At 46.7% G+C, this 72,089-nt stretch overlaps 2 protein-coding genes across 6 annotated transcripts in view; both read right to left on the reverse strand.

The window, feature by feature from the left end:
- LOC135811926 (uncharacterized) overlaps positions 1–2,068 on the reverse strand; it is a 195,015-nt gene extending 192,947 nt beyond the window's left edge. For 3 of the 5 annotated variants that reach the window (XM_065325190.1, XM_065325189.1, XM_065325191.1), the window contains exon 1: positions 1,882–2,068. In XM_065325190.1, coding sequence (XP_065181262.1) covers positions 1,882–1,927 — 46 coding nt within the window. In that variant the 5' untranslated portion in view covers positions 1,928–2,068. The remainder of the gene's footprint in view (positions 1–1,881) is intronic. The other 2 variants (XM_065325192.1, XM_065325193.1) reach the window with 2 other exon arrangements.
- Positions 2,069–18,612: 16,544 nt separating this feature from the next.
- Positions 18,613–59,174, reverse strand: LOC135812615 (uncharacterized). The gene is made up of 10 exons (XM_065325920.1): positions 58,998–59,174; positions 55,232–55,282; positions 47,455–47,772; positions 34,315–34,704; positions 28,615–28,800; positions 28,029–28,160; positions 27,224–27,394; positions 24,633–24,665; positions 23,682–23,732; positions 18,613–19,498 (listed from the first exon to the last, which is right to left on the reverse strand). Exons 1-10 carry the CDS (start codon positions 59,041–59,043, stop codon positions 19,236–19,238), a joined length of 1,641 nt encoding a protein of 546 aa, XP_065181992.1. The 5' UTR covers positions 59,044–59,174; the 3' UTR covers positions 18,613–19,235.
- Positions 59,175–72,089: the final 12,915 nt, after the last annotated feature.

The following is a 72,089-nucleotide window of genomic DNA, read 5'->3' on the forward strand; positions in this document are numbered from 1 at the left end:
TGGAATATGGAGCTCCGTTCTGCTGGTTTTCATGGGCATGCGCTTACAATTGTGAAAGCTTTGTATTTTCGGTATGTGATTGTCGCCTTGGAGTCGACCAATGACAAATCGCGGGCTGGAAAGCGCGGTCCTGCCTGATCACAGGTGATGGAACTAGATCCACTGCCCGTCTTCAAGTGACAACTGGCAGGAACGGAATCCACTGCGTTCATTGGCTCACGAACCTTGCGTGTGTTTCATAAATACAAGGACAACGGAAAGAGCAACTCAGTTAATAGATCAAAATATTATTGTGGTGTGCGTGTGCATGTTCTTTGGCTTGGGTGCACACGGGAAAAACGTTCCAGTCACTCATACTCGGGCAGTACCGCTGTTCATCCAGCAGTCGTCGTCCAGATTTTGATTCTGATCTTGATTGTCGATCAACTCGATCAAATCCGTCGATCTGCTATGTCACGCAATGGTTGGCGCACGGCCAGTTTCAAGAGTATGAGGACGCAACAGTCGAGATTTGCTCGATATTTGTTGCACTTCTGCAGGGCTTTCCTGCTAGTGAAATTCGATTCGTTAAAATAATTCAACTTAAATTCAGGGAAGGAAATGGTTAGTGTTTGGAGTGACAAGGGTTGTCAGTTCAAAATATTTGCCAGACTCGGTAGAGGTGACCACGCTGCAGTGTTAAGTGTGCTGGCGTCTGGAGCGGTGCCTGGTGTTTGAGCTGGAAGAGGCGCTTTCAGCCGTCAGGTAGGAAATTGGCAATAGTGCAATGTGGTGAAGTGAAAATATTCAAATTTGTTTATTTCCAGAAAACGTGGAAAACTTTTACGAGACATGTCCTGATAGGTAGTGGAGATAGTCCACTGTCCTGCAATGCATTGTTCAGAAAATATGCGCCGCAAATTGTTCCCGCTGTGGCCGTTGAAATCTGGCTATTTTAGCGAAGCAATTTAGTGATATTTGGAGATGATGGCCATTGCGTTCCTAGATGTAGCCATGGCTCTATGTGGTGTTGATGTAAAGACTACTCAGGCGAGTTAATGTTCGCATGTTGGTGGTTTGTTCTCACCTCACTCGTGTACGCCTTACTAGCGCTCGTTCTTGGACCCAATATTCAGTCGTATTTTGTGCCCATTTCGAGGTGGTCCCCAGTTCCTAGGAGTCTGTAACTTATGCAACGAGCACTTTCGCATGGTTTCTTCAGTCAGTTTTGAGTCTTACCAGTGTCCTTGCCCTCCTACCCTTCAGTCCTGTGCATATTATCCTTGCTTTTTATCACTTTTTTTGCCGTGATGTGCTTGCCATGCCTACATGATGCGTAATAGTCATTGGGGATATAAACCCGGTTTTTGCCCTCACAACTGGGTACGTCGGCGCTAGTGTTTTTTTCCCTCCTGGCCCGGTCCAGGACAATTTATCTGACGGTTCCAAATTGTTCTGCATCATGGCCTATTTCTGCTATCCACTGGCACGCCTATTGTATCTTAGACCCTCTGTTCTCACTCCTTGCTTCCATACCTCCCTCGTTTTCCGGTTCACATCTGGCTGCGGCCAGGCACCCTTCTCTTTGTGTGTTGTCGCTATTGCTGTCTATGTCTCTGTGTGTGACAGTATATGTGGAGCGAGAACTAATTTTTCATATATCATAAAAAAATATGTCCATTCACCTATTGTACATGTAGGCTCGCGTGTTCACATGTTGTTAGATATCCTTCGGCATACATCCTCTCCTAAATATATCCCATAGTATTGTGGTAACGTCAGAGTAGCCACGTTTTCAAGAATCAGCGTACATTTCCACACTCCATGCCCATCAGTTGTGCAACGATAGCCAACAAGTCATCTACTTCGAAGTAGTCACACCCATATGAATAGATAACTCACCTCTAAAACCCGTAAGCACTCCAATGGCTTTGCGTCTCCTTTCCATTGTGCACACAATATACGCAAACAAGCTGATACTGGATACTCGCCGCTGCTAGCAAGTACTACCTGGATCTTTGCAAATTTAATTCTACTTCAGGACATCTCGTTCCAATGCGATCAGCACCAGTCGCGCAATGGGTCAACCACTTTGGACGCCGGTGTTTTGCACATTGGGCATGAGCACTCACGTTCTGTAGAGTGTTGCAGGGATGGGAAGCCGGTTGCCAGACCTATCCTCGCATACACGTACTTCGAAGTACCTGGATGGAATCTCACAGCAGATACTAAAGTTGACAGTAAGACTGGAATTCAAAAGTCTAAAAATAGACTAGAGAAGCCAGCTGGTGCAACCAAATGACAGGTATTTGACATCACTGTTGTCAGTTGTTCAGAGACAAGTCAAGGTTAACTACCGCTCACGCGCGTGTTGTCAAATACGCACACCACCACTATCTCGCAAAAATGGAGAGAAAATCATGGAATAAGGAGCTCCGTTCTGCTGGTTTTCATGGGCATGTGCCTACAAACAAATATTATTGTGGTGTGCGTGTGCATGTTCTTTGGCTTTGGTGCACACGGGAAACACGTTCCAGTCACTCATACTCGGCCAGTACCGCTGTTCATCCAGCCTTCGTCGTCCAGATTTTGATTCTGATCTTGATTGTCGATCAATTCGATCAAATCCGTAGATTGGCTATGTCTCGCAGTGGTTGGCGCACGGCCAGTTTCAAGAGTCTAAGGACTCGAAAATCGAGATTTGCTCAATATTTGTTGCACTTTTGCAGGGCTTTCCTGCTTGTGTAATTCGATTCAATAAATTCAGCGAAGGAAATGGTTGGTGTTTGGAGTGACAAGGGTTGTCAGTTCAAATTTCTTCCCAGGCTCGGTAGAGGTGACCACGCTCCAGTGTTTGGTGTTGTTGTTTGTTGTTGTTTATTTATTTTACATCGCAAGGCAAACGGGCAGTTCTGCCCAATATCATGGAAGCGATGACAACCAGTAAGAAGAGTCAGAAATGAAGAGAAAAATAAATGAAAATAAAAATACGAAAATGGAAGTAGCAATCAGGGGAGGCAGGGTCAAGACGAGCAGAAAAAAATGGATCTCAAATTTACAAGTCGGGTCATCGTAGCATGATTCTATCGAGCCTCATCAGCAGGTTACGAAAGCCATTACAAATTTACATTTAACCGAAGTAAAATACGCGGAGCATGCGTTTGATTTCACGGGCAGATACTATGGACTTCATACAGTCGGGCAGGCCATTCCAGAGTCGGCAGCTAGCTAGAAGCTGTCGGCATGCGCCAGAAGCACTGTGGGCCAGGGAGAGGGGAAGGTTGCGTCCCAATTCACCTCGAGTGGTCATGCCTGTCGGCGGGCCGGTGTGATGGCGTCTGGTGTTGGATCGTGAGGAGGCGCTTTCCGTCGTCAGGTAGGAATTTGGCAATGTTGCAATGTGGTGAAGTGAAATTTTTCAAATTTGATTATTTCCAGAAAACTTGGAACAATTTTACGAGACATGTCCTGGGTGGTAGTGGAGATAGTCCACTGTCCTGCAGTGCATGGTTCAGAAAAATATACGCCGCAAATTGTTCTCGCTGTGGCCATTGAAATCTGGCTATTTTAGCGAAGCAATTTTGTGATATTAAATTTGTATATGATGGCCATTTCTCTCCTAGATGTAGCCATGGCTCTATGTGTTGTTGATGTGAAGACTACTCAGGTGAGGTAACGTTGGCATGGTGTTGGTTTGTTCCCAGCTCACTCGTGTACGCTGTGCCAGCGCTCGTTCTTGGACCCAATATACAGTCGTATTTTGGGCCCATTTCGAGGTAGTACCCAGTTCCTAAGTGTCTCTAAGTTATGCAACGAGCGCTTTGTAGGCATGTACGAACTCCAACAGCATCAACAGTTACCGCGAAGAGGTCGCAAGGTGTCCAACCGACGCCAAGCCCCCTCCAAGCGCTTCGCGTTTCGCTTGCACCCCTGGTTCAAACCCCAGTTCCACCCAGAAAAAGCGGACCCGGTCCGCTTTACCTGGAGCTGTGGGTACGGCCCAAAAGCGTATCCGTGCTGGCAACGCCGAGGAGCAAGTACCTGCTCCGGATCCTGTCACGGTGGATTCCCCGGAGGTTGCTGGCTCCCCGCCAGCTTGGTGCACGCAGGCCTTCGGACAGCTGTCAGAGGAGGTCCAGGACGTCAAGAGAGACACGAGGGCTGCGCGGGCTGAGCTGGCAGCCTCCAAGTCGAACCAGGTCACGTTGAAGCAAGCTGGCCTGCAAAAGCAATTCGACGTAAACCAAACTGTGCTCGATGGCGTGGAGGGAGCGCTCATTCAAGTGCCATCAGGTCATGACGCGGCTACATACCTAGCAAAATGTAAGGCGACCCTGACCCTCCGCCAGAAGCATCTCCGGATTGCGGACGCTTACGATTGGAAAACAGTCTAAGTATAATTATGAAAACGGTGTGCTGGGTGACGGGATGGCAGATGACAAGAGGATTGCTGAGGCGGCTGCCACAGCACGGCGGATAGCAGCACGTCCTGATAGCACGCGGAAGCATCAGGAGCGGAATTTTTTCACCCCCAGCCAGCATTATGTCGCGACCCCCTGCACAGTTCGGCCTACGAAACACTGTCTTTGGGGCGTTCAGAGACAGAGGCAGAGTTCTGGGGTCTGTGGAAGTCACCTGCTATGCCTGTGGACAGGTGGGCCACATGGCCAGAGTATGCCTCAGCCAGCAGCGTGGTCCATGGCAACACCAACCGCGATTTGGTGGAGCAGCCAATGGGCAATTCGGCGGCCCCAGCATGTTTAGTGCTTCACCAGCGGCAGCAGCCCTCATGCCAGCCCAGCACGCACAATAAGATAAGTGTGCACGGGAGGCTTAAGCCATGTGTTAGTTTTTGGCGTGATATTGGTGCGTCATAGTTTGTATTGAAGATTATTGAGTTTGGTTATTTTTTTGTGTTTCACTGCCCTTCCTCCTCCAAAGATCATCTATAATCCCCCTTCTGGTTTCTCCCATGCTGAGTTTGTGTCCTCCCATATACGGGATTTAGGTTTGTCGGGTGCCGTTGAGGAATCCACACTGGCCAGCTTAGTTGTGGTCAGTCCTTTGGGTGTGATTCCAAAGAAAAATGGGAAGCTGCGCCTAATATTAGATATGCGGTATGTTAATCAGTTCCTAGCCGGTATGCGTTTCTCCTTTGAAGATCTTCGTGTCATTCCCCAGTTATTTCAGTCCGAGTGCCTTATGTTCACATTTTACTTGAAAGATGGGTATCACCATAATTATCTCATAGGAAATACCTTGGTTTTTCTTGGCCTCTTGATGGCACTGTGCGATATTTCCGGTTTGTTGCTTTACAGTTTTGTCTAAAACCAGCCCCGTTTGTGTTCACTAAGGTCCTGCGACCACTTGTTGCCCATTGGCGCAGCAAGGGTCTCAGAATCTTCATGTTTTTGGATGATGGTACGGGCGCTGCATCTTCGCTAGTGGAAGCTCGTCAGATGGTTGACATTGTCCGGGCAGACCTAACATGTGCGGCTTGGTTGGTAAATGAATCTAAGAGTGACTTTTATCCTAAGCAAAGAATCGAAACGCTCGGTCACATAGTTGACAGTACAGAGAACTGGATCCGTGCCTCCCCAACCAGGGTTGACGGATTACTAGCTATTCTTGAGCGGCTTCATGGTTCATCTGAGCGGATTCCGGTTCGTTACCTGGCGAGACTGGCAGGATCCATTGTATCGATGTGGATGGCACTCGGTAGCATCTCGGGTCTCCAAACTCGTTCACTACACGCACTGATCGCTAATGTTTGTGCCGAGTCTTGGAACGTCTACACAACTATTACTCCATTGGTCAAGGCAGAGATTGCATTTTGGCGGCAACATTATCACAGTTTTCAGGGACAGCCCATCTGGCCCTGCAGGCCGCGCATCATGTCTCTGACGTGGTCAGATGCCAGCGACACAGGCTGGGGTGGGTTCTGTCTACATGATGGTGTTGCGGTTGCCCGAGGCGAATGGCCATTTCACTCTAGTACCAGGACCAGTAGCTCTACTTTGCGGGAACTCCTGGCAGTCCGGTACACTTTGGTCTCACTTCGCACACATTGCACAACGCCAGATCTGCATCAACACTGACAACCAGAATGTAGTCAAGACACTGTGCAACGGTAGCGGCAAGGTTGAGTTGCAGGAACAAGCCGTTGCTATATTTCGGTTTTGCACCACGATTAAGGCACGTCTGTTTGCGCAGTGGGTCCCGAGAGACCTCAATGTTACAGCGGATTACTTGTCGAGAATCATTGACGATAATGACTGGCAGTTGGAGCCATCTTTATTTCGCCATTTTAACGCCAAATGGGGCCCCTTGACGGTGGATCGCTTTGCAAGCCACCTATCAGCGCAACTACCCCGCTTCAACTCAAAGTGGTGGTCACCAGGGTGCGAAGCTGTGGACTGTTTCACCCAAGCCTGGGAAGGTGAGGTCAACTGGTGTCTACCGCCGCCGGCATTGCTGGGTGACCTTTATGCGTTCCTCGCCAATGTACCATGCCACGCAGTAGTGGCATTCTCATTCGGGCCGCGGGCCCCTTGTGGCCTGTGTGGATGCCGGAAAATGGCCCTTGTCATCTCGCTATGGACTCGGAAATCGTGTCCTTGCCGTTTGGTGCTTTCCAGCATGTGTCCAAACCAACATGCCTGTTTGGCCCACACCCGGCGCCTTTCCAATTTGTCTTCATGCAGGTCTGCTCGATGACGTCATTCCGGGCGCATAACCCATGAACGTTGGCCATCTCGAACTGACCCTTTCTGTCTGACACGTCCATAGCATCAATTTTGACATAGAATGGTATTCTGTGCCAGCTTAGTCTTCTAGTAGCATGCTGCACATTCATGCTTCTACCTTATTTGGTCTGTCTCTCGTTTGCCGTTTCTTGTTCTTTGGTCTAGTTTGTTCCCTATATTTTTTGTTTTTTTTGGTTTGTTGTTGGTGTTCCCCGGCCTTGGAGGAGGCATAGTTATTGGATTTTTCTTGTCTTGGAAAGCATTATATGGGCTGGGCTTGATCCTATGCGCAAATGAGTGGAGAGTGCTGTCACTACAGTCTATGGAGGGCATGCATTTGTGTGTGAGGCTCCCTGGGAGCAAAGGTGTGCAACACTTGGTGATCTGCATGCCTATGGGAGGCAGAGCGTGAGGTCCCTGGGAACGTTTGTGTCATTCTCACCTGGTGGGCAGGTTGTGCATGTGTTTTCCCAAGGGGACAATGTGCGACGGGACACTGGGTTATCTGCATGCCAATGAGAGACAGGTTTGGAGCTCCCTGGGAGCGGGTTGGTCATCCCCACTTGGTGGTTAGGTTGTGCATGTGTTTTCCCAAGTGGACAATGTGCTACGGGATGCTGTTGTCTGCGGGGTCGGATTTGTTTGTGGCTCGGAAGCCTACGGAATGAGCTGCTATCATGCACGGGACCCGTTTACGGTGGCCATTAATGAGGACCCATGGTTTTTTTTTGCTGACTGGGTTGCGTGTTTCTGCCTATTTTTGCTTCTCCGTGTGTCATTCTTGTCAGGCCCGCCCGCGTTCTGGGTCGAGGTGGACAATGTGACACAACCATCCCTGAAACCTCTGGCGGACCTGCTAAGGACAGTGATTTGGAAGGATGTTGCTAGCTCGACTGCGTCTGCGTACCAGCGCGTGTTACACCAATGGGAAAAGTGGGCCGTGCCGTGTCAAGTTACGCCATTCCCAGCGGCACGCACCACTGTGTGCCTATACATCGTCATTTCAGTCACAGTGTACCATGGAGCCAATAAACCAATCTGTGGCGGCATTCCACTGGGTGCATTGTAAGGCGGATTGCCAGGAGCTAACACAACATAGCGTGGTGAGACAATTGCTCACTGCTGCAAGACGTCTTTGTGCCCAACCAATCAATCGCCGCTCACCCTTGAGGTCGGTGGTGTTCAACAAGGTCATCGCCACACTGGCTAGCCCTACCGCCCCGTTGCAGGACTGGCAAACCGCAGCGTTGTTTGTCCTCGGCTTCACTGCTCTGCTTCGCTGGGACGATTTACAACGCCACACGCCTCAGGATATCTCCATTTGCGGCACGCATATGTCCCTCCGACCAGTTGCGCCAAGGCGGTGTGGTCATGGTGAGCCGACTGGAGCAGCAGGCTACTACATCATGTCCTGTGTCGGTCAAAGAGGGTTTCTTGGAGAGAGCACGGCATGTACCCACTCAACCTCTCTTTGGCAAGGTCTCCGCAGCAACCCACCAGTCATGTTTGCGGGGAAAGATGACATACGCCCCGACGCGCGAATTGATCCACACAGCTCTCGCCCGCGTAGGTGAAGACCCTAAAGGGTATGGCACTCACAGTCTCCGCTCGGGGGAGCGACGGCAGCGGCCAATGCTGGCGTGCCAGAGCGCCTTCTTCAGGGGCAAGGGGGTTGGAAGTCATCCACATGTAAGAACATGTATGTGGAGGATTCCCTCAAGGACATGCTGTAGGTGTCTCGCGCTATACTGCACCGGTGACTATCGGGTCGGCTATCCTTTTCGTCGTGAGTGAACAAAGACCACACTACTACTGTGATCTGTATCTTTCTGTTGTGTGTGGGTGTTTCTGCGGTGTACGCAGAGGCCAGCGGGCTGGCAAAAAGGGTTATATTTCGTTGGCTGAGCGTAGCGAATGAAACGAAAAATGTATTTTTTGCCAGCATTTTCACCATAGTTACGGCACCAGGATTGCGTCAGCTGTTTTTTGTCAGTGTTCTCAAACTTTTCCCTTCACCGTGGTCTTTGTCTTTTCGTTGTAGTTTCCCACCCGCCCTCCCCTTTATTCTCACTTCGGGATAGGTCCTGCAGGCTACGTTTTGTTCATTTATCTTATGGGCTTATTCCAGTTTCAAATTGGTACTTCACGGAGAATTTCAAAGTTATAGGAAATTGGAGGCCACAGGCCACGTAGTGCTCTTTTCTCTCCGAAACTCAACACTTGCAAGCCAGATATGAAAGAAAAAAAGAAAAAAATCATCGGTCACACCACCGGGACTCGAACCAGGGACCTTGCTATTCGCGAGCAATGCTCTAACCAACTGAGCTACAGTATGACTCTTATCCACAGTGATGGTAAATCTATCCTTCTTCGATCAATCCATATCTGGCTTTTATACCATACTGGCAACTCACATCAATCAAGAGGGCCCTCGGCCATTCGCTAGATATAATGGGGAGCGCATCAAACTATGTCCACTGCGAGCAAATACAAATTGCGATTTCAAATTGGTACTTCACGGAGAATTTCAAAGTTTTAGGAAATTGGAGGCCACAGACCACGTAGTGCTCTTTTCTCTCCGAAACTCAACACTTGCAAGCCAAATATGAAAGAAAAAAAGAAAAAATCATCAGTCACACCACCGGGACTCGAACGAGGGACCTTGCTGTTCGCGAGCAATGCTCTAACCAACTGAGCTACAGTATGACTCTTATCCACAGGGATGGTAAATCTATCCTTCTTCGATCAATCCATATCTGGCTTGCATCATACTGGCAACTCACACATTTTTTTTTTTTAACTTGAAAAAGCACATAACCACCAGGAAAGCTGACAAAGAAAAAAGAGTAAGAAAAGACAGATAAAAAGAGAGCTGAGAGAGAGAGAGAGTTGGGGTACGGTTAGGGGAGGACTAGACATTGAATGGTGGTCGCCACAGTCACAGATAGTAGCAGTGCTGGTGAGGCTACAGGCACTCCACTGACCATTAGGTCTCAGTATCGCCATGCCGGTAACGCACCAAGAGACAAAAACGGAAGAAAATCTGAAGCGCAATACATGAATGGTAATTACAATATAGGTAATAGGGAGAGTGGTGACCAAGAGAGGACAGTATAGACCGTTAGTATGGGGTGCTTCAATGCACATCCCCAAACCGAGAGGTGCGATCTGGAAAGAACAGTGAGACGATCAACATGATGGGCTTCAAAGCACGTCCCAAGACCATGGCTGGTCTGAAATGTGTTTGTTGACACCTTTTTTTAAAGCTGTGAGTGGAGAGTGATTGGCCAGACGGGGAAAGACGTCCTCGGGGAGGCTGTTCCACAATTCAAGGAAACAGTACGGGAAGGAACGTCGAAGGTAATCGGGACTGGTGCCGGGGGTGGTGTTTAAGAGCTGTTCCCGGTGCTGGTGCTGAGCATAATGCTGCTGGCGGGTTCGAACAGTATCGGCCCGTGGTTTTGGGGGAGGGCGCATGCGTGTCAGACGGGGTGGGCCCTTGCAGTTAACTACCTTGTAGAGATAGGACAGCCCTGCGACCGTCCGTCTGGCCCGCAGACTCTGGAGGACGGTGGTGGGTCCAATCATCTGCAAGGCCTTGCGCTGTGCTGTGTCCAACTTCCCAAGGTGGGTCTGGGCAGCACCAAGCCAGGCTAGTGGGGCATACTCAAGTATGGGCCTTACAAAGCCCTTATAGACGGTTAGGCGTCCAGCAGCATGAAATGGAGGCGTTGATGTGCGCGCACAGAAAGCTGGTGGAGGTGGGCGCTGAAGTTGAGCTTCTCGTCGAACACCACCCCAAGGAGCTTCAACTGGCTGCTGACAGGAACAGGGGTGCCAAGAAATTGGACAGGGGGGGAAGTCTAGAGGGGCCAGCTTCCTGGTCACGGACATCAGCTGTGACTTAGAGGGCTCAAAGGTAACCCTCCAAGTACTTCCTCAGGCTTCCAGCTGGTTTACGGCTGTCTGAAGTGCAGCTGCGGGGGCCTCTGTGGTCTGTCCAGGCATGACAGACGTGTATAACGTAGTATCATCAGCATACACGGCGATGGAGACGCTGGCAGGTAGCTGATCTTCGGCGTCGTTTATGTATACTAGAAACAATGTGGGCCCTAGGATGCTGCCCTGAGGGACGCCTGACCGGATGGTAGAGGGGGTAGAGGTCTGTCCCCCAACAACAGCTTGCAGCTTCCGGTTCTGGAGATACGATGTTAACCAGGCCAGCAGTTGCCCACCAATGCCATAGCCTCGGAGCTTGCAGAGGAGCCCAGGGTGTGAAACCCGGTCAAACGCGCCTGCTATGTCTATGGCGAGGGCCTGAATGGTTCCGCCCTTACTGGTGGTTAAAGCCTATTCATGCTGGAGTGACGTTAGTAGGTCAGCTGTGCCGATTGATTTCCGAAAGCCAAACTGGTTGGCAGACAGGAGGGTATTGCTGTTGAGATGGTTGATGAGCTGCTGGTTGACTATTCTTTCCATCACCTTGGATACTACACAGAGCAAGGAGACTGGTCGATAATTACGGACATCGCCCTTGGCCTTGCGCTTGTGGATGGGAACCACATTGGCTACCTTCCAGGCTGTAGGCTGGTAACCATGGGAGAGACAAGACGAGAACAGCTGCGACAACGGCTTTGAGAGCTCAGACGCACACTCCTTTAGAACGCGGCAGGAAATGGAGTCTGGCCCGGACGCTTTATTCTAACCGGTCTTTACCTCAGGGTTGCGCATCCGCCGGGGTCCTGAGGTTTTTTCTGCCAGATTCGGGCTGGTTAATTATCCGGCGGCCCCATTCACCACAGTGTTTCACTTTTTGCATCATGTTGGTCTGGTACATACGTGTATATGTATATGCGTGAGGTGGCATTCCCTTCTTCATGCTCATCTATACACTACGCTCAGCTCTTCCATCTTCCACCGTGAGTGAACAAAGACCACACTACTACTATGATCTGTATCTTTCTCTTGTGTGTGTGTGTCTGCGGTGTACGCAGAGGGCAGCTAGCTGCCCAAAAAAAGCTCATACTTCCTCCGGAAACAAAAACTTCGTGACCTTTCAAGGATTTACTGTGCACAACAGAAGTGTTTTTTTGCAAGAGATACACTTCAACACATTCAATCTACATATCTACAGTATCATCAGGATCGATTAGTGGGAGTAGAGTCTCAGTGTGGGTCAGGATCGATTAGTGGGAGTAGAGTCTCAGTCTGGGTCAGGATCGATTAGTGGGAGTAGAGTCTCAGTCTGGGTCAGGATCGATTAGTGGGAGTAGAGTCTCAGTCTGGGTCGCCATCGCTCCACTCATCACGGCTGAAACCGGTCCAAGTGGCAGGTCGATCGACGCGATGTCGTATGCCGCGAAGAAGCATCTCCGCGTCCCTGATCGTCTTAGTTGTTACCTGAATGCCTTCTCCAACATCTCGGCGGAGACCATGGTACCGCTGCAGCAATGTTACTCATTACTGCCTCCGCTCTTGCTCGAGGACAAACACAAGCAGAGCTAAACATTTCAAATTTCCTCCGAGAGATATCATAGTCGTACAAGCACTTCCCGACTGCCCCGATCAGATCTCGCCTGTTCTCATTTGCGACCAAGGACACATCGTCGAGGCTGCTGGAAAAGGCGACATCATCCACGTTGAGATCTTGGCTCTGCAGTGGCTGAGCGTTGACTTCTATTTTGAACTTGTTCATCTTGCTCTGCTGCATGAAGTGATGATTGTCACATCTCTGCGTTTTATAGTTTTGACATCGTGCCGCCCTGTTCGCATGCCGACAGGCGTTACGGGGATGGCGAAGATTTCAAAACGCTAGCTGCTATTGCTATTCATTTCCCACTCTTCTTGCTCCTAGTCGCCATCGGCCTGCTCTGTCAAGTTCTGAACTACAACATAGCAACGAAGAGCAGTGAGCGCAGTACTTTTCTTCTCATTGCGTTTGGTGGACGAAAATGAAAAAAGACATGTTCGCCTTGCTTTGTTTGCAACGTCAACGCTCTTGGTCTGCGGCGACTGTCGGCTCTCTAGAATATGAATTATGCTTTCCTACGATTCCAAAATGTCATGCCAGTGTTCCAGGCGTACAGAACCAGGGAGAAAAGAGCAAAATAACAGCAGCGAAAGTAGTGAAAAAAGTCACGAAGTTTTTGTTTCCGGAGGAAGTAAGTTACTAACATCAGAACCTAGCATGAGGGAGTCCTTGTGCCTAAACTGATGCCAAAAGCTACCAAAAATATTGACAACAACCTCTAAACACTTTCTTACTGTGAATTGCTACTTTGCACCGTGAATGTAACCTGTTGCATGCACGCATCCTGCATCACTTCAGTGGACTAATAACCGAATGCACATAACCCAACTACGTCCTCCGCAAACAAACACTTCGTGACTTTTTCACATGAAGTTTCAAGGGATTACTGTCCTCAACAAAAGTGTTCTATGGTAGAGAAACACTTCAAGACGCTCAATGGACAATAACTACAAAATCAATTGATTGGAATAGAGTCTCAGTCTGCGTCGCCATCGATCGATTCATCACGGCTGGAACCAACCAAAGTGCAGGTGGATCGACTCGTTTTCGCACGTCACGGAGCAGCTTCTCAGCTTCCTTGGTCGCCTTTGCTAGTGCTAGTACGTGATTTACACTGGTGCCTTCCCTAGAATCTAGGTGGAGACCACGGTGGTGCTGGTACTCTGGTATCGCCCTGGTTCTCGAGAATGCCCCGGAACGACGCGCTTACCAGTACAGGCAAAGGCAAACACTTCCCATTTCTCTCCGCGTTGTAGTCGTCCCACCACGTCAGGACCACTGCAAGGAGATCTCGCCTGTCCTCCTATGCTACCAAGGAGACATCGCAGTGGAGGCTGCTGAAAAAGAAAAGATCTTCCACTGAACGACGACTTCGATTTGGAACTTTTTAGCTTTGCTTAGTGTCACATCTTTGCGTTCGGAGTTTCACACCTTGGCGACATGTTAGCACTTTGGCTGGTGTTCTTTGAGATGACGCAGATTTCAAAACGCTAGCTGCTATCCTTTTCACACTCTTCTTGCACCTCAGTTCTATTGTCCTGCTTTTCCTCATTCTGAACCATAAACTAGCAACGACGAGCTGCGAGCGCAATGTGACTGGTGGACAAAAGGACAAAACATAGCCGCCTCCCTTGGTTTAAGGCACAACACCTTTGCCTTGCGATGACTGTTGGCTTACCAGAATGTGAATCATGTCTTCCTACAGTTTCGATATGTCATCTGTTGCTGTTTCAGGCCGACAGAGCCACACAGAGGTCGCGACAGACCAACAGCAGAAATAAGTGAAAAAGTAACGAAATTTTTGTTTCCGGAGAAAGTACCGTAGATCTATTGCTTCTCTGGAAAGGAGTCAACTGAAAGTGAGGGCACACGAAAAATGAGGGAGTGTGCAAGAAAGTTGCTAAAGTTGAGATTTCTTTTTAAAAAACGTTTTGAAAACAGTGGCCAGCATCTTAGGGAAGGAGTTAATGCCTGGTCACGACTTCCCTATTTACTTTGGGTCGCAGTACGGCTGGAGAACAAACATCCCATCGCTTCTAAGTACCCACGGTTTCTCAATCATGGTCTTAGACCATTCCACTATGCCTGCCATGATCGTTATACTGAAGAACAAAATTATAATTTATGCGCAAAACAAAGAAACCAGTTAGATAAGCAACAAATAATTCTAGGAATAAATCTAGTACTAAATCTCAAAAGGTTACTACTAACGATGCTAGTTGTATAAAAACAAGGGTTAGGGTACACCAGCCAAGGTGTGAATCTGTCATGCGAACATGATAGTAACACAACTACATCATACTTAGCAGAAAAACAAGAGAACATCATTTCCAATCGTTATTATAGTCATGTCGGAATAAGGTCACGAATGTCAATTCAGCTCTTCATCTTCATCGTGGGCCTGCACACAGGAAGCGCAAAAGTGACAACTAACTACCGGTAACCAGAGGAGGATGAGAATTAAGGGACGAGTTTGAGTGTGGGCACAGATTTTGCATGTCTGGTTTGCGGCCAGTGGATACCTCTTCTCCCATATTTTAATTAAGCCCGATTCTGAGTTAGACGAACAGCACTAGACCACGAATCTTGAAATAATTATCTACCCTGGTCACCGGATCAGATGCATGTATCGAACTAATGTGTTTGCCAGTACTTAAAATTTCCAGTATGAACAGGTGAATCAAGTTATGCAACACAGCGTCTAGGAAGCAATAAATTTAAGGAGACCTTACGACAGTGATGTCGTATCTCCGGCGCATGGTTCAAAATACATGCATTTACCTATATCTGTGTGCATAGTACCGGTAAACACATGCTCACATATCTTTTTCTAGCAACTTCGATATGTTTGCTCCATCTTGTCCACACTAGCCCGCACCAAGCTGATCTTGGATTTGCCTCTGAAGCAGCAACTTTGTATAATACTTACAAGGCGTCCAGGATCAGTCGTGCGATGCACCCCATTAACGAAAGACAACGTCTAGCTGAGTGCTAATTGTGTTCATATCGTAGGGTTGGTACGTGGACAACTAGTTACCATCTATAACTGACACCCATGGTCTGATATAAATTAAAAGCTTTTCGGACTGTTCTGTATGAGATACCGGTACTGCCTCATATACATTCCAGTTCCGAGAAGCAGGCCATGCGCGATCCTGCTCGATTGTTTCATGTCGTGTTCCCGGACGCGTCACTCCACTTCACGGGCACGTGATTTCACAGGGCCTCTTGCAGTAAAATTGAGAATCTGCTCTCAGGACTCAAGCCACTTTTGCATCAACACTCGCCCAAAATTCTGACGGTGCAAGAAGAAGGTTTATCATTTGGAGTTACAAGTGATCATGGCTGCTTTTCTTGTCAAAGTCAACAATACACTTAGTTCTGCGCCAGTAGGAGTAGTGCTGGAGCAGAGATTGCCGATGAGACGTCGCGTAGGGGCCAGTGTACATGCGGAGGTATGTGTTTGGACGTGGTTCAGCATGGTGGAGTGGAAAAATGCAGAAAGGTTCATTCCAAAGACACCCAAAAACGAAAAATGGGGGACATGCCGTCAGTGCTAGATGAGGTGTTATACTATCTGTCGGTGTATAGTGTTTGCTAATTGGGGATGTAATCGGCTGTTTTTATCAGCGCTTGTTACTTGGTTATTCTCAAGACGATCACGTGTGGTGTCAGGGGCGAAGTCCTTCGCCTTCTGGGACGCTGGCGTGGCTAAGCGGCCCTGCTGGAGAAACTCTTCCAAGGTGAACCACTCTTGGTTTGATGGAGTTTTGTTTGTAACTTTTTCGTGCACGCTGTGGCGTGAGTCGTTCATAGACTCATAAACAGTGTGGTTTTTCGCCCAGTTGTGAGGGTATGCAAGTTGCAAGTCTCCCTTCAGAAACCTTCTCGCGGGCTTTGCACAGTCGACCTAGACTCCAAAAAGTAACCCACTACGAAGTACCTGCAAATTTTGGAGGAAATCAGAAAGATCAACTTGTACAGATACTTGGATATTCTCAGATTAGATCGGGTTCGTAGGTCAAACCACTCTACACACCTTTTTCGGAAGCGCTGGCTGTCCGGATATTGGGCAAGAACATTTTACAGTTTTACAGTGTAAGACCGCAGTAAAGGTTCCAGTCTGTTTTTGCTTGCTTGGTTTGTATCCTAAAGTAGTTAAAAATGTTAATGAGGAACTCAAGTCTGGCAATAGGCTAAAACCGCCCGGTGGTGCAGCCAGGTGACTGGTAGTGTTCATCCTTGTTGTAGGTTGTGCTCTTTATATACCGTTTTTCACATAAACCACTCAATCAGACACATCACCCACTCGAAAATCATCATCATCAAACAACAATGGAGAGATACTTTCGTTTCTGTGTACCCTCCGCTGCTGCCTGTGCACGCAAATTGAATCTGTCCTGATCATAATATTATTCCAGCAGCTTGTCTCATTAGTCTTACATGTATAAACTTCATGAAGTTGATTGTTCCAACGAGGAACACACCCTTTGTTCCGAACTTTACACTTGACTGACTCACGACTGCCATCCAGAGAACACGGGGAGCAGACGCTTTCCACACGGCAAACCTCCAAGAAGGCACCACTCCCTGCTAAATTCTCAGTGTTTCGGGGAATTCACCCCTCATCAGTTGAGCTTGAGTAGGCCGAGGAAGATTGTGCCTGAAAAGCACCACTTATAATTATACTGATCTACAGGCAAAAAGACAACCAGAGATACAAACTTACATAGACGCTTTGTTTCCAGCGCGACAAACACGTCCTTAAGCTCCAGTTAGCAGCGTGAGTCAGAGTCCCTTATGGAGTTGTGCTAAACAGACGTTGAGAGCCACTAGCTATTCACAACGCTGTCAACTTTAACAACTAGTCGTACGTCCGCGTGAGGGACAACAATACGAACATCGAAGTTGCGACTTCGGCGGTGATAGTCATGAAGTTGATTGTTCCAACGAGGAACCCGCGCTTCTTGCCGAACTTGACACTTGATAAACGCACGACTGCCATCCGCAGCACACGAGGTACATGTCGCACCTTCCACTAGGCAAACGTGCAAGAAAGACCACTCCCTGCTCATTACACAGTGTTTCGGCGACACTTCATGACTATGACCGCCGATGTCGCAACATTTATGAAGTGTGTATAAACGTGTTGAGTCACCTCCACAACCACACTGCGCTTTTTTAGCCGACTAGGCCCTCCCGCACACAACCACAACCATCACCACTGCAAGGACACTGCCGTAGACGACATTGATAATTCCTTCAGACGGCTGTTTCGCTAACCCATAGCTCATCAGTGAAAGTAGATGTTGAAATATAGACCAAACTCCTATTATAATTATAGGGTGTCCACATACAAAACTGGCATAGCTGATATCGCGGGAAAATATATGATGCGTGCGCCGTTAGTGTCAGAGCAAGAAGAGGTACAAGACAGTCAAGGGATAATCCGGAGGACGCAATACCATGCGACCAACTGCTTCTACCAGCACTTTCGTACCGTCGAAACAGCTCTAACGACGATATACTGGGCTAATGCCACAGGGCCTTCCAGCGCGTCAACGGCAGTGGGTGCTGGGCACATGAGAACAAAGTAGCTTGCAGACAATACTTGTGGCGTGAAACCTAGTTGCTGCCAAGCGTCTTGGCGCGACGGGTGAGCTGTGCAGTGTTATGCCCCAGGGGCTGCTGCGGCTGTCGACGTCGGCCGGTGGTGGGGTGAGTTTTCAGGCCTTCATGGCCCTCGGTCAGGTGAAATACACGAACTCTCACTACCTATACAGTACACTGTGTCTGGCTCGGTATTTCTGCATTGATAGTCATAGTGATTGATTCTCCGCGCCGAATTTCTGACCCTGAAAGTATGTCCATACTCGTCAACAGTGCTTCACACTTTCCTTTTCCCGCGTTATCACATCAGCTATGCCAGTTTTGTATGTGGAAAACCCTATGTAATAGCAGTTTGATCAATATTTCTAATCACTCAACATCTACCTTCACTGATGAGCTATGAGTTAGCGAAGCAGCTGTCTGAAGGAATTATCAATATCGTCTACGGAAGTGTCCTCCGAGTCGCAATGGTGATGGTTGTGTGCAGGAGGGTCTAGTCGGCTAAAGAGCGCAGTGTGGTGGTGCAAGTGACTCAACATTTTCTTCAGAGAGCTCGGTCGCACCCTGGAATAATATGTGTAAACTTGGTTCTGTTATCAACCCTGGCCTTTAAAGGAAAGGGTGGACTGTGTACTGATAGCAGCAATTATTATCAGCACATTTTGAAGGAAGGCAAACGGAGCCACTAACTTATCCCAACATGAGCATCACTTTGTGTGAAAACCCTGGCGACAATCCTTACAAAAATACTCACATAGCCCTATTTTTATCTAATCATAATGTGTTAGCAGCGTGACGAATCAATGGCCTTGGGGGGAGGAAACACATCGGAAATATGGATAGAAATATGTACCGGTTTCATGCGGGAATATATAAGAAGGTGTTCTAGGAAGAAAACTTAGGAGATAAGGACAAAGCGAGGAGTGTGCTTGCAGATAAACGGAGAATCTTTTAGAGAGAAAAACATTAGAAATAGTTGCAGAATTGCAATGAGGCTCGCTATGGAGGATCTGAAGGTTCCGTTAAGGGTAATGTTAGTATGAAGAATGAATTTGAATTGCACCAAAAAAAAGCTGAAATAGAAAGATAGGTTAACCTTTCTTGCCTTAAAGAAAGGCACATTCCCGGAAAAACTCACCTAAGAAACACAATCCGTCTGGGGATATGATAGATGATATTTAATGGTACAGAATGCGCCAGTGTGAGGAAATGCAAAAGGCCTAATTTTGAAATTTCCTGTCCGAATAAAATGCACCAGGTTAGAAATGGAAGAATGTTTTCCGAGAGAGCTTTCACTTTTTAAAAGCAGTGAATTGAGGTAAAGCAGCGCAAACTACAGAGTTGAATAAAATGTGCTTTATCATGAATTTTTACTGCGGGCAGACGAGTTCATACTGTGGTTGTGGGGCTGATTCTACAACACCGTAAGCATCACTTTTAGTGAGGGAACTCTCAGCAATATCAGCGTCTTCGTATGCTGCATTTTGTGTCCGACTCAGCACTTCAGTCTTCACTGGTTTGCTTTGCATCTTCCGATGGATTATCATGGCTACCAACGTTGTTGCTAATATCCCAAACACCATCCCGCCAATACCAGCGCCGATCACCGTGCCAGGTGTGCATAGACTGTCTGCTGCAGGCGAGAAAACAAAGTTCATTGAATGCTTCATAATCTACAGATATGCAAATAATCGACGTGGAGATAACAATTATATAATAGCAATAAAGAGAACAAATTCTGCAGTCATCACCACACTACAACGAAGTCATGAAAGTTTACCAGAATTAATTTTCTTGTCATATTCATCAGTGGAAAGTCGTGACTGAAGAGTAACCATGCTGAACAATGATTAAATATACCTTTAATGATGTGTTACGAGATCAAAATACAGTGCCAAAATAGAAAGAGGGAAGGTGAGACAATAGAAGTGAAGTGAGAGCTAAGTGCAACGGCGGGTGAGAAACTAATAATTATAACGCTAAAACTGTGTAGTTAGACAAACAATCATGCTGTGCACCTACGAAAACAATTTTAACGCAACTACATGTTTCTTCTGCTTACAAAGATCAGGCTTATGCAAACGAATACAAACAGCCTCAAGTACTTTCAACTGACCAGCATACCGTGCACGACAAAGAACAGAAAAACTAAAATCATCATACACCTGCAGACACTTAGGGTGAGACAACAAGTGAAGAAAAATGGCACACCTCTTACGATCGCAATCACCATCTGATTCCTCGTCTCCAACAACCGCAACCTCGTCCTCTTTCTCATCTCCCAACTCGTCCTCAGTGTCGTCCTCCGTGTCATTCTCCTCATCAACACCGATAGGTCCCACGCTCGCTTAATGTTGTTTAACCTCTGTTCGTTGACTTCCCCTTTGATCTTGATGGTAAATTGTTACCATTGTCGTTGCTGTTGTTGTGGTTGTTGTTATATCTTGTGTTCCCAGTGTCCTCGCCGGTGCTTGACCTCTAGTACTGTAATAATTCATTGAATAATTAGCCGTTGATCGTCTAGGTCTTTGAATGTTGATTGTGTTACTTTCTTTGTTGAATTCCGTTCCCTTCAGCCTTCTTTCTCGTTGTTCACGTTCAGTGCTTGCCTCATCCATATATCCACGTGCCACCGACACCACAGACTCAGCCCCAGCTCTGCCGATGATAGATGTAGGTGGCGGTTCTGGGGGAGGCAACGGCAAAGACGGCGATGAGGGCATTACCTCATCACAGCGTCCACTTTGGTCTTGAGCTGAATGTTGTTGTTGTATGTTATCTTGTGTTGTTATGGTACATTCTGTTGTGGTGACAATATGCCCATTACCCGACTCCAAGGCTCTCGATACGGGTAATGGAGGCACTATTGTCGATGACGGAAATTGTGCTAACGATGGCTGTGGCGGAGGGTTCTTCAGTGGCCTGCCGCGTTTCGGTCGCAGTGCCCGTGCCGAGCCAGTCACCATATGCAGTGTTACGTGCTGCTTGATACGTGCGTTCAGATGTTGAAGAGTCCTACGAACGTACCGACTACCGCATTGTCGGCACTCAAATTGGTATACCAATTTAGATGCAAGTTGGGTTGGTAGGACATCCTTCCTCACCGTGAGCGCACGTACAGTTGTGAAAACGGGTACAAAATGTACCGCGTAGTAAGTTTGCTGTACAATTTTCCGTACCACGTGACTCATGGATAATGAGAGGTTGCCTTTCAAGGGGAGAGAAAGATACGTGGGACATTTGTCCGGGCCAAAACGTTTTTCCTTTTTATGCAGCCTTTCGCTCATGAGTACCTTCAATAGATCGTCGGGGTATCGAGAGCCTTGGATTCGGGTAATGGGCATATTGTCACCACAACAGAATGCACCATAAAAACACAAGATAACACACCACAGCAACATTCAGCTCAAGACCAAAGTGGACGCTGTGATGAGGTAATGCCCTCATCGCCGTCTTTGCCGTTGCCTCCCCCAGAACCGCCACCTACATCTATCATCGGCAGTGCTGGGGCTGAGTCTGTGGTGTCGGTGGCACGTGCATATATGGATGAGGCAAGCAATGAATGTGAACAACGAGAAAGAAGGCTAAAGGGAACGGAATTCAACAAAGAAAGTAACACAATCAACATTCAAAGACCTAGACGATCAACGGCTAATTATTCAATGAATTATTACAGTACTAGAGGTCAAGCACCGGCGAGGACACTGGGAACACAAGATATAACAACAACCATAACAACAGCAACAACAATGGTAACAATTTACCATCAAGATCAAAGGGGAAGTCAACGAACAGAGGTTAAACAACATGAAGCGAGCGTGGGACCGATCGGTGTTGATGAGGAGAATGACACGGAGGACGACACTGAGGACGAGTTGGAAGATGAGACGGAGGACGAGGTTGCGGTTGTTGGAGACGAGGAATCAGATGGTGATTGCGATCGTAAGAGGTGTGCCGTTTTTCTTCACTTGTTGTCTCACCCTAAGTGTCTGCAGGTGTGAGATGATTTTAGTTTTTCTGTTCTTTGTCGTGCACGGTATGCTGGTCAGTTGAAAGTACTTGAGGCTGTTTGTATTCGTTTGCATAAGCCTGATCTTTGTAAGCAGAAGAAACATGTAGTTGCGTTAAAATTGTTTTCGTAGGTACACAGCATGATTGCTTGTCTCACTACACAGTTTTAGCGTTATTATTATTAGTTTCTCACCCGCCGTTGCACTTAGCTCTCACTTCACTTCTATTGTCTCACCTTCCCTCATTCTATTTTGGCACTGTATTTTGTTCTCGTAACACATCATTAAAGGTATATTTAATCATTGTTCAGCATGGTTACTCTTCAGTCACGACTTTCCACTGATGAATATGACAAGAAAATTAATTCTGGTAAACTTTCATGACTTCGTTGTAGTGTGGCGATGACTGCAGAATTTGTTCTCTTTTTTGCTATTATAAAATCTACAGATACATGCGCTTTCAACTAACGATTTGGGGGCCTGTAAAAGAGAGCATGTCCGGGAAGACCAAAACTATTGTGCAAGTCGATATCTGCAATTTCGCCCAAATTTTGCAAGTAGGGGTGTACGTCGACTGTGCAAAGCCCGCGGAAAACAGTATGAAGGGAACTTTGAAATTGGTATACCCCTCAAAAACTTAGGTGCAAAATTTGGGCGAAATCAGAGATATCGACTTGCACATATTTTCTGGTTTTCTCAGCCATGCTCAATTAACAGCTTTATGATCAACTCGTACTTTTTTCGCGAGCAAAGTCTTCCTTTTTCCAAATACTCGCAAACAAAGGGAATATGCGAGAAGGGACCGTGGCTAGAGACTACAGGACACGGTGTGAAGTACGTGTGGTGCTGTGATGGTGCCCGTAATGTCACTATATTCTTGGTGTAATAGTTTGTGCACACATAAGAAATAGTATGGTAAAACGGAGATAGAAAGGAAAAGGACATATGGGAACGAGTTAAGAGTAACTCTCCACCACTTTAACTAGATACTATATACAGTCAGAAAGTGCAACAACTAGGCACAAAACTGACAGAGTACTGAGACATTCGACATTCATATGTCCTTTTCCTTTCTACTTTTATTATTGGCTCAATACCCGAGTTTCAAAACGGATATAGACAACATTTTACGAGGTATGTAATTGGCGCACCTTCCGAGTTCAAGTAAGAACTTATGATCTACATATTTGAACTCCGATGGTGAGCCAATGCAAGCATGGATAAAAATGGAAGGCGAGTATAATGGGGCATCGGCAGCAAGAACGCGGTCCCGGCCAGTTTTCCATATTGTTTAATGTATTTGTGAAAAGCCGTTGCGATGTCGGGTTGTGGTCTCTGCGATCAAAGCAAACACACGTCTGGCCATATCACTTTGAAAGTACCTTTTTCTTGAATTCGTAAGCTATTGGCCTTCCTAAATATTTGTCTTCAACTTTGATTGACTCGGTTGGGAAGGGACCCTGTTTTCTCCGTTGCAATTTATTTATCGCCATATCGCCAGAAGTACCTTGCCATAGTTTCCCCATTATTAAGTTAAACCTTAAACTTAACAAATCCCATTATCCGTATGCTGAATCTGCAATTACAGCAGATGCTGAAAATTGGGTTAAGCTTTCTTGTTTTCATTGGTTTGAGGGGAAGATCTTCTTGTTCAGACCTTTTTGTTAGTTTTGTCTTGTTTTGCCTGTTCTGGCTCGACGAAGGTAATTTTAATTAGTAGGCTGGCGGCAAAATATGAAACACTTTTCTATGAATGTAGCTAGCATATAATATGAAACATTCGAACGCATTTCATATTGTACGTACCGCCAGTAGTGGTGTAGGATATAGTTGAAGTAGTTGACAATGTTGGGATGACTACAAATATTTTCAAAAAACGGACACAAATGACATAGTTATCAGATATCTTCATGATTCCGAGCCAGACCTACTTATATTCAGACGTTCCTTCGAACATTGCCGTGGTAGTGTGATTTTCGAAGACATCGAGGACCCAAGCTCATAACATTGAGCTGCAAAACCGTAGGAATTGGGATTACTATAAAAAGGATTGTAAGTTGAATGTACAAAGGCAATTCCTGAAGAGATGATTCTGTAACCGTGAAGAAATAGACTTGCATACATACTTGATCATTTCCAGACATGGTCCTTGCGAGTTTCATATATGTACGTCATTGTTTGGAGGAAAGTCTCAATGCAAGAGTGCTTTCGGTTTGGATGGGTCAAGGAGTTTGATTTTGCCCTGTTTCCATGGAGAAACACACGGTGGAGCTTAGAGGTGGCATGTGTACAGCCATTGACTGTGTGGATCTGCTATGGAACAACGACACTTTAGCTGACTCAGTAGAACGCGGTCAGGTTATTTTCAACTTGCCATTTCTACCGTAAAGGTTCCACTTCGTGTAACACCTCGATATCACCAAACCACTTCGTCTTGCAATGGAGCAATCGCCCCATGAAGTGTTTAAAAAAAAAAGTAAATTATCGTGTCCGTTCCCGAAGGGAACTCACGACGGCCGCTAACACCCGGTAAATCCTAGCGGCAGATGCAGCGCCTAACGGTGGGGGTGAGTGGATAAGTCTCACAACCACTGGCACAAGTGCCGAGAACGGCCCCATTAGCTGCATCCATGTACCCCTTGTGCCTGGCCACTGGCCATGAAGTGTTAAACATGCTCCATATCGAATTAATAAGAGCTTGCAATTCCCGTATAAAAAAATAAGCATTATATTTCAGGGAAATCAAATTACACCTACCCCTGGTCACATTCGTCGTCTTGGTTGCGAGATCTAAACAAACACGAGCAGGACCATATATGGCACACAACGTATACATGCCCACATGCGCACGCCATTGAACCAAGCAGAGGAAATTCATGCATACAGCCACTTCATAAGTCACAAACCCCACCCAATTTAATCTTTTACATGTGTGTAAAAACTATTTTTCAGTTGTACTTCCCTACATGTACATCATACCTTCCACCCTCCTCCTCCCCCCCCCCTCCTACCACCACCCACAGCAATGACAACGAATCCTTCGTCTCCCTCTCCCATATCTCTTCAAAGTACATTTGTTCACAGCGTCGATTGCCTGTGCGAACATCATTTTGTTGGCCTCTGTTAGTTGAGCAAACTGTGAACAGCCACACGAACAATTCTCTCGAAGACGTCAACCTAGCCTAGCTAACCTGAACCAAAGTCGAACATCTGCAGCTCTCACACACATCCTTGACCGCCCAGATGAATTCGGCGGTTATACTCTAAATGTAGCCACAAGCCACTGGCAACAATGTGTCACGACAGTACTACATGATCTTGCACCGTTCGTCACCAGAAGAACGGAGCTCACTCCAAACCCCGCCCCCAGCCCCAGGTCGACCCTCAGCTGAAACAAATATTGCATCGACGAAGTTCAGCCCGTCGCGCCTCTATATAGCACCCCTTGGATGACCGCCTCAGACAGCAGTATCGGGCAATACGTCGTCAAGGACGAAACGGTTTTAAGTTGATTGCAACACCAACATAGAGAGCGCTAGCGCAATCGTCCTATCTAATAATTCTTGTTGTTTTGGCACTACACTAGGATGTGGTTGAGGCAATAGTATTAATTAACAAAGAAGAAAGGACCACTAAGTTAGCAGTTATGACTAAGAGTGCACCAAAGTAACGAGAAACTATCCAGTTAGCTACTGAGACTGCAAGGGGTTTGGCACTTTCTATATCTTTCCCCAAAATTAATGTATTTAATCCGGAATTTGTTTCCCGACACCCTTTCGCCTAGATATGTCGCTATTGAATCTGGACAAGAAAAGCATACTATGGTTTCCGAACTACTCGGAACCAAAAGCCACGTGCACATTTGCACTCGAGCACATCCTGCAGAACAGTGTTGTCATGGATGTCATGGTCATGTCTATACCATTAGTTGCTTAGGCAACTGCTGCTTGCAGTCTCCCATGTTCCTTTCAGTGCTATACAATTAGCTAAGGTCGACTGGTGCATTGGCGTGTCAAAGGCGGATCTATGCAGTTTCAGTTTTGTGCCCGATATTTTGTGCTTTAATAAAGAGACATACAAGCTCTGATGATAAAAATCCAATACAGTGGGAACCGTTGCAGCCATAAACGTGATTATGCCGAGATTTAAAAACTAAATGCAATGCTTGGCGCATTCAGTTCAAGTGCAGAGTGAAGTAGTTAACGAAATAGAACTTGCCCGTGACAATCGTTGGATTCGTATGAATGACTTCTAAATAGAACCCAACAGAATGCGCACATAGACACCAGCGCCACCACCCACACGCGTTATAGGCATAAAGACGAAGATACAAACACGCCACTCTAAATCTAGTAGACAACTATACTTCGACCATAGAAAGCAAATAATGACTTAAGAAACCAGATATCAATTATCAATCTGAGATCAAATGCCCCTTCAAAAAAACGTTATTGTTTAATAATGTTTGCACTCTTACTGAGACTTCTGTTAAAAAAATTGATTAAAAAGAAGCAAGAGCGTCAGCTGACGTCAGCACCCTTTTGTGCATCGATTAGGGGTGTGCCGATAACGCTCGAAAGGGTGGCAGATTCTGCTCGAAAAGCAGTGAAATTGGCCAAGCCATACGAACCTTATGGCGGGCATTCCTCGAATTCTGCTCCATTTCTTTATCCACATACCAAACATGCATGACATTTACCAGGAAAAGTACCGAATTCTGCCAATTTTTTCTGCCGGCATAATCCGCATATGCCTAGCATCGATGCTGCACATTTGCGTACAAATCTCCAACCGTGGCTTTTTTTGCAAATGTTCAAGGCATCCCTAGCGATGGTTTGGCTTTGAAAACACTCCAGTCTTTTCGGAGCAGAACGTTCAAACGCATACACAAGCCGAACTGGTGAGGGATGAATTCCATCTGTATTGAGAAGGGAGTAGTGCGTTCTTGCAAGTTTGCCCAGTGCAAGGTACGACAGGCTCCTCATGAGCTCTGGATAGATGTCGTAAGTCATTCAAGTGTCAAGCCAGTCAGCAGGAAGCGCAGGTTGCTACCTTTGGTGCAGCCACACAATAATTGCTGGTTTAGATATTTTGCTCTATTCCCTTTCATGAGCCTAATGATGACAAAGAGACAAACACGTGATACTCTCGCTATCTCTTCTAGACATTAAGTTAAACATGATGTGTAGTCTGCGTAGACCCATAAATTATAGGTGGCAGTAATACCGTGCATTGCCACCAGGTATTCAGTAGGTTCTCCTAGCGATGATTCTTCACCCATTCTCTGGCTACATCGACCCTCCAGTGGAGAAATTCTAAAACGTAAACCTGTGCTACAGACTTCATACCTGTGCAAACTGGTAGGTTAGACAGCGTCCCGTTTTGCAGACATGTGACGATACTCCCATTTCCCGTTGAAGTGTAGTTAACAGCGCAAGCTATAATCACAGACGTATTCACTTCCAATCTCGGAATATTGCTGAGAGTGAAGTTTAAGTTTTGAGCGGCGCAATGGGTGGCTGAAGTAGGGAATGGACAGAGAGCAATAAAAGTAGAAGCACACCCTGTCAACAGGGCTAACTAAGGAAGTACACACACATAATCAGTGTTAACAGGAGTACACCGAGGACTCGAGTACCCACTCGCTGAGTACTCGAATTCAAATGGCGACTCCATACTCGATTAAATACACGTATATGACAAGAATGTAAGCTGTCCTGACTTTTCTGTGTAGCACAAATTGAAAAGGTCCACTAAGATAGTTCCTTTCGACGAAGTCAGAGCTGTGCTTCTGCTACTGGAAGTTAATAGTTATGTATATGCAAGTGAGAGAGAGAGAGAGAGAAGAAGAGTCCGAGAGACGTCACTGACTTCGGGCGAAACTAGGAAATTTGCCTACCCTGTACAGTAAACATGTATGTCATGTTACATCATGTTGGCGTGGTGGCAATGTCCATATATGAGCGACTGGGTTCACTTATAGAGTACTCCATACTTGACTCGATAGTGGCAATATTCGTTCGATAGCTTATAGAGTAATTATTTGACCAATACACCATGGACATATGAGAAGCTGACCAAAACGGACGCATACATCAATGTGGAGAAAGGAATGGACTTTACAGCACCAAACAGTGGTACATTTTTACTTACACAAACAGCCCTGAGCAGACCTTGTCCAGATTTCATCAGTACTGCTACATGGGCAATTTATGCCTTGTATGTTAGACACAATGATCCTGGCACAGCTGGTAACACTGGCATCATTGCAAACCATGGAGCAGCCTAGAATGCAGCATATAGAACACAAAAAGTATTCCAATGAAACTGATTCATCTCGTGATGACAGCTATACTTACAAACCCATTTGATTTCCTAATTTCCTTGTACTTGGCCTTACTCTCTGACCCTCCCCTCTCATGAACATTATATAAAATAGCACAAATAAACCACACACTTGCAAGATGAAACACCATTGTGCACTTGGTAGTAGCTACAACTTCATGAAAGAAAAAGCTGGTCAACCTCATATCAAATTCCACAGAAGCCTATAAGGGCTCATTGTGTTAATACTTTATGAGATAAACACTGCGATGTCTTTTATAATACTCTACCACCATATTGTTCAATCTGACTAAAGAGGGAAATTAAAATGAAAATATCAGTAAGCTGTGAACAGAAACTGGACGGAATATGCTTCAGCATAGGAATTCCTTGGACCACTTGGATACAGACTTACTTTCACACAATGGTGGACTTGGTTGCCACCTTCCGTTGCCCTGGCATATAGACTGGGTTATTTCCATACTATTGTTAGACAAAAAACCTGTTCTGCACGCGATGGGTACTGGGGTACCCGGTCGTCTGCTGAAACTGGGAATAGGTTTGTAATTGAAACCGCTGTCATTGAGATCTGGACATAGTGCTGGGAACGAAGAGGTAAAATGCAAGGTCATTACTCACAGTAAGTGAAAACCTCACCCAAAAAAAGTGCTACGATGGTCCATAAAGATAGAAGCAGACAATGTTTTAGTGGTCCAATTACAACAAGTGTACATGTACATCCAGACCGGTAGCACTTGTCCGTGTTATGTTGAAAATCAATTTTTCACATATTGAAATTGGACAAAAATGAATGAAATTTGATGGAAGCTTGAAAAAGAACAGTAACCATTGTTGACCGGACAGAAAAATAACAACGTTTAGACAGGAAGAGCATGCTATTGTATACAGGACACGTTCCCCACAAAAAATGAGTCGACAACATCAGAGAAGACCTCGAACCTCTGAATGTGCCGATTCAGGAATGCCTCAACCTCGCCACCAACAAGCAACTCTGGTTAACGATCATTGACAGATGCGTGACCCCCGTATGATTATTCATGCGGGCAATGTGCGGCCTGTTCATATTATTATTATGCACGTTTGAAAAGAAGCATGTCATGGGTACTTGGGTACAAGCCATATAGAGATGACCATCACTATAGTGATAGGTAAGTGCATGGCTGGGAGGACATCATGGTGTGTTAAGTTATCCCCGCAGGGTATCCCAAGGGTCATCGATGTGATGGAAGGGGAACTGATGTGCCTGCAAGACCATCCAGACCTCTTTGCGCTCGTGCTGCCTCACCAGGAAGCTAGCCTCATCTCACGCAGCTCCGTATGCATCAGCTACCAACAGTGCCCCCCCCCCTCCCTCCCATAGGGCCCCCAACTTTCCTCAGCGTTCGATCCCATATTGTATGGCTAATGAATGGATCAGGCTGCCGCAAGACATGTGCCCTGAACCTACATGTACGCCCTGGCTGAAGTTTCTCTAATCCTTCCAGACGAAAAACTACCGCCACTTGCGTCAAATTAATTGGCTCTGGGCTACGGACTCCCTGTGATGCTTTGTCACCCGTCAATGAGCAACTACCCTCGTCCATCATCCCTTTCTTGTTTTTTCTTTTGTTTATCTTTCTCTTTCTTGTGGCTCTATCTCTCCTTTCCCACTCGATCTCCCTCCCTTCCTCCCTAGCTGCAGTCCTGTGGATGCCTGGACATGGCTATGATTCCTAGACCAACGGTCGGATGAGTCTTCCCGACGACGTCCGCACATCGCTCCTAATCACCTGTGTCTTGTTGTTCATTGGTATTTCAGTTGTCCTCTTCTCCTGATTATTAGTAGGGCTGTGTTTGCCAGTAAAAAGAAAGAAAAGATTAGAATGCTGAGTAGCCTCAGCAGAAACAACACGATCTAAACAGCAGTGTTCAGTTCATCCATCGGGAATTCATCCTTGGTCTTGCGGAAATGCGCGACAGGTGATGTCAAATGTCTCAGTACGGCAGCGAATCCACAAAGTGTTGACTTTTCTGTGTTCCACAGTCGATAGCGCTTTCCATCATGCAAATTACAAGATCTGTACTCAACACAAAATACTTGTGAGCAAGAGTACTGTGAACTGTGATCGGCATGCATACCTGACGAGTACATTTGACTTCATAATCAAAATACTTTCAAAATTTTACCCTTGAACTTTGATACTAGTAACTTTCTATTTAAGGAACTTCAGCAAGCAAGGTGTAGCTCATGGTATGTGTATCCTGCTCATTTCACCACCATGCCCAAGTCCACAAACTTAACGTACCAAGGCGTCAGTGGGTCGGATGCGCAGGACATGACATATGCCTTATACATGTAATGATTTCCTCAGTGGCAAACGGTTTTAACCTCAACGGTATGGGCCTACCCTGGAGTGACCACAAGAAGCACATTCCTGAATTTCGAGGTGCATCATTCTATTTCAAATCACAACATTGATTCTATTTGACCATTTCTGATAATTTTGACGTTTTGGCATTTTTCGGCTCCTTGGATACGCCGTGAAGAGGATTAATGACTATGAGCAGGGTGTTCGCTGCCTCGAACCCAGATCCATTTGGAGTGGAAACAGGTTTGTACGGGGCCCGTGGCACAATCGTACTTCACTGTGTTTTCTGCCTTGGCCAGGTAAAATTTTAGCAGCTCAGGACGAGTTGGTTTCTTTGTTGGAAAGAGGAGATGTCTCTGCTGTAGATACCATAGGTCCTGTTTTCACAAGACGAATTTTAGCTATATTCCGCCCTGCGCAATTAATCTGTAGCGATTTCGGCTTGTTCTGGGCCGTTCGTAACGCCGGGGACCATTCCATCGTCTTCAGCGTCGAATAACTACGCAGTGTGTGAAATTGGAGGCTGTACGATGGTGTCTTCTTGTTCTATGAGCGATCGATTTGCTCCAGGATACCAAATGTATGGAGTGCATGTACATTGTACCTGTACATGGAGTTGACACGACATCAGATAAACCTCTGATCGCTTTATCTGGAAAGAGGAGAAAGCCATTGTCAAGAACAGATTTCGGGCCCATACTACGTTCAATGTGCACCTGAGAATCTGCACAGAAATGACACTCTGAGAATTGCAAAATTTCAGCGCGCTAACGCAGTGCAGCTACGCAATGCCGTATGTATCATGTATGGAGTACATTGTCCTCCACATACATGTATCATGGGCAGTTAACACATTATTTTTTTTGTGAAGAATCAACACAATTACATAAAACGAATCATCAGATACAGTAATGATTATACAGAGTCTGTCACTCAGTAGGATCACTGTAGGTTCACTGGATGCATGTCTCCGCCACCACTAGCACAGCAGGGGACTTGGGCACGGCAGGAGCAAAAATGCTCCTTGATCCACGCAGGCACATAGCACCACAACGCACCAGGGCAAACCCAATGCGGCAGCGCAACAAGGAGATAATCTGCGCGTATGGCTCCTTGCTCTTCTCAGCCAGGAGAGAGGCGATCCGCGTGAAAAGAGCTTTGGCATGCTTGCCATAGCCACCAGAGGCAGAAAGCACAACGGGCACGAAGGAGGCACGCTCAACTTCGCGTACTCGCTCTTCGTACTTCAGGCGCTTTTCCTGTTCATGGCGTCTGTAGCTAGCAGCGAGGGAGGTGGCACGAGTCGAAGACGCAAAAGGGTTGAACACCCGTGCATCCATAAAGATGCGCTCTAATCGGCCCTCCCACACACCACTAGTCGCAACGTCCAGCCGAGCTTGCTCCTCCGGACCAGCTGCGCGATGGCGGAAGGCCTCTCTGGTGATGGGCTGGAGTTGGGGTTCCACCGTCATGTTATGAGCGACCTGCCTTAGAGCTCTGGCTGTGATGTCCCTCACCGCGGTATGTCGCAGCGTCGGCAAGCCATCAAACGGGTACGACAGGGCGTGACTCACATTCAGCGGCTTACAACACATGCCGAGATTTGGGGGCCAAGGAGGTGTCCAGCCGTACCGGAGGCACAGGCCATCCCGGAAATCTCCCTTGGTGAGAGTGAAACCATGGCGGCTGAGGGGGCGGCCGGTCAGCCAACTGGATGGCCCACTTTCTGAGGCCAGGTCGAGAACAGGGGCAAGCTCCCGATGATCCGAGCAAAGGGCGTCAGCCATAGACTTGGACGCGCTCCGCTTCTAGGCACGAATCGTCGCCTTGACCGTCCGGAGCTGAGTCAGAGACGACTCCTGCTCCAGCAGGCCAGACACGAGGCTAGCCGTGATCCTTCTGGATGGGATGTTTTGTTCAGCCACTGTACAAGCGTCTGCCATACCAAGTCCCCAAGCCGGCAGGGCAAAGAGAGTAGGGAGCGAACAGTTGTCCCAGGTGGAGCCTGACCCGTGATGGCTGGGATGAGCCGACCGCTGATTGCGTGTCCCAGCGGTTAAGCAGGGACGGCGGGATGGAGGAGGTCTGGCAGAGGAAGGACCACTTCTTTTGCAGGCCCTGCGCGAAGGCGGAGTAGGCGGTCTGTGGCTGCGATGCAGCGATGGCCGTGAGCTGCGCAACTTCCTCACACAAAGTGGCGAACTTGGACTGGACAAAATCTTCTACAAACTCATCCGTACCCAAAGGTGCACCAAGGTGGCGGCATCCATCACACGTGACCTGCACATAGATCCCCTCGAACGTCTCTAGAGCAGCTGCGTACCTGAAGGTCTTGACCAGGAGGAGCAACGTCTGGGCGTTGCAGTGGTAGCCATACCCGGGACCGTGGCTGACAAGATTGTCCCACCATTGGCGAACAGGCGTTAGCTTCCCACCGGCTGCAGCATCGTCCGCATACCAGCCCTGTTTCGCATCAAGCACTGCAACTTTCTTGATGAGTGGGAGGTCTCCAAGCGCGTATATGATTGGCGGTAGGTATTGATTACAGCTGGCGCTAGAGAGGGACAGAGGTGACGGATGTTCCGTAGGCAGGCTTCACGGTTAAGACGGTTGAAAGCGTTCGAAGCGTCGGCGAGATATATGGCATCCGCATTTTCCTCACGGTAGACATCTTGCATCGCATGGATGGCAGCTTCAATGCCGCACTCCTGACCTGGCACACAGTTCAAGGGTGCCCGCTGCATCTTGGATATCTCTCCTGAACTGTCTGTTGATTGGGCAAATCGTACAAATGAATTACATGTAACATGCGACGCCAATTGCCCAGAAGTGCTGCACACGCTGTATATGACTTGAAACAGGTTGTCCTTCTAAAGCTGATGATCAGCAGGACAGCTGCTGGCTTGGCCTGGCTGAGGCTTACATCTTGCTGCAATGGTGCAGCATACCTGTTAAACAAAACCTGGATGATGTTGAAAGTATTGGTTTCGAGCGGTCGAAACCGAAATTGTAAAAAGATGTTAAAGTCCAGTGTCCAGGTGGATGGTTTGTGGAATGATTCTCTACTTGTAGCAGCCACTGTGCTGTTTATATGTGGAATTTACCAAAACCCTTAGATAGATAATTTGGTGCTAAGCATACTGCCCGCGTTACTGGTATTCTCCCAGCACTAGAAAATTTGTTACCTACATTAGAGGGGTTAAAATGCACGTTATTTCCGACGTGACGCGCAATTTCACGTCAAATTTGGCGTAAAACGTCGACGTGAGCTTCAGGTCACTCACGTTGTTTTTCGACACACGAGCCAAATAACGCGAGCTAAACTTTCACATAAAGTCAGAAAAACCGAGCATCTTAACCTCTCCGTTGTATGTACCCCAACCGTCATGATTACTAGGCATATGCGGGTAATGCCAGCAGACAGAAAAATTGTCAGAATTCGGTACTTTTCTGGTAAGTTCCATGCATGTTTGGTATGTGAATAAAGAAATGGAGCAGAATTCGAGGAATTTCCCGCCATAAGGTTTGTATGGTTCTGCCAACTTCACTGATTTTCCAGCAGAACCTGCAACCTTTTCAAGCATTATCCGCACACCCCTAATGAGGACAACGTGTCGTACAGTGTACGACTGGGCTGGCAACACTGCTGTCCATAGTAGCAGTTACAGGTTATACATCTGAAGTTGTCAGTGTACACAACACACTTGTTATTCACTCAAACCTAGTAATTCTGAACAAATACCAACCTTGGATTGTGACAGAGACAGTGGTAGATACTGGCTGTGCGGCATTCATACATCTGTCAATCACACTTTGTGGACGTGCAGGACTTGAATCCACTCCAATACAATCAAAGTTTGTAGTATATGATGTCGTACAGGTTACATTGAAGGTAACACCTGATGTATCACTTTCCGTAAACACAATCTGGGAATCGTTCTGTTGGAAGCTGAACGTTGAGTTCACCATAGTGGCAGGCATAGTTGTCTGTATCATCTGTGAGTCCGGAGATAATGTTGAGCTCCAAGATGCGTTGAGAGGGAAGTTTCCACTTGACATGCATGGTATGGTGTGAGTATCACCAGTGTAGGTCAATGTCAGTGGTGTAGGGGATGGTCCCGACTGAACCTGTCGAGCTGTACAAGATGGACACATGGAAATAGTATTGAAATGTATGAAAAGACTGTCTAGGTCAGTACAGATTATAATGCACCTAAGAAGACAAAATATACAACTGGTCGTGGAGTGACGGGAAAAGCCGCTTCCTGTACGATAAAGGAATGTTTGCAGAAGTAGCCTCAGCCAGTGGCGTATACAGATGGAGTGAGCTTGCAAGCCCTAACGCCTGAAAAAAGACTCTCTGAGACAAAGACTTTGGAGGGCAGAAACCTCGATCAATAATTTGTCGAAGATATTATTACAAGTAAGTTGGAACAGAATTTTCATTGCAACTCAGAGTTTCACGCTTGCCCTGTCATCGGAAAACACGTTTCTGGTATGAAACGGGGAATACGGTGAAGGAATACAGTGGAACCACGCATAGACATGCTCTCGTATCCGCACATACACACAAACACACACACGGACCCGTGCAGGCGTACAATAAACAATACCACACAAACCTATACACTCACTCCAACACACGACAAGACACGTCCTCAATCACCCAGACACGCACCCAAGTCTACACTCTCACACACTTCCACACATACGCTCACACTCATCCTCTCTCTCTCTCTCTCACACACGCACACACACACACACACACACACGCACCTGGTCCTGGTCCCGATGAACACTGCCATTACGGTCATGTGTCCCTTTGCGGGGCCGTAAACAATGGAAACGACGAGCGACGGCAGAAAGTCGGCAGTCTGCCGAGAGGTTATGGACCATATTCAATCGGCACGACGAAAGAGCCATCTTTGGCCGCTATGAATTTGGAATCCATGAGTAGAGCGGCAGCGCCGACCACAGGCCCCACAGTGGGCCTTGCAGCATGAGAGGACGAGCCGCACATGCGGCGGCGGAGGAGTCGCCTGAGCAGCAATGGTAGACACCGCCGCCCGGTACGGAGCCTGAGACGATGTCCCCGGGAGAGTCCGGGAGTTAGGGCACTTGTGGACCGCCAAAACTCCAGCAATGGGGAACCGGCGCTCGCATGAAGAACATTGTCGGCTACCTCTCTGTTCCGATACAGGTTTGCGGCGCTCATCGAGGCATTTAGGACGAGGCAAACCACTCCTGGAGAAGAGACAACCAGTGCCTGACACACACACACACCTATCCTGTCCTGTAGAGTCACTGCCGCAAAAGGGTCACGTGATCCCACCACTGGGAAAATTGAGAAGAGAGAGAGAGAGAGGACACGACGCTCGATGACGCTCCATGTGCACGGGTACTCGCATCCGCTTGCCGCATATGCACACGTGCTGGAAGGCTGAGCGCTCCTCTGCTGTTGGTCTATGCGCCACCCTTGAACAGCGATGCCTGCCCCGTCCCCGGACACCGCGAAAGCAGCGACCAAACCTGTCACAATGCGCGGCACAACATCCCTCCGCCGGTGCCGACGTTCCGGTAGCTCCAGGTGGCACCGTGGCATCCACCGTCGAGGCACACACATGCCGGACCAAGCCACCGCGGCTTCTCAGCCACCGCCCACACCGCCCGCACTGACTGGCGCCCCGCTGTTCAGACACAGGCCGCGCACGCTCCTCCAGACACTTATGCCGAGCCATGTCCCCTTTCCGTGGTTAAACTGGATGGTGCGGATGGATGCCCAAACGGTAGCACCCTCACAAGCAGTACGAGCTCCTTCAGCTTGTGCTGCAATTGTGACCAGCCAACGGTCCTTAGCTCGGCGCACCTTGGCACGAGTCTTATATTCAGCTGCCTTGAAGGTAGATTGGTCGGCTGGTAACCCACTGCTCCCCCCCCCACACACACAGGCGCATGCGCTCATGCACACAGAAACACACACACGTATATGCAAGTACACAAACTCACACCTTCACTGAACACCTTAACCCTGCCCACTGGGAGACTCAAGCACCATGCATTCACACTCATCCATGCATCCACATGATGTCTGCTCCTATTCACGCCGGCATATACTTTGAACTCATGCTCTGTCATAGACGCAATCTACAGGCGAACACTCGCACATTACACACACTTGCACACATGTACACACTGTACCCCTAACATGTTGTTGCTTGACAGTATGTTATGAGGTGGAGAACATCGTGTTCAGAAACAGTGACCTTTCTACAACCGTCCACAGTTGGTAGAGCCCCGATCAGTTGCGACCATCTGAATCTTTCTGTTCTAGGAGAGTTTTTAGACTTCGCATAACGTTAGTAATTTATTCTTTGATCGCTCCTGGATGTTTTCTTGATACTCATAAACAAAAAATAGCTATTTTAATTCTGAATTGTTTTTCTTCCCTTTTAACTCTTTCTCTTCCAACTTGTACGACCTGAAGAAGGGCTTAGGCTTCGTGCAGCTTCATCTCTGAAAGGAATTCGGGTGGACACTCCCATTCCCATAGCGCTGCACATCCCAACCAGTTCAGTTAGTTTACTTCAGTACAACGTTTCGTCACTTGGCCATCGTCAGGTAATAACAGTGAAACGACATGTTTAAACCAAAACAAGGATGATCTAATACCATACTGTATGTATCCTACATGGATTCCTCACATTTTCACCCAGGACACTCATCCATACACACCACACACTCAACTATACCCACTGCACGCATAACTACACACGAGCACACTGCCACATGCACCCACACGTATCCATATGCATGCACAAACACACACATACACACACACACACACACGTACAATCCCAAATATGACATGGTAGAGACGTGCTCTGCCAGCATGCATTTAGTTTCACTGCTATGTGACTAGTCCGTCAGCGTAAATGTTAGCAGGCATCATGTACATGTATGGATGAGTGTCACTGTGAATATGTTGTGTCTGAGTCACCCATTGGGCAGCGTGAAGGTGTCTCGTGTAGGTGCGAGGTTGTGTGCGTGTGTGTGGGGGACGGGGGGGGGGGGGGAGAGGGGGGGGGAGAGGGGGGGGTTGGGTGGACGGACGGAGGGGGTGGAGGATGAGGATGATAGTGTGAGTACATGTATGTGTGTGTGAAGGGGGGGGGGGGGGAGGGGGTGGTTGTGAGACTCTGCACGTTTGTGCGTGATTGTGAGTGTTGGAAAGAGTGCTAGCATATATTTGTGCATTGTTGTTTATTGCACGCGCACGCGTGTGCGTGTGTTTATGTGTGTGGGTGAGAGTGGGTGCGGGTGTGAGTGCACATAATATGCAAGGTTCCCACTGTTTTCCTCACGCAATGGTTCTTCAGTTACTTTCCTGTGCCTATACATTTGTAATAAGACTTTATTTCCAGTTTCTGACCAGAATAGGTATAGTATAGCTTGGTGATCGGGCAAGTGTGGAGCTCTGACCAAGCATGAAGTGAGCGATCTGGAGGTGGAAATGGTGGCTCTGCCTGCACGACATGGAGGCTTGTCTTTCGAAAACCCTGTTGATGACTCTCCATACAAGCAAGCTGCATCTAAGGGTGCACCACCCAATTCGCAGCGCAGATCGCTACCGGCGGATCGCAGTTTCTGAAGAGCATTCGGCTGGACCAGGCAACGAAGTCGGCAGTGGGAATTCTCCACCGCGCAGTACTGGGCGCAACAGCGACTGCCATCCAAGACCGCCTGAAGCAGCCATAAATGCGAGCAATGTCCTTGGCACGCGAGAAGGGCGGGTCCAGCACCCTGACCACCATCCCTATGGCTGAGCACGGTTTCAGCTTTGATGTGAGGGGTGATTTTCACGATCGCATTCGGCTCCGGTACTGTTGGCCTCTAGAAAACCTGCTAGCATCCTGTCCCTGTGGCTCAAGGTTCTCAATTGAACATGCCCAAATTTGCAAGTTGTCGGGATTCATCAGCAAGCGACACAATGATCAAACCGACGGCCTCACCTCTTTTTGCAATACATGTTCTATCTTCCTTGTAAGAAAGCTCTGCCCTTCAGGGTACTGTGTGTTTGGAGTGGGATTATCCTGTTTTGTTAAAATAATGTCATGACGTCGTTGCGATACTTACAATGACGATTGTGTTGTTCTATAACCAGGGAGCAATTCTAACTGTTCCCAGTTGTTGTGTATCGGTATAAAGACTTTTCATGGCTCATTTTGTTGTGGTCCTTTCGTTTATTTTGGTTTGTTTTGCATCCTGCTTTGACTCGTATTTGACTGGTTATGGTTGCATGTATAGTTTGTACATGATCCAAGTAACGGTTACGTCATTGTCGTGCGTAATGTTTTGTTTGCGCGCATGCTTATATGCTGCCATAATGTTAGTCTTTTTCTTCAGTTTTCAGTTTACCTCGTCGTGTCCGGTCTTCTTGTCTGTCCGTCTCCGTCTTGTCAAGAAATTATGTAGAACTCTCAGTTCAGTTTCGTTGTTGTGTGTGGCGGGTCGAATGGGCAGGGAGGCTGGGCCCCTGACGCCTGGACAACATGTGCGAGTGCACAAAACCAGTTGTTGTCTAGGGACTATTCTATGGTAGCGATTGCCGTCTCTAGGGGTCATTGCAGTGATAATTTCTTTCGAATTGCAGTCTTTGCATTATTGTGTGTACGAAAAAGTTACGTCGTGAGCATAATGCATTATAAAATTGGAGAAGATCTCCCCGTGGCTCACATATTCAGTTAATCATACCTATGGTTTGTATCTGGACAAACCACCGTGTCTGTCACTGGACTGCCTATGCACCCGAACAAGCACCAAGATAACTACTACATGTACATTTTACATGTGAATGACTCTACAGAGATCTACATGCAGAGGATAGAACTTTCAGAAAAGGTGTTTGGCATTTCCAGAACGTAGCTCACATTCGCCCCGCATGGTTTTATATCAGGATTTGGGACATCACGATTTTCATGCGAACTTGAATCCTCACTTGACAGACAACATACAAGGTACACATGAATTCTACCCAACCTTCCATGCAGCAAACCTGCAAAGATGTCACTAGTGTTCAACACGCAGTGTTTCGGGGAACTAAAACCTCATCAGTGGTATCCCAACGGTTCACCGAAAACGCGTTCACAGAACGACCATTCACAGAACGACATTTCACAGAGTGTAAGATTTAGCGACTGTTCATTTCGCCGAAAATCAGGTTCACAGAAAACACGTTCATCGAGAGCATATTCACCGAATATCGGTTCACAGAATAGCAGTTCTGCCGATTAGCAGCTTCACCGAAAAAGTCGCTGATGACATCGATATAACTATATCGCATTCGAATCCTCTAAAGAATAGCAGTTTCACCACATAACAGTTTCACCGAAAACATGCCACTAATTCCAGCGAGTCTTATATACATCGCATTTGAGTTCATTTACTTGTGAATTTAATTCAATGATAGTTCTGGTATCATGTCAGTTGTTACAACCGTAAATGTGTAGGTTTCCGCACACCCGTACGGCATGAGTGGTGGAACGTGCACACAAGAACGGCTAATGGAGAACACAGAACGAACAACATCCAGGCAGGTTGGCATCGCCGATTTTCAGGCATTTCAGTTGAAGTAAACTGCCATCATCCGACAATAGAGAGGTTCTGCATAACGAATTTCGTCTCTACTGATGACGAAAAAGGTGACGAAATTTGAGACGCAGAAATTCAAACGCCGGTAGGCTCTGCAGGACGAAACTCTGCTGCGCAATTTTCGCTGCTTTTTCAATGCTGCCTTTCTACTGGGTTTTTTCTGACTTGTGTTTCCGGGGCGAAAGCACTTGTTTGAGTCGGGAAGTGATGTCCGTGGCGTGGATGTAGGAGATGTCGGTGGATATACATGTAGGAGATGATAACGAGGAGTTGTTGTATTGTTTCCTACTACTCGAATACGATGACGGAGACCTCAAGCAGGATGAAGTCAGAACTGGCGCTTGCACGACGGGAGTCTGCAGCGGATCCACACCATCATCTTCCATCACCATACGCCGTCCAAGAGCTTCCATCGTAAGCTGAAGCTACCACACTGAACGACGTGCCACGGAGATAGAAACTAAAAATTAATCGACTCAGTTCATAGCAAGACTGTAGATCTACGTAGAAAGGGTATCCGGAGTGAAGGGAAAGGGCAACGAAAAATTTGTTCGCTGAACATTCGAGTTTCGCGCCCACTTCGACGAATATCCGTCCACTTTTTCGCTGCGCGCTAATGGTGACGAAAAAATGCAACGAAATTCGTTATCCAGAACCTCTCTATTGTGAAAGCTGATCGAGAACTTAATTAAGCAACGAGCAACGAAGCACTGAAGAAATCTGGAAAGAATGCGTGCTGGGCAAGATGGGCCAACAAGGAAGGAACGGTACAGGAAGGTTGATCAGCGCCTGCGCACTGGAGTGACCACATTTGAGCAACGCCCGCAACTGGAGTTTTGCGTGGTATTGCTCATAATCTGGCTTTCTTTGTGGAGCCGTGATGTGATTATTTCCATCAAATGGCACCACAAGTCTTCTTCTCCAGTGCTGCTTTGTATAAGTAATTTTCGGTGAACTGTCCGTTCGCTGAAAAAATGCGTCTGTGAACCGGGATTCGACGAAACAGAATTCTGTGAATGAAAATTCGGTGAATAGATATTTCGGTGAATCTGCAGTGGCGGTGAACTGTCATTCTGTGAAATGTCTTTCCGTGAAACGTCGTTCTGTGAATGGTCGTTCTGTGAACGCGTTTTCGGTGAACGGTCGTAGATCCAGTTGGGTTTTTAGTAGGCTAATGAAAGTTGTGGTCCAAGAGCACTGCATCATCATGGCTGTAATGCTCAGTGGACCTAAACAGTCTTTTTAGAGACTTTGGGTACATTGTTGTGTAGTGATTCTATGAATCGACAGTACATATACTCCTTGTTTTGAAATTTGAATATGAGAGAGCTTGGAAGCTCAGGGCCCTGCGCTATGCTTTGTTGCCTAGCTCATCATGCATGTTGTTAGAACTGATGGAAATGCTTTTTCCTTTGATTAGCTACATCATTGTATTGCAAAAACGTTTCAATGAGATACTGAAGTAACGTTTTCTGCATGGGACTGGCGCTGACTCTGCCGATCACGGGCGTTCTGGAGTCGACGGGATGTCTGTCCTGACGTTTCCTGGGACAGGCGCTGACTCTGCCGATCACGGGCGTTTATCTTCTTCTTCTTATTATTATTATACTGACGGCAACTAACATCCATTCTGATGCATTTACTCGTCTCCCCACTTCGTATTTCTTTCCAGAAAATCTCCCCATACAGCAGGGAGTCGTTTACATAATATGATTCCCTGCTAGACATGTATCGACCCCCTTCCCAAACGGCGGTACAATTGTCCTTCTTCTCGGATATGCTGGTCGATGCTATACAGTCCTCTTGCTATGACGAGTGTGACTTCTTCCTGACGGGGGATTTTAATGCCAAACATAATGATTGGTGCTCTTCTGACTCCACCTCTACAGCCGGTACCAACCTACAGACAGTTTTTTCAATGCTTGGGCTCCAACAACTAGTGAGTTTCCCAACATACACTTCATCAGCGGGTGCCAACTCATGTCTTGACTTGTTGGTAACCAACAAACCCCAACATGTCCTCTCAGTCGACCACGCAGCTCCTCTTGGCACATCTGATCATCTGCAGGTTGTTTGTACGCTCAACTATGCATCGTGCTCGACACCACAAGCGACTGCTAAATCGTCCCTCCATCCCCAGGCTCAGTACAGGTATAAACAAGTGCCTACCCATGTCTGGCAGGTTGTGAATGAAGACTTGTCTAGGTTGGACTGGTCATTACTTCATCGGCATTCTGATGTTGATGATGCCATTGTCCTGTTTGATGCTTTACTACAGTCAGCATTCCATCGTCATCTGTTGCCTTACAAAGTTATTCCGCGGACAGGAGACTACATTAGGCCTCGTCCTACTATGCGGGATGCATCCCGACCCTGGATCACTCCGGACCTCAAGTGTGCTGTGAAACTGAAGCGAGATTTGTATAGCATTTATAGGAAGTATCCAACCAGTGAAAACTTCATTGCCTTTAAGCGCAAGCGTAACGAAGTGAAATGTTTGTCACGTACCCTCCATCGTCAGTATGTACAGTCGGTTCATGCCACCCTGTCTTCCCATGATCGCCCTAGTCTCCATCAATTTCTCCGCCATCTCCGTAAGAACTGTAGTCGGGAGCCGATCCGATCAATGACAGCTTCAGACGGCACGGTAGCAACAGATCCCGCAGACATAGCAGACATATTGAACACGCAGTTTACGTCGTTTGGACTTCCTGACGACCCTACGTGGCCTATACCACCACTCACCCCTTCACCCTCAATACCTGCGTCCCTCCTATCATTGTCGACTGGTACAGCCCAAGTGAGGAAATAATTCCGTAATCTGAAAACTGGCAAGTCCCCTGGTCAAGACGGAATTACCAACGAAGTTTGGAGAGCTCTTGCTCCGTCTGTTGCCTATCCTGTGTCAATTATCTTGAATATGTCATTTCGTGAAGGGAAATTCCCAGCCATGTGGAAAACTGCGGTAGTCGTGGCCACCTACAAAAATAGAGGACCACGCACCACCCCCAGCAACTATCGCCCTATCTCATTGCTCTCTACTTTATCAAAAGTGTGCGAACGTGTTGTATATGACATCATTTATGATCATGTTCGCATTTCACTTTCGCCAGCACAGTCGGGCTTTTGTCGGGGTGACTCCACCAGGTACCAGGTTACCCGCCTCGTGCAAGACATCCACACCACCCGGAACGCCCATAACCATGTTGGTTTAGTTTTCTTCGATCTCGCAAAGGCCTTCGACACTGTTTGGCACAGGGGTCTCTTAGCTAAGCTGCGAACAGTATATCGCATTGATGGCAAGGCTATCGGCTAGCTCTCATCGTATCTCTCTAACCGACATCAGCTTGTACGCCTCTCAACTGTGTTATCGGAGCCTTTACCCGTTACTTCTGGAGTCCCCCAGGGTTCAATACTTGGGCCACTGCTATTTCTCCTGTATATTAATGACCTCCCCGATACTGCCCCTGGTGTCAGCCTTTTCGCTGATGACACAGCTCTGCTTTGCTCCAATGCTTGCCCTATACGCCTGCACAAAGCCATGCAAGATAGCATTGGGAAAGTTATAACCTGGATGCATGATTGGAAGTTGCAGCCAAACGTTGATAAAACGGCAGCTATGTACATTTCCCCCTCTCCCCCTTCCCTGCCACTTTGTTTTCCTTCTTCAAGTGTTGCTATTCGCATTGTTGAAGAGCATAAGCATCTTGGCGTTATTATTGACTCTAAATTGTCGTGGTCACCCCATGTGCAGTATGTCTGCAAGCGCACAAGCTCCATCCTTGGGGCTCTTCAAGCCCCCTGTAGACATCTTCCTCTTTCTTGCAAACGCTTGTTTTATCGTTGCTATATATTGCCCTTACTTGACTACTGTGATACTGCTTGGTGTGGCATAACTACTACTGTATTGAACAAGCTAGAAACCCATAACCGCATGCTCCTTAAAATCTTATTTAGCAAAGATCGTCGCTTTCCCTCCGCTAGTCTTTACGAAATTGCCAAGATCAGTCCCCTTTCCACTCGACATAAGTACCACCTCTGTGTTATCATACATAAAATATTACTAAATAAAATACCCTTGCATATGCAGGCTTATAATTGGTTCTCCGAAACACGGAACACCCGGAACTCACTCAGTCTCCCACGCGCTGCCTCCACCCTATTCACTAGATCCCCGATCTTTGCTGGCTATGTGTTTTGGGCAACATTACCAACGCAGGCCAAGACCAGCACGTCGATGGATAATTTTGTTGCTAAAATCTCTGCTCAATTATAGGTTTCATGTATATCCTGCTGGTTTGTCTCCTCCTTTGCCTTCTTTGCCTCTTATTTGTATTCTTTTATCTGTTTTACTGCTGTGGTTGGCTTTCACCCTTGTCTCAGTTTTATTGGCCGTCATCATGATGTGCCATGAGATAATGATATAAATACAAAATACAAAAATAGACATCTACATGACTGTATATACGTTATAATTATTACGCTATCCGCCTACATGCGATTCCCGGGCTGGTCGACAGGTGGCTCAGCCAGCCTGCTAGTGGGATCTCGGCCTCGCACACAAATCCACACAAAATGTTACTGCACTGAATGCATTCCCCCGATACACTTCGCATATATACTCAGGCCTCAGTTACACGACAACGATTGAAACACGTTTTTCAATCGTTTTCGAAACGATTTTTGCTGTTTACAAGAAAACGAGGATCGTGTACACTGCAACATGTTTTTCGGCGCGCAATGGTCACGTGCAATAAGTTGGCCTGGCGCGGCGCAGGCTGGCGGCGGCATGTTTTGAGTACAAGGCTCGTACTATACTAGTAAAACGTTTTTGCCGTTTACACGAGAACGAAACGGAACGAAAACGACTGAATAACACTTTGAAGCTGTTTTTTGTTTGAAACGTTTTTGAAACGTTTTTCAGCGTTGTCGTGTAAACGCTCTTATCAAAATGGGTGGAAGCGTATTCTTTTGAAAACGTTTTTGACAAAAACGCTTTTCAATCGTTGTCGTGTAAACGAGGCCTCATTCTCTTGATGGTACCGTACTCTTGAGGGTACGGGACAGGTACGGGATAGCGCCAGGCATGTCGATGGCACAAGCAAACAAAAATATTGTGGCCAGCTGTCTTTGCTGGTACGGTACAGTACGGGACAAATACGGGATAGCGCCAGGCGTGACACAAACAAACACACAAACAAACACCAAACGAGAGAGCTTGGAAGCTCAGGGCCCTACGCTATGCTTTTTTGCCTTGATGACCTAGACAAAAAAAGCATAGGGATGTTAAAAATTCTTTAAAAAATTCATTTTTTTAAGACATAACCTGGGATTCGAACCCGCACTATCGCGCGCCCTGCATGCATCCCCCGATACACTTCGCACACATACTAATTCTTCCAAGTTGTTTCACATTGTGATCTTGCATTTGAAAGCCCTATTAGAATATGCATTGTGGCCAGCCGTCTTTGATGGCATGGTACGGTAGGGGATAGGTACGGGACAGGTACGATCGAGGGTAATACGACACCGTCTCCCGTACCGTACCGTACCGTACCATCAAACAAAGCTGGCCACATACAGCTGCCCGCAATATTCAAATAGGGCTTTCAAAGGCAAGATAATAACATAAACGAACTTGGAAGAATGGGTATGAATGCGAAGTGTATGGGGGAATGCATGTAGGGCGATAGTGCGGGTTCGAATCCCAGGATATGCCTGAAAAAAAAGGAGAATTGAAAAATGTATAACATCCTATGCATTTTTGCCGTCAGATACGGATAGCGCCAGGCGTGACACAAACAAACAATCAAACACACAAACAAACACACAAATACCAAACGAGAGAGCTTAGAAGCTCAGGGCCCTGCGCTATGCTTTGTTGCCTAGCTCATCGTGAATGTTGTTAGAACTGATGGAAATGCTTTTTTCCTTTGATTAGCTACATTATTGTATTTCAAAAACGTTTCAATGAGATACTGAAGTAACGTCTTCTGCATAGCTATGGGACCGGCGCTGACTCTGCCGATTACGGGCGTTCTGGAGTCGCCGGGATGTCTGTCCTGACGTTTCCTGGGACCGGCGCTGACTTTGCCGATCACGGGCGTTTATCTTCTTATTATTATTATACTGACGACAACTAACATCCATTCTGATTGCATTTACTCGTCTCCCTACTTCGTATTTCTTTCCAGAAAATCTCCCCATACAGCAGGGAGTCGTTTACATATGACTCCCTGCTATACATCTACATGATTGTATATACGTTATAATTATTATGGTATCGGACTACATGCGATTCCCGGGCTGGTCGACAGGCGGCCCAGCCAGCCTGCTAGTGGGATCTCGGCCTCGCACACAAATCTACACAAAATGCTACTGCACTGAATGCATTCCCCCAATACACTTCGCATATATACTCATTCTCTTGATGGTGCCGTACTCTTGATGGTGCGGTACAGGTGCGGGATAGCACCAGGCATGTCGATGGCACAAACAAACAAAAATATTGTGGCCAGCTGTCTTTGCTGGTACGGTACAGTACGGGACAGATACGGGATAGCGCAAGGCGTGACACAAACAAACAAACAAACAAACACCAAAGCTGTGTGGACCCTGGCTAGCGCCAGACGTTACTGAAGTAACGTCTTCTGCATAGCTACGGAAATTAAAGCTGTGAGGACCCTGGCTAGCGCCAGACGTTACTGAAGTAACGTCTTCTGCACAGCTACGGGAATAATTATGTTGTGGAGTTGGAACATACCTGAACTTCCTATCCTTACCGCTGCAACCTGCTGTCGTCTTAGTCATCAGCATTGTTTCTGACTATCTGACTCTCGTTTTCTTTGATCTTTGTTGCTGATTCCCCGTTTGACATTGTCTCTCTAATTCTTGGTGTTTACGTCGACTGTTCAATCATTCTCTTACTTGTTTACTAGAGAGTTTACGACTTTACGCTTCACCCTTTTTTTTCAATTTTCGAATCTCAGAAGAGGGAAATCAGTTCTAAACCTGTTCATTGTTGACTAAATGTTATGCAATGCGCATTAAAAGCATTCTCCTTGCGTCTTTTGGAGCAACCAAGAGTGCCGCAACTCGTCTGATACATTGCTTGGGTCATATGCAACTTCGTGCTCATGGAGGAGACTTTCTGTTGCTCGGGCGCCTCATAATAAATCACTGCTCTATTTTGCTTCACCTTGCATTCATCAGAAAGAAAGAAGTCGGTTTGTACTTACCTACAATGTTGAGTTGATATGTCCGTGTAGAGTTGTTATCCACTGTTCTGCAATGGTACAGTCCAGTGTATGAAGTGTCCAGTATAGGATGTGCTGTGGTGTTCACTACAAAAATAATACCTACTGAGAAGGCACCTGTCTCAGCCAACACTAGACTACCATCAGTCTTCTCTAGTCGAATGAATGGTCCTGGTCCAAAGAACACCCAGCACGCAGGTAGGTAGTTGGTAACATCGGCTGTAGGTTGTCCATCACCAAATGTCACACGGAATGGTGCTAACTGTCCTGTACCAGCAGCATTGAGAATGAGAGGTTGACCTGCATGAGTACACACAACAGTACATTGTCACAATACTACCTCAATACATCACTAGCACTGGGACTAAGTATTGGGAAAATAATATTTGATGTGCCGCAATATACCCACTAGGGAAGGAAATGAAAGATACTTTATAAACCAACAAAAACCAGAGTGCTGGTAGATCTACCACACCTGACTGTCGAAACGGCGCATACACCCTTCTAGAAACCACTCTCTGGGCGTGAAAATTCAGAAAAGGAATGCTTCACGATAATTATGTATCTATTTGCGCATTGTTTCTTCACAATAATGATCACAGCTCGCAGGCAAAGACAAAAAAATACATAGTTGGATTATAGTGATGCCGAGGGTTTTTGCGCTCAGCCCACCTGAGGTCTCGACGTCATGGGGACATAAAACGCACCATAAAGAAAGAAGAAAAATGAAAAGAGAGGCAGTACATTAGAACCTAATAGAAGGAGGAGAAAGATAACCCGTTAAGAGCCGCCCCATACTTGAACTTGCTGACTATCATGATCAATGCAAAACTTCAAAAGATCGTAAATCAGTCCAATTTCACTCAAATCCAGTGATCGAAATATCCAGGGCGAAGAGACAACTCTCACCTGTCGGGGGAAACAATCCGCGAAGCGCTGCGAGCAACGGTTCCGGAGATAAATCACTCGTAACTTGAGCCAAGATCGTGGCAATTTCAAGAGCGCGCAGGGCAGGGCGACTTCAGTGTTGGGAAATTTTGACACTTTTCGTCTTGCTGGTTTACTCGAATTTGCACGGGCTTCACCGTTGACATTGTCAAGAGTACACAGCGAAAAAATTGGAACTCCACGATCGAGTAAAATGAAATAACTGGAGCGGGAGGCAATTGGACGCATTTGGGGCATTTTTCGTACTGTCGCTGCGATCTAGCGCTGGATAGACGGTGTGCTGGCTATCATGATCGACCTCATTCTCTTTCTCTCGTGGAGACCGTTCCAGGAAGCCCTAGATTGTGAGGATTGAGTGACTAGAACTGAAGCTATGATCCAAGGAACACGAAAAAATGCAGAATTTTAAAAATTTCCTGTGGCTCTTAAAGGGATAAAACACACAGCGTTAGGAGGAGAAGGAAAGAAAAGAAGAACATACGTTATCGGGAATAGCATGTGGAGGGGAATTTGAAAGTCACGGGGTGAGGCAGATATGATGCTGATACTCAGAGATTGTCATGTGCCCACGACCGTTGGTCTTCAACTAGCGGTTTGCGGCAACTTTCAAATGTTGCGCGTTCTTCGTGCAGAATGTACCAGAGACAACCCTGCCGGGCAGCATTCCAAACAGGGACAACTACGTGAGGGCAGGCTCGACACAGGTTGTTTCAGCGACGGACTTGAAGTTCATGTGCCAGTTGATGTGCGTGGTATTACACCTCTGCATCCTACTACGGGTGGAGTGGACTGTTTGTCGCATGGCGCATAGCCGATACACCCCAAGCGATATACACATAGTCAGTTAGTACACACACTTGAGAGGAATCAAAAGCGTTTCTGCTGTAACTCTGAGAGTTTCATGGTTTTAACCGATCATCAGCAACTTGACTACAATTTTCAGAAGATAATTATTATTGATATAGGCTGCAAGCTTGGATCATGGCGCGAATGGATGATCCGGGCTGATAGTGTAATTATGAAAATGATTATGGGAGGTGGTTGATGGGGTGCAAAAATAGGCGCAAAAAAATGAATACATTTTAGGCCAAGCTTGCAGCCTACTTGAAGTATATCAATCATATCTTCTGAAAATTAGTAAAGCTGCTGTCTGATGGTCGGTTGAAACCGTGAAACTCAGAGTTAGAACAGAAACGCTTTTGATTCCTCTCAAGTCTGTGTACTAGGCTCTGCACCTTGGTGTATTGAGCACTCTCACGAGCAACCACAACTCCCTCCGAGGTGGTCAGTTAGTACTGTGACAATATGACAATGTGTTCAGTGTGACGATACAATGTGTGTAGTGTGATGATACAATGTGTGTGTAGACAAACATAACGATTATTTATTTGTTGTGGTAACATCTGTCATCAGTGTGTCATGCCTCTTACCTCATTGTAGCTTCATCCGTGGTCCGCTTCCATTGTCCTTGTTCTATATTCTATTCTATTTCTTCTATGGCTAGTCGTTTCACTTCTCATCTTTCCTTGAAGTAGTTTATTTAAATTGTAATTGTTTTCCTGTAACGATCACTCGTTGTGTTATTTGTTTGCGTCTTGACTTCATTATTTATTTCGCCAGCGCCTGCAAGGCTGCATGCGCATGCTAGATTCTGTGGTCACGCGTGACTGATGATTTCATCCCCCCCTTGCTGCGCGCAGTCGCGTAGCTGGTCTTGTTGTTTTCTTTGCTTCGCTCGAGTTGCCGTTTGGTCGACTTCGTTTTCAGTTCTATTTTCTTCACTCAATGGTGGCCGTGGTGGCTGTCGGAGGAATAGCAGCTCCAGCCACGATGGGCCTCTATCGGTTGCTCTGCCGCCATTTTGGATGCCATGTTAGACGTGTCTTTTTCTGGCCAAAGTGCTCGTGATTTGCTGTTCTGGTTGTTCTTTTCTTGTTCACTCTCCATTTCCTACTTGCATTTTTCGTGATTCATACCTTTCCACCAAGAGGCTGCCGTTTGAGCTGGAGTGTTATATATGGCGAAGAGGGGTGATAGAGAGACTAGATAGCTCCAGCTTCTCCCACAGTACATAAGTTAGTGCCTCCGCTCGGTTACCAGAGCCTCCAATATCCTAAGGCCATCCCAAGAAGCTAAAGAGGCCAGTATTTGTCACAGCCTATCAACTTGTTCATTCAAATTTTGTTAATGATAATTATTATGTGAATGACGCTGCCGATGCTCTTGCTGCCAATGGTAAGCTTGAGGCCTCCACGGAAAATACAACACTATACAGCTTAGTATCCTCAGCTCAGTGCCCTCAGGACGCTGTACAGATCTTGCAGATACCTACAGGCGGCCTGCATGAGTGGGGTTGGCAGTGGAAAGTGATGTTCGAGCCCGCCAGGTCACAGGCTATGACTGCAACCCTCGGAGGCACTGACTTCGACCTGCCCAAAATCCTGTTTGGTGGCACTCCTGCACCGGAGGAAACCAGTATATTATCATTGATTTGAATTCGATTTGGCTCCAAACTGTCCTTCGCTAGTCACCTCAGGACCCTAACCATCAGCCTCCAGGAGCGCCTTAGCTTTCTCCGACGAGCAGCTCATATCATAGCCAACAATCGCATGTCATCGCGTACATTGAAAATCAACATTATTTTGCGAATCGACCTTTTTTCCCGGATCACTTTTCAATGAGGACGAAACAAAGTCGACCGAACGAAGCCTAGAGGACGACAATCACCCTCTCCACTTCACCATCACGATACTGACATAGATACGAGATGAAACAACTAAAAGAGTCACAACAAAACTGTACGGCCATTTTCGAGCTGACTTGGGTCTGACTTTGGTTTAACTTTGGTCTGAGAATTTTCTATAACTATCAAAAATGTACGAGGAGCACTCAAACATAAGTTGCAGACGTACCTTTATCGCTCTCTACTCCTTTTTCAAGGCACAAAAGTCGACTTTCCACCTTCAAACCAGGAACCAGATATACCAGTGATCCTTTTCAGCTGCTCCACGAGCGCAGGAAATGTTCACCAAGGGTCGCAGAGCAGCATCCATGCCAGAAAAAGAGCTATACAACGAGTTAGACTACATGCCTGAGTACATGAGTACATGCCTGAGTACATGCAGAAAATAGTCAATTTCAGCGTTTCTGCTCCAAACAGCAACTAGCTTCGACTACAAACAAAGATTACACCAAAGGATCAAACAACAACCATTTTCTTCAGTTTTTTTGCAGATGGCTTCCTTGTGCTTGGCCCAGCACGCGTCGGCGGAGTACAAAAATTACAACTCTCAGATTTCCTCAATTGCTGGCCATGAAATTCTAACGCCAGCCAGCTGTCCAGAGGACTGCAATTAAGTGTGAAAGATAACTCTCCATGCTGTACGGGGGCATATTTCAACTACTTGCTGCCATTGCAACACTCCTAGGACAGTTTGTGGGGGTTCTCAGCAGATCAAGCAGGAAATACAGCTCATCTTACCTCTGCCATCACTGATCATGGTCTGTTCCGAGTAGCGTTCCAGTCACGTTCACGATCGATGGCCGCGTGTCGTGATCGGGGAAGCGTCTTTATACGTCACAGAGCACGCGATCTCACCGTGCATCTTGCAACAAAATTCAAAAACTGCGCTCACGCCTTCAGACAGTTCAGTCACTTTTGCATCTACAGTCGCACAAAACATTATTGATGGTGCAAGAAGAAGCTTGTCGTTTGGAGTGACAAGTGATCACCGCTGCTTTTCCTTGTCAGAGCCAACAATACACTTTGTTCTGCGGCCTTGGAAGTAGTGTTGGAGTAGATATTGCTGAGGAGACGTCGCGGAGGGGCGAGCTTTCCTGCGCAGGTATGACTTTGGCCGTCTTTCAGCATGGTCGAGTGGAAAAATTCAAAAACGTTTATTTCAAGAAAACCCCAAAAGGAAGATGGGGGACATGTCAGCACTAGAAGAGGTGTTCTACTATCTGCCGGTGTATAGTTCTGGCCTATAGAGGACGTAGCTGGCTGTTTTGCCAGTGCTTGTAAATTGGCTATTTTCAAGACGATCAGTTGTCCAAGCAAAGCAGAATATCAGCATTTTTGGCAAACGACTTTTCTATTTATCGATCATTCAGTCCACATTTGAGTTTGGCAGCAATGCATATATTCATAGCTAATCACAACCCCTATAATTATGACAAGCTTCTTACTGCCAGCCGCGTAGCATTAAAGAGAATATTTTCGTTGGATAGAATGACTCCCACCACTCTTCTATACAGTCATACTAACTTGTACGCCCTTGAGAAACGCCTCAACTTCAAAACCTATGTATTTGTTTACCGCTGCCTGAATGGACTTGCTAGTCCTCTTTTGCGAGACGGCTTTACCTTGCGCGCCCATGGTGCTCGCACTCCAGCCACCACCCGTGGCCATGTCTTTGCTGCTCCTGTTCTGCCCCCCCCCCCCTGCTAACACCCGATATGGCTTTAGTGCAATTTCTTATTTGGGCGCTGCCAGGTGGAATACACTTCCACCGGCTTGCCGCATGTGTAGTTAACCAGCTGAATTTCGCTCATCCATCAAATTATACCTAGGGTTCCCTGTAAAAAGGCGCTAACGCCTGTTGGGAATTCTCTAGTAAAAGAAGAATAAATATTTAAAAAATTAATAATAATTTGTAGCGTCAGGAGGTGATGGACCTCGTATTCTGGGATCCTGACGTGGCTAAGCGGTACTGCTCCAGGAACTCTTCTAAGGTGAGGCAATGTTGGCTTGATGAAGTTTTGTTCATAGCTTGTTCGTATACGCTGTGGCGTGACTCATTTCTAGACCCATAAATAATGTGATATTTAGGCCATTTTTGAGGGGTGTGCGGATTTCAAGGTTCCCTTCAGAAACTCTTTCAAGGGCTTTGCATAATCGATCCACCCCCCAAGGGAACCTACCTGCAATTTTTGTGCGAAATCGGAGAGATCCACTTGCACACATACTTTCGTATTCTCAGACATGCTCTTAATACGCCTGCTTGCAAAATATTCATGCACTCACGCGATCGCGGCAGACGAGTAGCACGAGTACAACTAGTTTTCGTGCATGCAGTTTATTAGTAGATTCTATATCTACACTTTTCATAACGAGGAGTTCGCAAAAAACCAAGGTCGAATTTTTTAGGGGGGTGCACGTGCCCCCCGTACCCATCACGGGTGACGCCCCTGTTACCAGTGATCCTTTTCAGCTGCTCCACGAGCGCAGGAAATGTTCACCAACGGTCGCAGAGCAGCATCCATGCCAGAAAAAGAGCTATACAACGAGTTAGATTACATGCCTGAGTACATGAGTACATGCCTGAGTAGATGCAGAAAATAGTCAATTTCAGCGTTTCTGCTCCAAACAGCACCTAGCTTCGGCTACAAACAAAGATTACACCAAAGGATCAAACAACTACCATTTTATTCAGTTTTTTTGCAGATGGCTTCCTTGTGCTTGGTTAGAACTTCCATGAAGTTCTAACGCCAGCCACCTGTCCAGAGGACTGCAATTCACCCCAGTCTGGCTGTCCGCGGGACTGTTGCTGCTCTCTCCTTCATGTACAGAATGCATTTGATCGCTGGTCCTCCTCAGCTACTTGCTGTATTGCCACCGTATAGCGTTTTTTCCAGCCAATCCCAGAATCAGGAACCGGCACAGTAATGCCAATAGCTGCCCTTATCAACTGTCAGACCCCTCCCCCTGTGTCCGCTCCACCCGTCTTGACGCAGTCGTTCCCGTGCTACTGTATTGGCGCATGGAAATCCTTACCTGACACGCTGCTGGCGCAACACCCGCACAATACACGTTTTCAGTCAAGCAAGAAAAAAGTCTACAGACACCTGAGAGACAGCATTTGGTACTGGACAACAGATTTCCTGTAATGTTCGAGCTCGTTGCTTGCCAGACCCGAAAAGTCGCGTACCTGGCCTTGCTCAGAGTTCTCAGCTGTGTTTTGCATGCATGGTACACGTGTACATCAATCCAAAAACTGATAATTCACAATCTCCTTCTTTATCAAAATTTATAAGGAACAGTTTGTAGGCAACCTGCCTACACTCAAGAGAGCACTGTATTTCACAAAAATCCATTAGAAGTATCGTTTCAACGTTTCAGTTTTCATGACCATCATCAGGATAATAATCAGAATGGTGGTCATGAACACCGAAACGTTACAACGCCTGCTTGCAAAATATACTCTCGTTATCTTGTTTTTGATTTTTCTAACAACCTAAAGGTATACCATAAGTTTACAAGTTATCTGTTTTGTCCAACACTAACGGTTATAAGCAGCACACTGTTGAACTTTTGGTCCTCTTTTTTTAATTTAATCCTTGGCTTTCCATCCGAGTTTAATAGTACCGGCAATTTTACCTTCACTCTACCCATTCTACTTCTCCATAATTAAATCTAGCTTCGATTCAATTTTTCTTTTTCTCTTTTTCTCGGTGCGTGCTCGTGGCATTGAAACCGAGACATTTGGTCGGTTTCAATGCACGTCACTATTTCTGCTGTATAGTACAGCCCCTACTCAGTAGCTGCTTGTTTTTCCCACTTATAATATTTTTATTACGAATTTGGAATAACATTGGAAAAACGAAGTCTGAAGAAAATGTTGAACGGTCTCTGCTGGGATGACGACAACACAATAGCTCAGTGGTTAGAGCATCGCTGGCTACAAGCGAAGGTCCCTGGTTCGATTCCTGGTGGTGACACACAATTTTGTCTTTAGACTTTTCCCGTTTGTGTCTTTTCCCTCAAACCAGTGAAAATAGTAAAAGAATAAAATAATGAATGGATAATTACCTTTCACACCCTGATTCTCCAAACAGATACATACTACCATGAGCCAGCAGGCTGTGCATTTAATAAAACGAAAATAGAAACATTCCACAGTGATTAGTAACATTCAGTATTCCGTACTATATATGGTGCCGTCACGTGAACACGAACATGAATGCCGACACTTATTTTAGAGAGTATGAACAGGTGGGGAATAGCCCTTTCCCAAAGATGCTAGCCACTTTTTTCGCAACTCCTGGTTGTTTTTGGAAGAGATCGCAACTTTCGCAACTTTTCGCAACCGTGAGCAGAGAAGCACGTTGGAGGTGACCAGTAAAAATCCAACGTCGATATATCTCGTTATTTTGAAACGCAGAGCTCACTGACTTGCCAGTTTGAGCACTGCAGCGAATTACTTTCGAGCCTGCTGTGGAAACATAATTGTCATTGCCATTGTTATCAGGTTCTGCCTGACTGTCTCTGTGAGGCTCTGATGAGTCCGCAAATGTCCGCAAGTCGAGTCCCTCTGATGTCGATATGTTTGTGTATCATTTTGTTCACAGCGATGTGCCAGTATATACCGGCATGATATTGTGTTTCTCACCAGCCAAGCGCAGCGAGATAGGCGAGAATTGATTTCTCGCGAAATATTTTCAGTTGCAAATATGGCATCTGGTGTCTTCTTTATTGTCGCTTCTTTTCCTGATTTCTTCAGCCAGTTTTGAGTCTCACCAGTGTCCCTGCCCTCCCACCCTTCATTCCTGTGCATATTGTCATTGCTTTTTTATCACGTTTTGCCTTGATGTGCTTGCCACGCCTACATGATGCGTAATCGTCATTGGGGATATAAACCCGGTTTTGTCCCTCACAACTGCGTCCGTCGGCGCTAGGGTTTTTTTCCCGGCTGGCCCGGTCCAGGAAAATGAATCTGACGGTCCCAAGTAGTTTTTGCATCATGGCCTATTTCTGCTTACCACTGGCACGCCTGTTTTATCTCAAACACTCTGTTCTCAGTCCTTGCTTGCTTCCATACCTCACTCGTGTTATCCGGTTCACATCTGGCTGCGGCCAGCTACCCTTCTCTTTGTGTGTTGTCGCTATTGCTGTCTATGTCTCTGTGTGTGCCAGTATATGTGGAGCGAGAACAAATATTTAAATATCTCGTAAAAATTATGTCCATTCACCTAATGTACATGTAGGCTCGCGTGTTCACATGGTGTCAGTTATCCTGCAGCATACATCCTCTCCTAAATTTATCACATAGTATTGTGGTAACGTCAGAATGGCCACGTTTTCAAAAAGCAGCGTACACCTCAACTCTCCGCGCCCGTCAGTTGCGCAACGATAGCCAACAAGTCATCTACTGCAGTAGTCACACCCATATGAATTAATAACTCACCTCTCTAAAACCCGTAAGCACTCCAATGGCTTTGCGTCTCCTTTCCATTGTGCACACAATATACGCAAACAAGCTGATACTGGATACTCGCCGCTGCTAGCAAATACAACCTGGTTCTTTGTAAATTTAATTATACTTCAGGACATATCGTTCTAATGCGATCAGCACCAGTCGCGCAATGGGTCACCCACTTTAGACGCCGGTGTTTCGCACATTGGGCATGAGCACTCACGTTCTGTAGAGTGTGGAAGGGATGGGATGTTGCCAGAATTATCCTCACATACATGTACCTGGATAGTATCTCACAGCAGATACTAAAGTTGACAGTAAGACTGGAACTCAAAAGTCTATAAAAAGACTAGAGAAGCCAGCTGGTGCAACCACATGACAGGTATTTGACATAACTGTTGTCAGTTGTTCACAGACAAGTCAAGGTTAACTACCGCTCACGCGCGTGTTGTCAAATACGAACACCACCACTATCTCGAAAAAATGGAGAGAAAGTCATGAAATGTGGAGCTCCGTTCTGTTGGTATTCATGGCCATGTGCTTACAATTGTGAAAGCTTTGTATTTTCGGTATTTCATGTGATTGTCGCCTTGGAGTCGACCAATGACAGATCACAGGCTGGAAAGCGCGGTCCTGCCTGATCAAAGTTGCTGGAACTAGATCCACTGTCCGTCGTCTAGTGCCAACTGGCAGGAACGGAATCCACTGCGTTCATTGGCTCGCGAACTTGTCGCGTGTATCATAAATACAAGGACAACGGAAAGAGCAAAACAGTTAGTAGATCAAAATAATATTATGGTGTGCGTGTGCACGTTCTTTGGCTTTGGTGCGCACGGGAAACACTTTCCAGTCACTCATACTCGGGCAGTACCGCTGTTCATCCAGCAGTCGTCGTCCAGATTTTGATTCTGATCTTGATTGTCGATCAACTCGATCAAATCCGTCGATCTGCTATTTCACGCAATGGTTGGCGCACGGCCAGTTTCAAGAGTATGAGGACGCAACAGTCGAGATTTGCTCGATATTTGTTGCACTTCTGCAGGGCTTTCCTGCTAGTGAAATTCGATTCGTTAAATAATTCAACTTAAATTCAGGGAAGGAAATGGTTAGTGTTTGGAGTGACAAGGGTTGTCAGTTCAAAATATTTGCCAGACTCGGTAGAGGTGACCACGCTGCAGTGTTAAGTGTGCTGGCGTCTGGAGCGGTGCCTGGTGTTGGAGCTGGAAGAGGCGCTTTCAGCCGTCAGGTAGGAAATTGGCAATAGTGCAATGTGGTGAAGTGAAAATATTCAAATTTGTTTATTTCCAGAAAACGTGGAAAACTTTTACGAGACATGTCCTGATAGGTAGTGGAGATAGTCCACTGTCCTGCAATGCATTGTTCAGAAAATATGCGCCGCAAATCGTTCCCGCTGTGGCCGTTGAAATCTGGCTATTTTAGCGAAGCAATTTAGTGATATTTGGAGATGATGGCCATTGCGTTCCTAGATGTAGCCATGGCTCTATGTGGTGTTGATGTAAAGACTACTCAGGCGAGTTAATGTTCGCATGATGGTGGTTTGTTCTCACCTCACTCGTGTACGCCTTACTAGCGCTTGTTCTTGGACCCAATATTCAGTCGTATTTTGGGCCCATTTCGAGGTGGTCCCCAGTTCCTAGGTGTCTGTAACTTATGCAACGAGCACTTTCGCATGGTTTCTTCAGTCAGTTTTGAGTCTTACCAGTGTCCTTGCCCTCCTACCCTTCAGTCCTGTGCATATTATCCTTGCTTTTTATCACTTTTTTTGCCGTGATGTGCTTGCCATGCCTACATGATGCGTAACAGTCATTGGGGATATAAACCCGGTTTTTGCCCTCACAACTGGTTACGTCGGCGCTAGGGTTTTTTTCCCGTCTGGCCCGGTCCAGGAAAATGTATCTGACGGTTCCAAATTGTTCTGCATCATGGCCTATTTCTGCTATCCACTGGCACGCCTATTGTATCTTAGACCCTCTGTTCTCACTCCTTGCTTCCATACCTCCCTCGTTTTCCGGTTCACATCTGGCTGCGGCCAGGCACCCTTCTCTTTGTGTGTTGTCGCTATTGCTGTCTATGTCTCTGTGTGTGACAGTATATGTGGAGCGAGAACTAATTTTTCATATATCATAAAAAATATGTCCATTCACCTATTGTACATGTAGGCTCGCGTGTTCACATGTTGTTAGATATCCTTCGGCATACATCCTCTCCTAAATATATCCCATAGTATTGTGGTAACGTCAGAGTAGCCACGTTTTCAAAAATCAGCGTACATTTCCACACTCCATGCCCATCAGTCGTGCAACGATAGCCAACAAGTCATCTACTTCGAAGTAGTCACACCCATATGAATAGATAACTCACCTCTAAAACCCGTAAGCACTCCAATGGCTTTGCGTCTCCTTTCCATTGTGCACACAATATACGCAAACAAGCTGATACTGGATACTCGCCGCTGCTAGCAAGTACTACCTGGATCTTTGCAAATTTAATTCTACTTCAGGACATCTCGTTCCAATGCGATCAGCACCAGTCGCGCAATGGGTCAACCACTTTGGACGGCGGTGTTTTGCACATTGGGCATGAGCACTCACGTTCTGTAGAGTGTTGCAGGGATGGGATGCCGGTTGCCAGACCTATCCTCGCATACACGTACTTCGAAGTACCTGGATGGTATCTCACAGCAGATACTAAAGTTGACAGTAAGACTGGAATTCAAAAGTCTAGAAATAGACTAGAGAAGCCAGCTGGTGCAACCAAATGACAGGTATTTGACATAACTGTTGTCAGCTGTTCACAGACATGTCAAGGTTAACTACCGCTCACGCGCGTGTTGTCAAATACGAACACCACCACTATCTCGACAAAAATGGAGAGAAAATCATGAAATGTGGAGCTCGGTTCTGCTGGTTTTCATGGCCATGTGCTTACAATTGTGAAAGCTTTGTATTTTCGGTATGTGATTATGGCCTTGGTGTCGACCAATGACAGATCACGGGCTGGAAAGCGCGGTCCTGCCTGATCAAAGGTGCTGGAACTAGATCCACTGTCCGTCGTCTAGTGCCAACTGGCAGGAACGGAATCCACTGCGTTCATTGGCTCGCGAACTTGTCGCGTGTATCATAAATACAAGGACAACGGAAACTCAGTTAGTAGATCAAAATAATATTATGGTGTGCGTGTGCACGTTCTTTGGCTTTGGTGCACACGGAAAAACGTTCCAGTCACTTATACTCGGGCAGTACAGCTGTTCATCCAGCAGTCGTCGTCCAGATTTTGATTCTGATCTTGATTGTCGATCACCTCGATCAAATCCGTCCATCTGCTATGTCTCGCAGTGGTTGGCGCACGGCCAGTTTCAAGAGTCCAAGGACCCGAAAATTGAGATTTGCCGCTATTTGTTGCACTTCTGCAGGGCTTACCTGCTAGTGTAATTCGACTAACTAAATTCAGCGAAGGAAATGGCGGGTATTTGGAGTGACAAGGGTTGTCAGTTCAAATTTCTTGCCAGACTCGGTAGAGGTGACCACGCTCTAGTGTTTGGTGTGCTGGCGTCTGGAGCGGTGCCTGGTGTTGGATCGTGAGGAGGCGCTTTCCGTCGGCCAGTAGGAATTTGGCAATGTTGCAATGTGGTGAAGTGAAAATTTTCAAATTTGATTATTTCCAGAAAACTTGGAACAATTTTACGAGACATGTCCTGGGTGGTAGTGGAGATAGTCCACTGTCCTGCAGTGCATGGTTCAGACAAATATACGCCGCGAATTGTTCTCGCTGTGGCCATTGAAATCTGGCTATTTTAGCGAAGCAATTTTGTGATATTAAATTTGTATATGATGGCCATTTCTCTCCTAGATGTAGCCATGGCTCTATGTGTTGTTGATGTGAAGACTACTCAGGTGAGGTAACGTCGGCATGGTGTTGGTTTGTTCCCAGCTCACTCGTGTCGGCTGTACCAGCGCTTGTTCTTGGACCCAATATACAGTCGTATTTTGGGCCCATTTCGAGGTAGTACCCAGTTCCTAGGTGTCTGTAAGTTATGCAACGAGCGCTTTCGCATGGTTGTTGTAGACCCCAAAGGAAACCTTCTTGCAAAATTTGAGCGAAATTGGAGAGATGGCCCAGCCCTGCTTTTCTGGTTTTCTCAGACATGCTCTCTTAAAGTTACTTCATTCTACATGTGATAACGGTTAGAAATAATGTGCATGGAGAAAATGAAAAAAGGGAATAAAAAGAACGGATGAAGTACGATGTGTAAAAAGAAGGACACGAATAAGTGTTCGTACTACATTCTTCAGGGATGATCGTCATTAAAAAAATGTACGGTTCGATTAAGACTGAATTCGATTTAGTTTTCAGCATCCGTAGGAACTGCACCACCCTGTAAAGATCTAAGGAGCAGATCCAGTTCCTAAAGAGTTGAGTAGATCAACCCACCAGGAAAGTGGTCAAAGACCGAAAATCCCATTCAATACATCTATGCTTCCCACGTGCCAGGTAGCCCTTTCCAAAAGAAGCCATAATTTTTCGCAACTGATGTTCTCCGCAAGGGTGCCGTAACTAATGCAAGTTGCTGAAACCGTTTCTATGTTTTAAGAAAGTGTTATGTTTCGTTGGCTGAGCGCAGCGAATGAAACGAAAAATGTATTTTTGCAAGCATTTTCACCATAGTTACGGCACCAGGATTGCGTCAGCTGGTTTTTTGTCAGTGTTCTCAAACTTTTCTCTTCATCGTGGTTTTTCTCTTTTCGTTGTAGTTTGCATTTTTGTTCGTCCGTGGAAGAGCTTGACCATGCCACAAACGAGAAGTAGCGTTTCGCTGTCAAGCCAATGCAGCAGCACCTGGTCATCCAACGCACCTCTCCACGCAGCACCGCATGTACGAACTCCAACAGCATCAACAGTTACCGCGAAAAGGTCGCAAGGTGTCCAACCGACGCCAAGCCCCCTCCAAGCGTTTCGCGTTTCGCTTGCACCCCTTGTTCAAACCCCAGTTCCACCCAGAAAAAAAGCGGACCCGGTCCGCTTTACCTGGAGCTGTGGGTACGGCCTAAAAGCGTATCCGTGCTGGCAACGTCGAGGAGCAAGTACCTGCTCCGGATCCTGTCAAGGTGGATTCCCCGGAGGTTGCTGGCTCCCCGCCAGCTTGGTTCGCGCAGGCCTTCGGACAGCTGTCAGAGGAGGTCCAGAACGTCAAGAGAGACACGAGGGCTGCGCGGGCTGAGCTGGCAGCCTCCAATTCGAACCAGGTCACGTTGAAGCAAGCTGGCCTGCAAAAGCAATTCGACGTAAACCAAACTGTGCTCGATGGCGTGGAGGGAGCGCTCATTCAAGTGCCATCAGGTCATGACGCGGCTACATACCTAGCAAAATGTAAGGCGACCCTGACCCTCCGCCAGAATCATCTCCGGATTGCGGACGCTTACGATTAGAAAACAGTCGAAGTATATGAAAACGGTGTGCTGGGTGACGGGATGGCAGATGACAAGAGGATTGCTGAGGTGGCTGCCACAGCACGGCGGATAGCCGCACGTCCTGATAGTACGCGGAAGCATCATATGCCGAATTTCTGCACCCCCAGCCAGCATTATGTCGCGACCGCTTGCACAGTTCGGCCGAAGAAAAAAAGGCTTTGGGGCGTTCAGAGATAGAGGCAGAGTTCTGGGCTCTGCGGAAGTCACCTGCTATGCCTGTGGACAGGTGGGCCACATGGCCAGACTATGCCTCAGCCAGCAGCGTGGTCCACGGCAACACAAACCGCGATTTGGTGGAGCAGCCAATGGGCAATTCGGCGGCCCCAGCATGTTTAGTGCTTCACCAGCGGCAGCAGCCCTCATGCCAGCCCAGCACCCACAATAAGATAAGTGTGCACGGGAGGCTTAAGCCATGTGTTAGTTTTTGGCGTGATATTGGTGCGTCATAGTTTGTATTGAAGATTATTGAGTGTGGTTATTTTTTGTGTTTCACTGCCCTTCCTCCTCCAAAGATCATCTATAATCCCCCTTCTGGTTTCCCCCATGCTGAGTTTGTGTCCTCCCCTGTACGGGATTTATGTTTGTCGGGTGCCGTTGAGGAAGCCCCACTGGCCAGCTTAGTTGTGGTCAGTCCTTTGGGTGTGGTTTCAAAGAAAAATGGGAGGCTGCGCCTAATATTAGATATGCGGTATGTTAATCAATTCCTAGCTGATATGCATTTCTCCTTTGAAGATCTTCGTGTCAATCCCCAGTTATTTCAGTCCGAGTGCCTTATGTTCACATTTTACTTGAAAGATGGGTATCACCGTATGAGCCGAGCCAAGCTAAAATGTGGCTTAGTCATAATTTTTGGAAATTTCTTTTTTCATGCCAAAGTGATGTCTATATATCCAACTTCAATCATGGAAATTTTGGTGCCCATCTGAAATGTATAATTATGTGCCATGCATACATTGTGCACATATCACAGCATGGCTGGTATCAATGACACTAAGGATTCCAAGACCTTCCCAAACTCCAAGGAAACATGGGACACCAAGTAGAGACAAAGCTTAGCAGGTATGCAAGCAACACAAGAAGAATTGGCACTTGTGTTCTAATTAGAAGATCCATGAAAGAAGAAATAACAGATCTGAATTTTTATAATGACTCATGTCATTTTGTCACGCAATACGAATTTTCATATCCTTCATCATGATGTTGTGACTATTATGTTTCGCTGGGTTGGGGAACGTCGCAACTTACCAAGACAGTCCGTCATACTCTCTCCAATCACCTACGCCAGGATGCATTAATCCTTTCATGTAGCTCGTAGTGCTGTTCCAGAGATCTAGCTCCATTGGTGTACTGCCCTCGCACCTACATATAGGTCCAGTAGACTGCACATTGCTAACAAGCGGCACTGGTTCTTTGTCCGTCCTAGTCCATGTCATTCTCCTTCCCTGCCAAGGATACTGGTAGAAGGCGCCACGGGACAATATGCTAGCAGGTAGAGTCAATGCATCGCTTCGTCGTGTGGCACTATTTCCTTGAAACGAGGAATCCAGTACGCCACGGCATGAACACTAAATTGAAGGTAGCCGAAACAATGTGAACCATCGCAGCAAGAGCCAACTCACCAGGCCGCTTGTCAGAATGATAGTCGGAAGGCTTGTAGACGTCTCCCCATAGCTATACTCGCCGCTCTAGTCGTGGCCACGATAAGAAACACAGCCACTAGGAATGAGCGACTCTTCCTCGTCAAGTAGGTTTTGGCGCACACGGATACAGAATGTAGTAGTAGTAGTAGTAGTAGTAGTAGTAGAATTTATTATTTTAATAGGGAAGGCCCTACAGACATGGCATCCTGCTCACCTCCACATTCTCTAGAAGCTCCATTACGATCTCTGGCAGCGCTGAGGAATACCCCCAGCGATGAAAGAGGGAACACTGAAGAATTGTTGCTCAAACATAAAAAGGCTTCTCTCTTCATCCGCTTGCAAACTGGAAAGTGAATATTTTCGCGATCGCGCTCGAGTAGAATTTTGCCAACTGTGACGTTTTGGTGATTTTCTCGATTTGTTGGCCAATCACGAAGCCACCTTTTAGCTTGGCGCGGCTCAAATCTCATAGGAAATATCTCGGTTTTTCTTGGCCTCTTGATGGTACTGTGCGATATTTCCGGTTTGCTGCTTTACAGTTTTGTCTAAAACCAGCCCCGTTTGTGTTCACTAAGGTCCTGCGACCACTTGTTGCCCATTGGCGCAGCAAGGGTCTCAGAATCTTCAGGATGATGGTATCGGCGCTGCATCTTCGCTAGTGGAAGCCCGTCGGATGGTTGACATTGTTCGGGCAGACCTAACATGTGCGGGTTGGTTGGTAAATGAATCTAAGAGTGACTTTCACCCTAAGCAAAGAATCAAAACGCTCGGTCACATAGTTCACAGTACAGAGAACTGGATCCTTGCCTCCCCAACCCGGGTTGACAGATTACTAGCGATTCTTGAGCGGCTGCATGGTTCATCTGAGCGGATTCCGGTTTGTTACCTGGCGAGACTGGCAGGATCCATTGTATCGATGTTGATGGCACTCGGTAGCATCTCGCGTCTCCAAACTCGTTCACTACACGCACTGATCGCTGATGTTTGTGCCTACACTATTGCGCCATTGGTGAAGGCAGAGATTGCATTTTGGCGGCAACATTTTCACAGTTTCCATGGACAGCCCATCTGGCCCTGCAGGCCGCGCATCATGTCTATGACGTGGTCAGATGCCAGCGACACAGGCTGGGGTGGGTTCTGTCTACATGATGGTGTTGCGGTTGCCCGAGGCGAATGGCCATTTCACTCTAGTGCCAGGACCAGTAGCTCCACTTTGCGGGAACTCCTCGCAGTCTGGTACACTTTAGTCTCACTTCGCACTCACATTGCACAACGCCAGATCTGCATCAACACTGACCACCAGAATGTAGTCAGGATACTGTGCAACGGTAGCGGCAAGGTTGAGTTGCAGGAACCAGCCGTTGCTATATTTCATTTTTGCACCACGATTAAGGCACATCTGTTTGCGCAGTGGGTCCCGAGGGACCTCAATGTTACAGCGGATTACTTCTCGAGAATCATTGACGATAATGACTGGCAGTTGGAGCCATCCATATTTCGCCATTTTAACGCCAAATTGGGACACTTGACGGTGGATCGCTTTGCAAGAAAGGGCTACCTGGCACGAGGCCAAGGACGAGATATCTCGTCCTCGTAGTGCGCACGTTACATTGCAGTGCATAGACCAGTGTACAAACTATCGTAACTCTGTGAAACATAAACGCATCGCGACAATCAATACACCGTTGGAAAGGTCTTGAGCTCATCTTTCCGTGGATATAACGTTCGTCGCGATGGGATAAAGAATCATTGAGCGGCGACAGGATGAACACCAAAATCACGGGCCGGAGCGAACACGAATTTTTTTGTTCATGACTTCGCAGTTTTATGGAGCGTGCTAGGGGATTTCCCTTTGGCACGACGCATGCGTGATGGACATCAAATGAAGCGCTTGGATCTCAGCTTTACAGCGCAGTTCGAGTCGTGAAAATCTGGTTGAATTTGGACAAGATGCCGAACAAGAACGTGAGATTGAGTTGTTGTGCCGTTCCGAGGCACGGTGGAGTAGTTCGTAGAGGAGGTGGAAGTGCCCCTGGTGTGTCTATGTTGCTGAGATCTACCATGGTGGATTCGCTTGGTCCTGATCTTTCCAACGAGCCCAGGATGATGAAAATCCATCATGGTGGCGTGAAATGAGAATAAATTCCATTCAGAGCTGTGCGCGCAAACTACACCAAGAGTCAGTGGACTGGACAGCCGGCCGATTGGAGAAAAGGGGCCCCGGCATGGTAAGGGTTTTAAATGCGTTCCTTGCCAATGTACCATGCCACGCTGTAGTGGCATTCCCATTCTGGCCGTCGGCCCCGTAGTGGCCTGTGTGGATGCCGGAAACTGGCCCTTGTCATCTCGCTACGGACTCGGAAATCGTGTCCTTGCCGTTTGGTGCTTTCCAGCATGTGTCCAAACCAACATGCCTGTTTGGCCCACACCCGCCGCCTTTCTAATAGGTCTTTTGCCAAATAAGACACGCAATGACTTGGCGGGGCATGGCATCCGTACTGAATGCGTGACCCGGCACGCGATGCATATGCAGTGCATTCCTCCCAGCGCGAGCTCTTGTTCTGGAACCGCAATGATCAATCACCGCGTTTGGCGTGTACTGACCCAGGCGGCCAGAAAAAACGGGACTCTACTGGATCGAAAACAAACTGACAGCGAAGGATTCTGTTTTCTTCTCGCTTCTTCATTGCTGTCCGATATGTAGAAAGTGTTTTTTCCATTTACTTCTTGCTGGACCTTTGTGATATGTTTGATACATGGCTGATGAAGCGGTCAATGAGCCGAGCACTTCATCTCTTGTGGCGGTACGTTGCGATGAAGGGAATGTTGATAGTAGTCCTGCGAGGGAGAATCAAGTTGAATTAGCGGTCCCAAAGCTCGGGTTTTGATGCCTTTGGACAACGAGTCCTTTGAAAAATGGACAATCAACCAGTTGAAGACTTACCTGCGAGCTAGAGGAGCCGGAGTGTCCAGGAAACGGGGTTATTTGCTTGATCGGTAAGTACCACTTCAGGATGCAGTCTTCAACATTTCGCACAAAAAAAAGTACATTTTATCGATACGTGTTTTACATTCTAACTTTGTCCATCTCTTCAGGGCCTGGTTCTATCACATCGATCCAATACTGTGCACTCCAGATATATTTGGCGGCAGGCATCGGCAAGGAAAGCGGAAAACCGCGCAGAGCATTGTTGACGCTGAGCTTGTGGAAGCCCATAGCGACGCAATGAGCATTTCGTCCCTCTAGCAGCTACATTTCGTCCTAGTTTTCCTGAAACTGGGTCCAGCTCTGCTCTACCAAAGGACCTATTGCATGGTTGCAAAGATACTTTATATTCGCCCTTGTAGGTCTGTTGTGACCATGGAAATTGATAAACCGCAAGCACTAATATTAATCAAGAGGGGTATTGTAATTCATTGCACTTTTGCAAATATTGCAATCTAAATTATATCATACTATCCACATCTATACCCACTAAGTCATTAACCGCTCCGTATTGTGCATGATTGTTCAGGCCTGACAAAATTCGTGTTGCTGAAGATCAATTCGCCATGCAATGCTAGCAACAGCTGGCATGGAAAATATAATTTGCTTCAGCAAGTAAAGGAGCCTGAAATACTGTGAGCAGGCAGCGAACAATCCATATCTGAATGATGATAGGGAAAATAATTGTTGGAACGATCTTTGAAAAGATAGAGAAATCCCGGATTCGCTCCATCAGACACTCAGTGGCAATTTCTTGCGTTTTCTGGACATCTTCTAAGGCCATCTGTTGCTTGATCGCTTGAATGTTCAACTTTACGCCATGTGGCATCAAGAGATCCCGGATGTCAAATCCTTGGTCCGCCATAATCAAAGTCCCATACATGTAGCCGGCTACTGGCAGAAGGTCTAAGTAGTGGCTTCAGATTGTGAGCTCGTGGTCACTGGTGGATCCCGTAAATGACTTGGAGGTAAGCGCCGCACCACCATCTGGGGTCATACGGATGAGGCTCGTCAAGGTAGTAACGTTATGCGTCTTATATGAGGTGTAGAGTTGCGACTGCGAAGAAAGACCGGAAGCGATATTACATTTCAGCACTGTAGCATCTATGATCATGAATGTTGTAGGATGCAGCTTTTTGAAAACATCCAGCAATCGTTCTGCCACTTGGGAAGGACGCGGCGAGATTGGTATGTGTGCCGTGGCGAAGACTAACACCATCGTAATGAAAAAGCTCTCCAAGCCAATTAACTTAATCTTCCGTTCATCACCGGGTTTTCTTTTCCTGGAATCGGCATGCACTGGTTTACTGCGAAAGGAAAGACGCTCTTATAATCCAGGTGAAGAAATTGAATACATGCATCAAACGCAGCAAACAAAGGAAAACCAGTGTAGTACTGAATGTCAGAGTCTTCAAACCGAGCTAAATCTCCAGGCTTAACTCCACTTCGATATCGTCGATAGCGACTATAGTATTCATCAGTGAAATGGTTAGAACACACCACTATATTGTATGACATGATGGTACCCGTAGCCATTCCGCTCATCTCGACGAATGGCGGCAATCCAAGACTTTCTTGTGTCCAACTCGTCACTGCTCACGCTCTTAGCTTCTCCAGTTTTCCATTCCTTGCTAGCAGGGAAGACATGGAACAAAGTATTTTGTCTGAACGTCGGTCGCTGTTGCACTGCGGAACGCAGCAGTGATCGCCTTTCCCATGACTAAAAAATCTGGAGAGATGTTCTAGAAAACAAAACTAAACCCTTTACAAGAACTAGGCAGAGAAAATCCAGTGACCGTCCTCAATATTATTCTAGAATGTCGATCGCGATCCCTGGAAGCAAAACAAAAAAAGAAAGTCACTATTTTCTCGACGCGTGGGTGAGTACACGCCAAACGCGGTGATTGATCGTTGCGGTTCAGGAACAAGAGCTCGTGCGTGACTCGTAATGCACTGCATGTATGGTGTGCCTGGGTCACGCATTCAGTACGCATGCCATGCCCCACTAAGTCACTGCGTGTCTTATTTGGCAAAAGACCTAAGTTTGTCTTCATGCAGGTCTGCTCGATGACGTCATGCCGGGCGCATAACCCATGAACGTTGGCCATCTCGAACACTGACCCTTTCTGTCTCACACGTCCATATAATCAATTTTGCCATAGAATGGTATGCTGTGCCAGCTTAGTCTTCTAGTAGCATGCTGCACATTCTTGCTTCTACCTTATTTGGTCTGTCTCTCGTTTGCCGTTTCTTGTTCTTTGGTCTATTTTGTTCCCTTTTTTTGTTTTTGTTTTGTTGTTAGTGTTCCTCGGCCTTGGAGGAGGCATAGTTATTGGATTTTTCTTGTCTTGGAAAGTAATGGTGTAGATATATATGTTGGACTCAGTAGAGCGTCCAGCCCCTATATGATGTCCAACCCCTATATAGAGTCCAATGGTCCAAAATCCACTGTACAGAGTCCAAACTTGGAATCAACTGTGAGCTCAAAGTTTAGATGGACATCACTCCCTGTATAGAGTCCAGCCAATTGGCCTCACCCCTATAGAGGTTATGCGATACCGTCAAATCCGCCATATATAGGAGCCAGTTGGGGTGGCAGAATGCCCAAAGCGGGCACAGGAACCCCTTATACAGAAGAATTTGGGGTGGCAATGACGTGTATCGCATAACCTCTATACAGAGTCCATAGGTCCAAAATCAACTGTATGGAGTCCAAACTTTGAAATCAACTACATGTATAAGGAGTCTTTATGTGGACAACACTCCCTGTATAAAGTCCAGCCAATTAGGCATCCCCTATCCAGAGTTTGAAATTAGACATAGGATCTGCTGTAAGCAGTGAATATTAACCAGAAAACGCCTCTCCCTTTAATCCTTTACATCATTCACTTCTCAAGATAAAAAATAAGTATTGAGGCGCCCCTGTAGCCACTTCATTACATGAAAAACCCTACAAACACCATCCTCAAATCAAGTGGTCTCTTCGCAGACGCTGCAAATTACAATATCTCAATCATGTAGTGTTGCCAAATATTGTGCACGCACACACACACACACACACATGCACACAACGCCAAGAAAATACCTAGAAACAACCAAGAATCGAAAGAGAGTAATGGAGAGCCAGGATTAATTATTTGTTTTCAAATTATTGTGCGCGCGCGCGCGCACACACACACACACACAAACTTATACAACCCCAAGAAAACACCAAGAAAAGAGTAGAGACACAATACACACGCAACTCCAACAGCCATGCAAACGTCCACCCATTGACACGTAAAGTCAAGAGGGATAACAAATAATTATACGAAACGAATGCATACATGGACGGGTGCACGCACCTATTAGTGTAAGAGAGTAACATAGTGTAGTAGTCAGCATAGTACTAGCACATGCTGAGAGTGCAATAGCAAGCTTCACCATTGCTCATGGCCATGCAAATGTTCAGCAGCACTCAGTTCCGCAAGCTTCTGACGATCAGCACACCTGTAAAAAGTAGATAGCACAAGGATACGCTTATTACCGTAATGATGCATGGGAGCACACAACTACCAAGTGCTCAACGAACTTGATGCTCAATGAAAATCCATCCACACAAAAACCTGTAAACAGGTGACGGTGGGGACAATAATCTATTAGTAATACGAGGAATAAGATCGTTTGTGCACACTCAAGACGCACAGACACACCACCATACATGTAGTGTACAGTGTTTCACTTCACTGCAACTAAATTGAAATGAGATGATTTAAACAATCTGTACAGCGTTGCAGTCAGTCAGTCTTCCCCAAGATGGAAATGCAATGATTTGTTGTCACGAGGCAGTTTCACTGACACAATGTCATTTGTGACATCAAAACGGTTACTTCTGGGAATTTGAGTACATGTATTAGCTTGAAGCTTTTTCTTGTCATCGGCATACAAGAAATCCTCCTACTACTACTACTAGTACACTGGCACTGCGTTTGTGGATCCCATTGTATTTGACATCATACTAGAGCCTAGAAGAGGAAGAGTGTCGTGGAGTTCACATAATTATCACAGGGATAAAATACTTTTCTCATGAAATAAAATAATAATTGATGATAGCTAGACGATCATATACGATTGGTGCAAAGTCCTTACAGTCCTTGAGGACTATTACGAAGTGGTTGATTACTTTTAGGGCATTCATTCAAGCAACATCAAACAAACGCGATACGATCCTTGAAAATGGAAAAAAATTCAAGCATAACGACAGAACAGCAGACCAATCGAAACGAGTAAAAGCTTCCTTACCTCAGTCATCGTCCTGCCATGTAGTTGGACAGCCTTTTGACACGGTGGTACAGGCAGCTCTTGTCCAGTCAAACAGGGTATCCTTGTGGCGTCGAACGAAAGAGAGTGTCAGTGTATCTGAGTCGTCAGATTGGAACTGTGCTGAACTTTTCTCGTTCTCCGCTTTCTGCTTTCATCCCTCGCTCTGATGAAACCGTTCAAACGCCTTCCTGGCAGCAATGCAATTAATGGCCAGCCAAACAGGGGATCCTTGTGGCGTCGAACGAAAGAGAGTGTCACTGTCACTGTCAGTGTACCTGACTCGTCAGATTTGAACTGTGCTGAACTTTTCTCGTTCTGCAATTTCTGCTTTCATCCCGCGCACGGATGAAACGTCTTCAGAGAACCACAAACGCATTCCAGATTTGATTTTGAACGTCTCCTTATCCTCCTTGGTTACCTCGAGACAGATTACTGTCAGCAACTGCACAGCAGAACTGGCAGCCATGGCTGAAGTGAAGAAAGGAATGCACTGCCATGAGGCAAGCAAAACTGAAAAGGTGTTTTCTCTTTCGGGCACAACACACAGCTAGTACAGGACGGCGTGATTGGATAAACTGGACTCCTGGACCGTGAGTAGGGGACTTGTAGAAAAAGTGTACTCCTTATAGGGGATTGCGCGGCAGGATGAAGCTGATCAAAACTGAGTGGACTCCTGGACTCTGTATAGTGGATTTTGGACCAATGGACTCTATATAGGGTGCTGGACATCATATAGTGCATGGACTCTATACTGAGTCCTACATATATGGGCTGGGCTTGATCCTATGCGCAAATGAGTGCTAGGGGAGTGCTGTCACTACAGTCTATGGAGGGCATGCATTTGTGTGTGAGGCTCCCTGGGAGCAAAGGTGTGAAACACTTGGTGATCTGCATGCCTATGGGAGGCAGAGCGTGACCTCCCTGGGAGCGTGTGTATCATTCCCACCTGGTGGGCAGGTTGTGCATGTGTTTTCCCAAGGGGACAATGTGCGACGGGACACTGGGTTTTCTGCATGCCAATGAGAGGCAGGCCTGGAGCTCCCTGGGAGCGGGTTGG

The sequence above is a fragment of the Sycon ciliatum genome, chromosome 3, assembly GCF_964019385.1.
Source record: "Sycon ciliatum chromosome 3, ocSycCili1.1, whole genome shotgun sequence".
NCBI lineage: Eukaryota > Metazoa > Porifera > Calcarea > Leucosolenida > Sycettidae > Sycon > Sycon ciliatum.

Bases quoted from the DNA above. Each gene is read 5' to 3' on its own strand.
- LOC135812615 (XM_065325920.1), bottom strand. From the start codon at position 59,043: ATGGAAAGGAGACGCAAAGCCATTGGAGTGCTTACGGGTTTTAGAG. The intron at 55,283-58,997 runs GTGAGTTATCTA...TTAAATGCACAG, and splicing joins AGTGCTTACGGGTTTTAGAG to CCTGCTGGCTCATGGTAGTA. The intron at 28,801-34,314 runs GTTGGTATTTGT...CTTCGTTCCCAG, and splicing joins TGTCTCTGTCACAATCCAAG to CACTATGTCCAGATCTCAAT.